General features: G+C 38.0%; 1 protein-coding gene across 9 annotated transcripts; it reads right to left on the reverse strand.

Annotated features, from left to right (window-relative positions):
- Positions 1–18,522: 18,522 nt before the first annotated feature.
- Positions 18,523–37,236, reverse strand: LOC18436985 (uncharacterized). Of its 9 annotated transcripts, XR_016046458.1 has the most exons (15): positions 36,693–37,236; positions 36,511–36,608; positions 36,303–36,389; positions 35,770–35,866; positions 35,560–35,646; positions 34,790–35,476; positions 31,558–31,700; positions 31,256–31,453; positions 31,072–31,162; positions 30,822–30,996; positions 23,469–23,579; positions 23,277–23,373; positions 19,628–19,731; positions 19,020–19,119; positions 18,523–18,917 (listed from the first exon to the last, which is right to left on the reverse strand). XR_016046458.1 is itself a non-coding variant. In XM_020668950.2 (14 exons), the coding sequence occupies exons 1-14, from the start codon at positions 36,849–36,851 to the stop codon at positions 19,088–19,090; spliced, it is 2,166 nt and encodes a 721-aa protein (XP_020524609.1). In that variant the 5' UTR covers positions 36,852–37,236; the 3' UTR covers positions 18,523–19,087. The 9 variants fall into 9 exon arrangements, 3 of the variants coding, with proteins under 3 accessions (XP_020524609.1, XP_088710612.1, XP_088710611.1); XM_020668950.2 differs by having other exon boundaries at positions 18,523–19,119; XR_016046460.1 differs by lacking the exons at positions 34,790–35,476; positions 35,560–35,646 and having other exon boundaries at positions 36,693–37,168.
- Between the last annotated feature and the right edge of the window lie 34,853 nt (positions 37,237–72,089).

A 72,089-nucleotide genomic window follows, 5' to 3' on the forward strand; every position in this document is an offset into this window, starting at 1 on the left:
TGGGATTTCTCCAAGCTCAACCCTACAGCTAGCTTCCCGTTATGTATACAAGAATTGGAATAGGAAGGGGGTTAAGCACATACCTTCGCGACACCATTTTTAATCAGAAACTTGAGGCATTGATGGAGTGTTGAGACACCATGAGGTTCTCATGTAGCCATGGTCTGCCTAGCAGCATGTTGAATGAAGGTTTTAGGTCTAAGGCATAAAACTTTATCACCTGGATAGTAGGACCGATCTTGAGTGTGAGAGGTAATATGCCTTTAGCTTGCCACTTGGTCCCATCATTTGCAGCGATAGTTAGTTGGCACAACTCGAAGTCATCCGAGCTTTTGCCTATCTGCGTCACCGTTTTCATAGGGCATATATTCAGGGATGCCCCATTATCAACCAGCACTCTCGTTATCTCATATCTTTTCATGAAAATTGTGATATGAAGAGGCTGGACGTGAAAGCGATTGACTTTAGCCGGGATGTCATCATCCGTGAATATGATTGGTGTTGGTGTCATTAGTTGGTTGATCATCCCGCACAACTCATCCGGTTGTGTGTTGCTCAGGATGTGGGTCTTAGCAAGATCATTTTCAATTTGCGCTCTATGTGCCAGCGAATTCGCAAGCAGCTCCAAGATGGAGATTGGAGCCTGGATCTTCCCGAGATGACTTGGTAGATCATAGGTGGATGCGAATCCTTGAGTTCTTTTATTAGGTTCATGATCTGCAACCCTTGCTGAGGGTGTGGTTGTTGAAGTGGCTCCCATTCTTTCATCAAGAGCGTTTGCCATCAATTGGATGGGTTTGAACACTCGACCTCTTCGGGTTAAGGAATCAACTTCACCAGCTTGAAGCTCGATAGGGTTAGCCCTAGCTAGAGTAATGGGAGACCTCGGGGTGTTGGCCCCTTATTTGGAAGATGATCCCTTTTCATCAGCTTAGACCATGTCAATCTCGAGGCATCATCTTCGTCATATTGGTCCCACTTAGGAGGATCATCAGAGTTCGGGGATGAAGAATTTCCTCTAAGAAGACTCAAAAGATCTTCTTCAACTTCTTGGAGAAGATGATCACAAGCAAATATGAATTGGCTGGGATCATCTTCTTCGTCTCCATTTTTAATCATGTGAATGATAACATCCTCCTTTGAGTTACTTGGAGCTCCTGTTTCTTCGGTCGTTGTGGCCGTGTTTTTGGGGAGAGGGTTTGTGAAGATACCCATATTTTGATTAAGTTCTTCAACAGGTTGATTTCTAGGTCTGACAGTGATGTCGCCCCTATTAATCAACCCTTGAATCACCCACTTTAAGTAGAAACAGTTTTGGGTATCATGGGCATGGTTTCTATGCCCCTTGCACTATATGTTCTTATCCTTAAGCTCAAATGGTGGTTCAGATGGTGGCAGGAGTTGAACCATAGTTTTCTTCAAGAGTAACTCTAGCACTTTTGCTAACGGGTCTTTGAGAGGAGTGAAGTTGTCCTCTCGCCTTCGATTATTATTTTTAACGTCAGCTCTAAGCTTACCCCTTCGATTTTGATTCCTATTATTGTGCTAGGTGGCTGAACCCTAAGCCAGTCCATTAACAACGATTTCGTTAACTTGACCGACTGCTTTCCCCTTGCCGTTGATTGTATTTTTATTCTGGGGAGTCGTGATGGGTATGTTATCGAGCCTAGTACTGAGGGGTGTCCCTCTCGCCCTTTAATGTCACGCCACCCGCTCGACCATGGAGTTAAAAGAGTGGGGGATAGGTCCTTGGCTAAAGAAGGTCATGTATTCAGGAGCTACATTTCTAAGGCCATGGAGATTTTTAGCTAGGTTCGTAAGTGGACATTCGATGACTCGCATCGCTGCCTCTTGGAATCGACGGATAAAATCCTCGAAGGATTCTCCTGGGCTTTGTTTGGTTGCACTGAGTTCGCCCAGGGAAAGAGATCTTGGTGTCGACCCACGGTAATGAGAGACGGACTGGTTGAACATTTGGTTTAGAGTTATGTGTGGTTGAGCAGTCATTACTCTTTGATGCTAATTTAAAGCCTCACCGGTCAAAGTTTGTGAAACCAGGGCCTTCAACTGGTTAGGCAAGTCTCGCAAGGCTCTGACGGAGAGGAGGTACGCATTGACGTGAATATCTGGGTCATTCTTCCCATTGAATTTGTTTTTAAACTCTGAGATGACAAACCTAGGGAGAAGGTCTTCCATGCCTCCAAGGGTCTCATGAACATAAGCCTTTGGGGGTAGGATTTCATGCATACCCATCCATACGAGCATATCCTGCATCGCTTTTAAAGTGCCTTCTTGTTGCGTATTTGGCATGCGCGTAGGCCCACCGGTCGGTGGGTTCCCAAACATAGACTGATGAGTCGAGACTTGGGGTAGATGTTGGCCTGCTTGGGCCTGTGATGGATGAGCTGCAGTTACCGGGGCGGTTTGACACATTTGTCCTTGACGGGCGTACTAAGCCATAGGCATTGCCACCAGATGCGGAAACCGCACGGTTGGTTGGACCGAATACATGGGAGGGACCGATTGAAGAATCGGCTGACTCGGCTGCGCTATGGGTTGACCTATACTATTAGGTTGGTTTTGGACTGACCCATGAACTGGGGCATGAACTATGTAACCTAAGTCATCTAGAATTTTGAGGGCAGCCTAGATCCCTATCTCACCTAAGGGTTGGTTTAGATTGACGTCTTGGCTCCGTACAATGTTCAAGACATCGTGGGTTGTACTACTGTGGCTCGAGGTTGGATTGGATCTCCTAGACCTAGGTGGGTCTTGGCTTTGAGACCGCTGCATCTCGGGGTTATCTTGGTTCGAATTGTGGAAATTGGCGTTAGATGCCGCATGAACTTCTTCCCTCGCACTGCTCCTACTTTGGTTGCTTAAGGTCAGACGGCTCCTACTGGGGCTACGTAAGGTTCCTTGTAGGACAATGCCTGGTCAGACCCCCTGACTGTTCAATGTTTTTTGGATGGAGCCAAATTTTCGGACCATATAGAGCTCAGGGTTAGGAGTGGATCCCTGGGACTCGGCTTCTAATTGAAGACCTGGACGATGGATAATGGATTGGCCCAAGTTTTGGCCATAATCCCAAGCGATTGCAACATACTTGTCCCTAGGTTTGGGAAGGTTCAGTTTAGAGTCAGCCGTGGAGCGGTCATCATAATCACCTTGGGTAACCGACATGATGACTTTCTTTGCCCGGGTTCTAGAGTCTAGGCTTAGTTAAGATCTAAACTCGATGGCCTAGGGCAGACTCAGCCTGACTCTAAGGGAAAACCTTGAGTGACAACTAGGCTAAAATTAGCCTGGAATCTAGACTCAACAGATTTTGGTTTAGACTCTGAACTAGGGTCAGCCTAATTCAACTCAAAAGGTAACTCTGAGCTTAGACCTAAACTAGAACCTAGACAAATATCTAGATAAGGTAAGTCTAAGTCTCGGCTCTGGCCAAGACTAGGTCTAAGTTTGTACCTAGGTGTAAACCTGGTCCAGACTTGGACTGAGCCGAGTGCAAGCCCAGGCTTGGACCTAGAGGGTTATGAAACTCAGAACGGGTGTAGACCCGAACTAGATCAAAGTTGGTTTAGACATGAGCCCTTGGCTCAAACCAAAAAGGGGCCTAAGTTCGAACATGGGTGTGAACCTAGTTTGAGTTTGGGCTAGGCTGGGTATAAGCTTGAACTTGGACCCAAAGAGTTTTAAGGATTAGACCAGGTATGGACCAGGACTAGATCAAAGAGAGCTAGGAATGAGCCTTCGGCTCGAACCAAGATGGGACCTAGGTTCAAACCTAGATGTGAACCGGGTTTGGACTTGGGCTAGGCTAGGTAAAAGCCTGAACTTGGACCCAAAGTTCAGCTTGGACAAAAGGCGGGTCCGGGCTGAGATCTAAGATTAACCGATCAGAAATAAGCAAGCAAGCACACGAAAATGTTTAACCTAGGAAAGTACTATAGGTAGGCTTGGCTTGAGAGTGGGTTCCTAACTACTGAAATGCGGCTCGGCTGATATAGGTCCCCGCATAGGTCCTGGCCTCCTGTTATTTGATTTTTCCTTGTCCTACTATACGTGGAGTTACTTTGAGGTAAAATATTATGCAGGGGCGCTCACAGTTAAAGTTACGCAAATCCCAACCACCTCGACTCTCAAAGCTGAGTTCCCCTCATGCCGTTAAGGTGGATTTTGGGGGTTTTCGAAAAAAAAATTTTCTGGTTTTTCGGGATTCCCGGCCAGTGTGTGCTAGAGTGTGTAAAGAAGCACACAAATGAAAAATAAAGTCATGCACATAATGCACGTAAAACAAGCAAGGCAATAAGTGAGCGCTTGGCACTGATCGTGCCTAGCGATGTGGCTTCGAGGCGAAACTCACTTGAAGCACGATAGATGGAGGGGTAAGCAACCCTTAAGAAGGTAAAGTCAGAAAAAATGAGACCAGCCACAGTCTGTGTTAAGTCAAGCGCAACCCGGGTCGAGAGTGACTCAAACGGGACACGGTTCAGGAGGATGCAAGCAGCCCTCGATTTATATGTATCTTCTTTTTTTAAAATATTTTTTTAACTTTGATGAGATACAATTAGACTAAGCATGGTGAAAGCAGGGAAAAATGGTTTCAGCTAAAATTAATAAACTAAAATAAAAAAAGAAAAAGTCAGGAGCAGGACAGACTTATCTAAAGCAAGATATTTTTTTTTATATTTTTAAAAATATTTATTTTAAGCCAAAAATTGGTGAACAATCAACAAAGAGACTCTAGAATAGGCCCGTGGGGTCCCAAAATTTTTCTGGGACCTTTGTCACAAGGCGGCATGGACCGTGTCGCCCAGGCGGCACGAGTCGTGTCACACTTGTAGGTTGGGCGGCATGAGTCATGTCGCTCAAAAAAAAGTTTTTTTTTTATTTTTTTTATTTTTTTTAATTTTATCTTGTTGAGCCTAATGAAATAAGGCTACAAAAACTTTAAGAAGCAGAAAAATCAGACTTTTTGATGAAATAAAATTAAAACAAAGTGAAATAGAAGAACAACAGATATAACAGACCTATAACAAGAAAAATATTTTTTTGATATTTTTAAAAATTTTATTTTGCTCCAAACATTTTTGACCAGTCACAAGAAAGTCCCAGGACCCATCCAAAAAAATTTCAAAAAATTTTGAATTGGGCAACGGGGAGAACTAGAGAGCGTGTCACCCTGGACCTGGGCGGCACCGTCCCTATCAACTGGGCGGCGACACGGCCGCCCAAGGGGCACGCCTTGTGTCGCTCAAAACATTTTTTTTTTTTTATGTTTTTTTCTTGTATATCTTGATAAAATAAACTTACTGTAGACATGGAGAAATAGCAAATAAAATTGTTTTTGATGAAAATAAATTAAAATAAAGCGATAGCAAATCTAACATAAAAATATTTTTTTTATTTTTAAATATTTTATTTTGACCTAAACTTTGGGAACAGTCACAAAATGGCACCTAAAACATGCTTGAAAACTTTCAAAATATTCTGACGAAATTTTGATGCTCGGATCACGCTCGATAGCCCGACGGTGGGCACCAAACGGTTTACAACGCAAAATCGAAGCAATCTGTGGATGCAGATCACTCAGATCTGACCCTTTCAACTGATAAAAATTAAATGAAAAAGAAATGGCAGAGAAATTGGGAATGATCGAATTCAGATCTGAGATCAATCTGTCCAGAAACGAGTAGATCTTCTCTCAGATATGTGGCGGAGCCAGCGTGATCCGAAGCATTTCAAAACACAATTTTCAATCAAAATGAATCAAAGTCAGATTAAAATAGAATAAAAGAGGAAATGAAGGAGAAGAAAATATCGAACTAGGCCGGATGGCCCGGGCTTCCCGAGTCTTCGAGAGCTCGCCCGTATCAAAACTGTTTCCTTTTGCCCTTTTGGTTCAGATGTCGATCAGCAAGTCTCTAGTAGTAATATGGTGGTTGTGACCTAGAAATGGTTTAGATCTAAGGTTGGTGTGCCCTAGGTCTAAGTTTACTCAAGCTTAAGATGAGGGTTAGGGTTTTCTTAGGGAAGGTCTCTCTACTCTCGTAGGGTTTCTCTTCCAGCCTAAAGTTTCTAAAAGTCTCGTCCCTCTCTTTCAACTATCTCGATTTTCATCCTTTTATGGTCACCCAAAGTGAGTTCATCTGAATGAGGGATTTGTTGGGGCAGAGTTATCCCGTAACCAACAAATGCCTTGGTCAAACCAATCTTTAATTTTTTTAAAATTTGGATTTGACCGATGCCGATAGCATCATGAGGCCAAAGCACCCACAAGATAACCCTAAAAACATGAAAAATGATAAAAATGTGTTTGGGGAAAAACGAGTCTGGGCGGCACAAGTCGTGTCCCCTGGGTAGCATGAGTCATGTCTCCTGGGCGGCACGCACCGAGTCTCCCAAACCAAAACTTGTCCAAATTCCAAATTTTCTTTTTAGGTATGTTCCTTAGCCTCTTATGAAGCTACCAGAAAACATTTTGGTCAAAATAGATTTTTTACTATTTTTAATGATTTGTTTTGTAAAATAGGGCATTTGCAGGATGACTTGGGCAACACGCCCCATGTCGCCCAAACCAAAAGTTTTCCAAATTAATGTTGTTCAATTTGGGTGTCTTCCTTAGCCTCTTGTGAAGCTCTTAGGAAAAATTTGGGTCAAAATGGATTCTTTTAGTATTTTTAATGCTTTTGTTTCATAAAACAGCGTGTTTACTGAATTTCGGGTCAAAACAGGCATTTGCTGGGTTCTGGGCTGGCAGAATGGTTCCGGATCATAGGGTAAGTTGTGTGAGCTATGGATTTTAGGTTTACTAGGCCAATTTGATCCTGAGGGTCTAGGAAAACCACATAACTTGCCAGATTTAAAGCAGGTGTCTACACTTCATCTCTTCCTCCTAGTGAGACAAGCAAACGGCGTTGCTCATCACCGTCCGCGGACTTATCCTCAACGTCTCAGCTAGGAACATGGGCATCGAAGCCTATTGCTGTCTGCGAGGGCTTCACCTTGACACGAGACTATTACAGACGGTGATGTCCTTCGCTATTCGCAAAGGGGTCGCGGCAATACCCGTCCCATTGCTATGCGTAGGCTCCTTCCGTACCTCTTTGTGCCCGTCACTGTGCACCTCACGGGAAGTTATCACCGTGCACCTCGTCAGGAGTCATCGCCTTCCGCAAGGGTTGTATTGCTTCCTCTCATTGCCAATGGCGATGCTCATTGTTGTTTGCGGGTATCCTCTTATATCCTATGACTGGCACCGTGTGCCTCATGGGAAGTTATCGTCGTGAGCCTCACTAGAAGCCATCACTGCCCACAAGGGATGCGACGTCTTCGTCCCTTTTTTGTCTCCCCATTCTTTTCTCTCCTTACTTGATTGAGGGTAGACTTAGCCTAACGCCACCATATCGGTCTCGGTTTAGAGTAGTATTGACAAAGTGCTGGTCTTCAGAACCATGCCCATCTTGCTACCACTCCGAGTCGGTAGCGTTTCGGCCATCATGCTAGTCTCGCCCCTTGGTCAAGTTTTCTTCTCCTTTCTCTCTTTATTGGAAGCCTTCCATTTTATCACTCCCTCATATGAGCATGCGATGCCCTAAGACAAGGGTGGGTCTCTTCGACCAACTTGTTTTGCCAAATAACCATAGAAGTATTGTGTAGAAAACAAGAGGATTGCAAGTCAAGGGAAGAGATTCCGAACCAGCTAAAGCAGTTGGAGATTTTCTACGTGATCTAAGAGGGCACCCATACGAGCTAGCTCGAGTACGTCTCGAACCCACCTTAAATTCTTCTCTCATCAGTTGGTATACCTGCCCTTGCTCTTGAGTAAGGTTCTGAGAGAGCGATCTCAAATCCTGGGTTCTCTAAAAACCCGAGATATGTGCTGCCAAATCATCTAGATCTGAAGGCGAGATCAAGGCACCTAACTAGATGGTAATGGGTTTTGTTGTCCATGACAGAAGAGAGAGAAAGAATAAAGGAGCATGGAGAGCGATGGGTTCTGTCGTCCATGACAGAAGAGGGAGAAAGGGGAAAGGAGAGAGGAAACATGGATGGTGATGGGCTCCACCATCCATGGCAGGAGAGAAGAAGAGGGAAGGGGAGAAGAAACATGGACGATGATGGGTTCCACTGTGATGACCCAAACTTTTCCCGGCCAGTTAGAATGCATGGCGGGTCAAGGAGGGAAGAAGTTGGGTGCAGTGCCTGTTGCCCAGCACCTATTGGATTGTGCAGCGCCGGCTAGAGGAAGTGAGAAGGCCAGCACCGGTTGGATTGTGCAGCGCAGGCTGGAGGAAGTGAGGAGGCCAGCGCCAGTTAGATTATGTAGCGCCGGTTGCCTAGCACTAGTTGGATTGTGTAACACCGGCTGGAGCGAAGTGAAGAGGCCAGTGCCGGCTGTGTCTCTAACATGCATGAGTTGGAAGTGACACTTGTATAATGCATGCTGATGAGAGTGCCACTTGTCCTGATTTTGAGCCTCCATGGTGACACTTGGCCAGCCACCCCAAAACCAGGAGTCTTATCCTCTTCTCTTACCCATGCCCCTCATTCTAACATCTCTCTCTCTCTCTCTCTCTCTCTCTCTCTCTCTCTCTCTCTCTCTCTCTCTCTCTCTCTCTCTCTCTAACACACAAAGTGGAAGAAGTGACTTTGTGAGCAGCTATTGTTGGGCGGGTGAGAGTTGTGAGCAAAGGTTGGAGAGGGCCCCATTGTTAATTAGGTAAGTGGATCCATTACCCTTGTATTGTAGTCAAGGGAATGCATGGAAACTTAGGCATATGAATGAGCAATAGAAGTGTATGCAATGTAGAAAAAACCTTACACCTTTTTCAAAGGAAATTTGGGGTTTTTGTTCTATGATGATGATGAGTGTAAGAATAGAGTTGTGATTCTTAGATTATGTAAGAAATGCATTCACATTGTGATAGAATGAATGTTAACGTGTTCTTCATTATAAAATGATGGTTATGGAAGGCATTCTTGACACCTGTTAAATGAAACCATGAAATTTCGTAAATATGTGTGTTCTTGAATGAGGCTTTTGAATGGCCAAATGGAGTCTGATTTACCTCAAACTACCACCGTTGGAAAGATACACGAGCCTAGTAAAAAAAAATTTTCTACGCACTGTTGGAACTATTTACAAAAATGAAGTTATGTTTCGAAATGAGAGGGTATATCACTGTGGACTGTTTTCCTAGATTTGTCATCAGTAACCATTGTGTTCATCGATTTTAACTAGCCAAATGACGTCTATTTTTTGCCAAACCATAGCCATTTGAAAGATGTTTGAATGCGTTAAAAGTTGCAAGTAGAAAATATTCAAAATTCTCTTGAGATTGAAAGTTACGCTTCGTTTTATGAAGGTATGTCGCTGTGGACAGTTTTAGCAAAAGCACAGATTTAATGCCTCAGATGTCACTAAATTTCACTGACTAAAAAGTATCTATTTTAGCCCAAACCATAGCTATTGGAACCAGTTATGAGTCATATTTAATTCACATGTTGAGCACTTTTCGAGTTTCCTTCTTGATTTTGAAACATGGGCGGAATTTCAAAGACATGTTACTGTCTTCACTACACAACAGATTTCAGATTAAGTTCTCTATTCTTGGGTTCTTTTGAGGGGCCAAATAAGGCACAATTATGCTCAAACCACTCCTAATTGAAAGATAGTTGTGTCTAACATAAAATTGATTTTGGAACTATCTTCAAATTCTAAATGAACTGAAAGCTATAGCCTTGTTTTGACTCGGATGTCACTACCTGAATTTTTAGAAAGCGTGACATCGATATTCTAATTTTGTTATAAGAACTCTGATTCTGTTATATGAACTCTGATGCTATTATATGAACTCTGATTCTGTTATAGAAACTCTAATTTTGTTATAAGAACTCTGATTTTGTTATAAGAACTCTGATTCTGTTATATAAACTTTGATTCTGATATAAGAACTCTGATTTTGTTATCTGAACTCTGATTATATTATAAGAACTCTGATCTTGTTATATGAGCTCTGATTCTATTATCTGAACTCTGATTCTGTTATATGAGCTCGGATTCTATTATATGGACTTTGTTTCTGACCGCTACACAATGGATCCTCCATTGGTAGTATGTGTGAGCATGGACTTGCCGCATATATAATATTCTGTCAAACTCTAAAAGTGTGAGCATGCACTTGCCACATGATCCTTCCCTGACTCTCGACGATAGGAAGGGAGCTAGGCTCTTATTATACTTGGGAGGGTCGCACCCCTCGAGATTTCTGGCCACTATCCATCGGGACCCCTTTAGTAGTGTAACATCCTCTAGTGGTGAGAGAGTAAGAGGGCAGTGTCTTGTAATGCCTCAGCCTATCGAAAACCCCAAAGCGTACTGGGGATGTGTACGTGAGTGAGGACATTACTAGTAGGGCCTCTACTTGTCATTGTCCTCCCTCCTGAATGAAAGTAGAAGTCCAAGCTCAAGAATGGCTTAACTTAATCACTGTAGCTTCTACTTCAGGAGTTAGCTACTATGTTCTGTTTGTCTGAATTATGTATTCTGTAAGATTACCTGACTGTAACTATGATATGCAAGTGATGCTTCGTTAACTGATTTTAATTCTTTTATGTAACCTTCACGTGCACTCTGATATGTGACCTTACTCTGTACAATATAATAAGAATTCTGATTAGCTATGACCATGTTAACATGTATATACTGATAGTCAAGAATGCAAGGGTAGTGATCTACGCACTAAGCTTTTAGCTCATTCCATCTTAATTTCATAACTGCAGAGTGAAGGGTGGTGGCAGCCGTACTTAAGGTGGGTGGCAGTTTTTAAGGGCCTCAAGCCTGAAATCAAGAAGTTTGAGAAGCCGTCTTCCGAAGACTTCCACAGTATGTTTTGGTGATTTCAGTGATATGATGAATTCCTCATTTTGTGTATCTTTTGGGCCATTAGTGCCTCAACGATCTTGTAAAGACTTTTGATTTGGCAATGAATGAATTGGCTGTACTTTTGGATTAATGATTGTTGGATTTATTTTAGTTTCTTTCATGGTTCGCTCTCGATTTCGTGTTCTCAAGCGTTGGGCTACTCCCACCTGAGTGACATTCGTGACCTCCGGTCGCGATCCTGCACTTTGTCGTCCTCCGGCAGGGGTCAGGGAGCGGGGTCATGACATCCGTCGTCCATGACAGGAGAGAGAGAGAGAGAGAGAGAGAGAGTAAGAGAAAACATGGACAGCGATGGGTTCTGTCGTCCATGACAAGGGAGAAAGAGACATGAGAGAGAAAAGAAGGGGCATGCTCGGTTATAGGCATCACTGTGCGTGTCAAAAGAGACTCAGACACGACCCGGCCTGCCACTTGGGAAAGGGCCTGGCTATGTGCCTTTGTTAAAGGATAAGAGAAGAATGTCATGCGCAGCGATGAGCATCGTCGTGCACTACATGGGGAAGGAGGAACTTAGACAGAGGCCTGGCTCACCACTCGAGTTTGGGCCCAGCTCACTGTGTTCATTCCTGGAGATCAGAAAAGAAGGAGAATGTCATGCTCGACGATGGGTATCGCCACGCATGACTGGCGAGGAGAGTGAAAAGAAAGAATAGGAGAAAGTGAATAAAAAGAAAGAAGGAAGAGAGAGGGAGAGAGTAAAGAAAGACAAGAAGAAAGAAAGAGAGGGATTAGGAAAGAAGAGAGAGATAGAAAGGAAATTAGAGAGAAAGAAAGTAGAGAGATATAGAGAAAGAAAAGATAAGGAAAGAGAGGAGAGAATGTTAAGAAAGGGAGAGAACGATACAAAAAAGAGCAGGAGAGAGAAAAGATTAGGAGAGAGAGAAAAGATTAGGAAAGAGATAAACATGCACGGCAGTGCTTACTGCCGTGTATGTTGAGAGAGAGATGAAGAGAGAGAAAGAGAGAAGAAAAGAAGAGAGAAATAGATAATAAGATAAAGAGAGAGAAACAGAGAGTAAGAATAAGAGAAATAAAGGGAGAAGAAGAAGAGAGAGATAAGAGAGAAAAAAAGAAGGTATCGGACTCTTTTTCTCTCTCCTCTCTCTCTCTCCAAGATGTGCCCACAATCTTAATGTAAAATCTAATTTTTTTCATCAAGTTGAAAGTCCTTTACAATGAGGTATAACATGATATATATAGAGGTAGGCCCAAAACATGGGTGAATGCTCAAAATTTACCCTAATTGCTAAAAAATACAATTTATTTAAATTAAAATAAAATCTAAAAATATGATTTTGTCCCTACCCAACAATACACAAAATTCCAAAATAGTCCATGTTGCAACCATGTAACGTGTTCAATTTTCCTAGGATGGTTCGAGGTTCCTCCGGCGTCCCGTATGGCCAAAAGATGATTACTTTCTCGTTGGGCTCGGCATGATAATCAATTTGATACTAACTTCGAGCCATGAATCACGTATTACAGCCATGATCATGCAACTTGAAAGTTGAAAACTTCTGATCGATAATGCCCTTGTATTTCCTTGGTTTCTTTACTAAATTACATTGAGCATGTCGTCATGATCATGTTGCAACAATGCAACTCGATTTCATGCTCGAACGAAGATTTTACAATTTTAGGTTTTTTGCAAAAATTTGGATTCCGACGGTCGGAATTTTACAACAATTTTAACATTGTTGTACACAAAATCTATCTGTTCATCACGCACGAGATCTGGACCAGTGGTAGTCTTGAACTTTACGTACGCAATGCAACTAGTTTTGCGTCGATCGGGTGTGAGAGTACCATGATATGGCCGTTCGAGTGAGATGTACGACTGCTGATTTTCTGCAACTCTTGTTCTCGAATCGTTATCTTTTCTCTAGCTTTTCTCCCTACTCGGACATCATCACGAGACGTGCCATATATCAAAGCGCTTGTCTTGACAAGACAAACATGCTCACAAAATTTGAACGCGATCCGACTTGTAACGAGGGAGATATGAGTCCCGAAAGTTGTTATTCGTCACTATGAAAACCAGTCTCCTTTAATGGAGATTGGTGCAGGGAGGGTGCACAGAAATAGCGTGCGGCCTATCCTTTTTCAGTCTTTCGCCCATAACTTTATCCTGGAACATCTATTTAAGTCGAAATTTGACCCCAAGGGGTTTTTTACCATGCCGTATCCATTGGCGATTGTTCCACAACCATTTGATGCTCCAAAATGGGGTTCCAGTTATAGCGGCCATTTCAGGGTGCTAAAGAACGATTTTTTTTAAACTGTTTCTTTGTCTGCACTGCCTTAGACATGTCAGATTGCGACAAAACTTAGCATGTGAACTTTTAAAGTCCTTAAAAAGATCCTTACTCGTTTTGGGGAAATTCTGAGTGTCAAAAATTCCAATGTAAGTCAGGGCTTTATTGACCTGCTTCTCCTTTATTCCACATCAAGGACCCAAGGTGCTGAAAATGCCTTCAAAGAGCTTGCCCCGCCAAATGTTGTGTTTCAAGAGAAGTGATAAGGAAAACATTCGAAAAATTTCCTTCGGCTTTATTAATTTTTTCTTCCTAGCCACAGGACCACGTGAACGCCGAGGAGATATCCACGCAATACTATAACTAGGATGTTGAGACGTTTGGATGCATTTGTCACAGATCCATTCGTGGAGACTCTTTGAGAGAGAAGAGACTTTTGAGGGATCCTGCCGAAGTCCTCACCCTCAAGGGACTATTTGTGATTTGGAGGGATTTGGTTTTTAAGTCCTCACCCTGTCGGACGGTGACGGCCTGTGCTAATGATTGGGCTACGTGTTCACCCAGCCTTGAAGAAGAGATGTTGACTGGGCTACGTGTTCACCCAGCACTAAAGAAGGATGTTGACTGGGCTATGTGTTCACCCAGCATCAAAGAAGGATGTCGATTGGGCTATGTTTTCACTCAGTACCGAAGAAGGGATGTCGACTGGGCTACATGTTCACCCAGCACTGAAGAAGGGATGTTGACTGGGCCCCGTGTTCACCCAGCACTGAAGAAGGGATGTTGACTGGGCTACGTGTTGACCCAGTACTGAAGAAGGGATGTCGACTAGGCTACATGTTCACCAGCACTGAAGGAAGATGTTGACTGAGCTACGTGTTCACCCAGCACTGAAGAAGGATATTGATTGGGCTACATGTTCACACAGCACTGAAGAAGGATGTTGAGTAGGCTACATGTTCACCCATCATTGAATAAGGATGTTGACTGGGCTACATGTTCACGTAGGATTGAAGAAGGATGTTGATTGGGCTACGTGTTCACCTAGTACTAAAGAAGGGAGAAAGAGACGAAGGAGTAGAAAAGAGAGAGATAGATGAAGAGATAGAAAGGAGAGAGAAAGAGAGAGAGAAAGAGAGAGAGAGAGAGAGAGAGGCATGCATGACGCTGCCACTATCATGCATGTCGAGAGAGGAGAAGAGAAGAAGAGAAACAAGGGCACGCACGGCGTTGCCACTGTCGTGCATGTCAAGAGGGAGAAGAAGAGAAGAATAGAGAAAGAGAGGCATGCACGGTGCTGCAACTGCCGTACATGTTAAGAGAGAACAAGAGAGAGAAGAAGAGGATAGAAAGAGAGGCATGCATCGCGCTGCCACTACCGTGCAAGTTAAGAGAGAAAAGAAGAGAAGAACGGAGAGAAAGAAAGAAAGAAAGAGAGGCATGCATGGCGACCGAAAAACTTGCCATTTTAAACTTGAAATTAAGTGTTAATCTTGTGCAATTTTACCTCATAATGTTCCCCTTTGTCTCACTATCGCAATGTGCCCATTTTCAAGACGATCTAATGCCGGGATCTCATGATATGGCTATTTGATCAAAATCATATCATTTTTTTCAGAATTCTGCAACACATAAATTTTTTAACTTCATTTCTCTCTAAAAATTCTCTCGTTTCGAGCAATGCCATGAACTGAGACTTATTTCGAAAAGTGCATATTGATGAGCTCTATATTGTGTCAAAAGCTGAGCTTAAACGAGGTTAAAACAAGTGAGTTATGGTCATTTTAATGGCAATCCCGAAATCAATGGTTGCAGATTCCAAAAATGCAAACTGGTGCCTCGCAGCCTCACCAGAATGGTGTAAAACACCCTATTTTTAATAAGCTGGGCCAAAATAGTTCTAGAAAAGTCCAAATAAGCCGAAAATTGATATCTTGGCGTTTTTCGAAGTTTCGGATCCAATGGAAGTGGTATGATGCTCGCTTTGATAATAGAGCTAAAGTTATGAGGTCCTTTTTAGTACGATAGGCGCTGAATAGTCCTTAGGGCATCCCAAGATACATACATATATATATATATATATATATATATATATATATATATATATATATATATATATATATATATATATATATATATATATATATATATATATATATATATATATACATACATATATATATATAGAGAGAGAGAGAGAGATAAAGAGAGCAAGAGAGAGAAATATACTACAAAACACCTATAGGTGAAAATGAACAGTGATGTCGCCTACCCTCATCACCGTCCAAAGTTCATTGTACGGTCACGGTTGTCCAGTAGTATTTCATTTTTCATTTTTTTTAAGCAAATCGGAATGATCTGAAATTTAGAGCATATGTTCATCAAAAATAGGTGAATCTACGAAAAAATATCACAAAAAATATTTCACATGAAATAAATTAACCAAAATACCCGGAAAAGTTTCAACGGCATTTTCGTCAAATGTTTTTCGTGAATTATTGTTTTTATATTTTTATTAGGTGCGCCTCACTGAGATGTACACACGCTCCAAATTTCAAATCATTCTGATTCGTAAAAAAAAATGAAAAATGAAACACTACCAGACAATCTTGACCATGTGATGAACTTTGGACAGTAATGAGAATAAACGAAATTACTGTTCAATTTTTTCTATAGGCGTTGGAAAGACTTTTCCATCTATATATATATATATATATATATATATATATATATATATATATATATATATATATATATATATATATATATATATATATATATATATATATATATAAAATATGGACATGTGATGCAAGAATAAAAAAAACCTTGTCTCTAGAGAGATTATAGAGTATTGTAATGATTAAATGTTACGGATAGTTAAACCGTTATACCCACAAGTGAATAGTTGTACCTCTGTACTCAATGCTCTCACTCCATAAATAAGGCTCGTTTTTTTTAGTTTACAAGCAACAAGTTGGTGTGGTGGTAAAAAGGAGTACAAGATATATGCAAGGTTCAAACCCTCCCATGCATTCTTTAAAATAGTTTCAAAAAAAAAATATTAACCAAATATTCATTAATATTACCTAAATACTAATTAATAACTATTTTCTCTCTATAGAAATAAATTTCCAATAGTAAGTACTTCCTTTCACTAAAACTAAAAAGCAACTCTAAGTGCATTGAAGGCTCACTAATTTAGTGCTTTAAATAGGCGAGATGCCCTCTATTTAGAAACTTGACATTTTGAAGAAGATATGTTGAAGGCTAATCAAGTATTTCCATTGTGGTAATCCTTTTTTTTTTTCTTTTTTTTTTTTTGGCAGCATGTACTATCTTAGAGCTTGTTGATAGGATTTTTATAGTTCTTTTTATTAGTTTCTTTATTGAATTTGAGTTTGTTCTTATGGTTCTTTGTTCTTTTACTATTAACAATTTTTTATCATACCATGACTAATTTTACCTATAGTTGTATATTTCTCTTGGTTTTTGTTGCGTAATGTGATTTTGTGAATGTTTTGAAACCTATAACAATCAAGTGAACATGCCTTCAAGGAAACTAATCTGACTAAATCAATCAACAAAAAAAATTGCAAAAATCATCATCATCATTAGAGTTTTTTTCCAACTATTTAGAGTTGGTTAAAAAATTAATTAAAAAAAAATTGCAAGCCAACTATACAATCGATTCCATGGAAACTAGAATGATTCTTGGTTCTGACTATGAAACAAGCCAACCACAACCATTCCCAATTTTGATCAAGGCAATTACCATCTGGATCACCGATTTTTACAACCTTGAATTGTTCTATTTAAATTTATAAGTACATGTTTTATATCAATTTCGTTCATGCTCTTATTTTGACTTTGATTGTTGATTCACAATCGTACTTTTGGATATTTCCCATTAGAGTATATGAATTAAAATCTTATGATTAACCTTCATGTACCACCTAAATTTATGTCATTTTTTGTATTTTTTTAATATGAGATGCTTAAAGCACACATACAAAGCATGTGCATTCCACTGCTTGAATTTACTCAAGCCGATCAATCTGATGTTATGCGTTGATTATATACAAGCAATCCTGGCAATGCATTTTGCAGTTTTTGTAAATGGTAATAGAATTTTTCCGAACATGAGTAAAATAGTTACTGGGCAGAAAATCAAGCCCCTCGCCCTCACTTGAAGTTATTCAAACTTGAAAAAAATGAAAAGATCACATGACAGTCCCTACAACTTCCATTCTCCCAGTGCATTGTAACAAACATTGCATCAGCTTTGCATAATACTACTTGAAAGTACCAACAATAGATGCAACGAGCTTTTAATGCATACAATGTATAGACAACTGCCCTTTTGGGTTATTAACCTTTTAAGACCATAGGCTTCTAGCAATATTTCAAAACACTGAATCGGAACCCCAATCTAGACCGATTTAAATTCCAATCTAAATTACCAAATTGATACGCAATATTGCAAAGAAAATTTAAAAAAACAATTAGCTCAAGCATTGAACATAATCACCCACCAACCGATCCCTATTCTTGACCAGGCAATTCTAGTCTAGATCAGCAATTGTAAAAGCATGGTTTCTAGTTACCACAAGGTCAAAGAGACATGCAACTTCTCTTATGATCACCCAATATGATGTTTGAGACAATAAGCTTTTCTTTTTTCTTTCGTTTTGGATAATTCAATGGGGAAGACGGGCCCTTACCCATTTTTTCAATAGATTAGGGAGTTACATTTTGTATATGTTAATTGGAGATGTCAACAATAGGAATGGATACAACGATGTGGCAACTGAGTGTGGGGATACTACCACCACTACCTCAACCCCTTTTCTACAAGAAGCTTCTCTTAGCGTGTTCATTAGGCATAAGCCAAACTGTCCAAACACTTGCTCCATGGGAACATAGAAGGGGCAGCTTCCATTTCTTTCCCACCTTTGCAACCAACTCCAAAAATGGGGAAAAAAAATAGCAGCAGCCCCTTTTGTGCCCCCTTAGATGGTCTGGCTCACAAAGCAAAATTTCCACCAAACAAACATGCCCTTACAAGAACACCCAATCTAAGACAGCCATACGAACAAAGATAAATATACCATGAGATGAGTGGTTGGAGGGGATCATGGGCCAGTCAATGGGTGGGAGACTGATGCCCTTGGATAAACAATGCTTACAATACCAATTTTCTTGGTTATGAGACATTGTTGGGACCTCAGGTTTATACAAGCAACACTGAACAAACTAGGACAAAAGAAAATCTAGCTAGATTAAAGAAAATTGGGGAAATGGCTTAAAAGGTTTGAAAAAGTCCTGAAACACATTAACAGTTCTAAAATAATTTTCTTTTCATGGCACTGTTCACTGTTTCCAAAAGGAAACACACCCAAATATTTCTGAAACATAGGGTTCATAGTCCAAAATAAGGCATAACCCCAAGAGTCATGCCAGAAGAATCCAAAGCATACATGCAACCAGCAAAGCATCATGAATTCTCCGATGCATGCTCACACACGCATGTATATGAGAGACAGAGAAGACAGCCATTGCTTGCTACACCTCTCCACTTTCATTTTCATTTGGTGCGAGAACATTATACATCCCACAGGTAGAGAGACTGCACCATTAAAGACACAGCAACCGCTACTTCCCAAACAAGAATTTACAACAAAAAATACAGGTAGGTGAATCCTTGCCTGTCACCCCCAAGGAAGATGAATTAGAAGAACAGGACAACTTATATCAACCAGAGCTCGCAAAATTTACAGAGACATGGTGGGTAGGAAAAACCCACTAACCTCCCCTCCTACTCAAAATACAGGGCACAGTCCACATGCTTGTAAGGAAATGCCCTTCCATTACCTTGTCAAACTCTGTTTAACTGGCAATGATCACCATCTGCATTGGAAGTATCAAACTATGTGCTCTGTAAATCAATCTTCAACATATGTACAGGAATACAGTAATACACACACCTACCGCAACCAGTTCCACAAATACAGCATAATCAACCAGAGCAGAAAAAAAAACAAAAAAGCATAAAAAAAATAAGATGAACTAAACCATAAATATAACATGCCTAGGAACATTCTCCAAGGGAATTCCCCTAAATCCTAAGGTGATCCACAAGTACAGGGATAATTGCCAACATTCTACCAAATGATAACTATAACCAGGTGAACATTGAAAAAGGGATAAGGAAAATACTGCAAAATTGAACCTGTGAAAGACAAGTACTCTTGTACAGGAACCTACTGAAAATTTTGATGAAACTATTTGCCAAACCATCAAAGCAAAATACTATAAATATTATATAACAGTTGCTTGGCTCTTATGTGGTGGCTCTACTTTAGAACAATCTAACAAGATTCTGACCGTGTTACCAAATGACAAGTTACACCCTTACCGTCAGCACCGCTTTTGAAGGATGATACGTCATGTTTCAAACATAATTCACTGGATTCAAGCTCTGAGGAAACATGAACTTTCTGAAATCTGGAACTCTTCATTCTGCCACCAATAGAATGTTATGTTAAAAAGAAAATGGCTACAAACCTCAAAATATGCAACCCAATGTGGTAATAATCAGAATTCAGAAAATTATACAAGATCAAAGACACATAGAGGATGTATCACTTGGAAACACATGCAGAAGAATGTATTCACATAAATAACAGGCAGCAATGTTTGTGTGCATACATTGTTATCCTTACAAAAGGTAGTTTCTTGGTCTAGTTGAACTTGATCAGGCTGAAGGATACTAAAATGGTATCAGGAGCACCATCAACATTAATTGATGAACAAAGAATAATTCTTGACACAAAGCAAATATTATCAGATTTCTCATAAAAGTGAGACGGGCACATCTCTCAGAGAAAAGAAGGTGACAATGGACAAAGTGTTAAGTTGCCTTGGATCCCATTAGTCATTGGTTAATTTTTTTGGGTTTAAGAGTATTTTCTATTATTTGGGGATTCCTATTAACCAACTTAATAGGTAGGAGTTTATGAGGTGTGTGATCCTATTTGGACAAGGATCGTCACATGAATCCAAATTGAAGGGATACACCAATAGTGCTAGGAATTCTAAAAGTTAGGAAATTAGGAGGGCCTCATGTAGGTGTTTTATATTTATTTCTTTTCTCTATGTAAGGCAGTTTCATACAAAGAGAAACATATAGACAAGATTGAGTGCCTTTAATTTATCTAACGTAAGAGCTTTCCTGTACTACTTTCTTTCCATTGATTAGTGAAAGACCTTCAATCATCTTCGCACATGGATGTAGCCACACCTATAACAAACCACATAAAATGTTGATGTTTCTTGTATTATTTATTGGGAAAATATCAATTAAGGGGATACAACTATTTACAAAATCATTAAATAGATAAATTATTCCTATTAACACTTGAGGGCTTACTTTTTCTTTTTCCTTTTCATTTCACTTAGATTCCTCTTGAAAATAAAAAAAAATTCCAAATTGCCCTTTAGTATTTAGAATTAGGAACAATCAGGGCGTTTTAATAATTTAAACACCCAAACGGCCTCAAATGAATTTGCATGTTATACTGACTTGAGGATGATGTGGATGAAGATGCTCCAACCTTGCATTAAGGTATGTTCTCGGTGCCACTCTAATTTTCCTTCATGATGTTTTTGTATTTAATAAATTAACAAATTAAAAGAAACACGCACAGAAATTTCATACCTTAATAAAGAGTCCAAGCTGATCACAATATGTTTGACTTTATATCATTTGCTCGTATGTAATGATCATGAGAATATTGTCAGTGATGGATGCTCACACTACTCTTAATAGGTGCAAACAGAAAAGAAACATCCAAAGGAGTTATGAGAGCAAATGAGAGAACCCTAAAGAAATTAACAATGTTTAAAAGATTAATGACCCAATCCAAAATCGAGCAATCCAAATTGGGAATCTGCCAGACCGTCCTGTACCTAGCCATAAAACAGGATTCAAAGTTTTTACTATACATGATCAGAGTGCTGACATCACGACTTGGCGCCTCTGCACAACAAAGCGCAATTATGACGCAATGACTCCAACACATTACGGCTTCCATGTGAAAATCAAATGCCGTCGCTGTTTAAATGGGATTTATATATATTCTTTAGGAGATTGAATAACTTTTATATGGCTTTGCTCTCCCACGATTTTTCAATGTGGGACAATGTTTGGGCACCATACATTAGACCAAGCATTTATTTGGCTTTGCATTGTTGAGGGCACCGCATCAAGAGCGTGATGTATTTATATGACCATGCATTTAACGACGCATTAATTAAAAGTTTTTACTTAAAACCTTCCTTATATGACCATGCATTTATATGCCCGTTTCCAACTATAAGGAAGGTTTTAGAATACTATTTAAGGCACCATGCATTTATACGATGCATTTTTATAACATTATTTTTGGTGCATATTCAATGGTATTTTAAGACCTTTATATACATTCACTAGTATTCTAACAAATTTTAAATCATGCTTATTATAGTATTATAAGTTTATAACTAATAATTATACATTGATAACTAAATCTTGTATTTTATTTGTTAACTTATTTGTATTACAATTACAAATTATGCAATGTATTATCTTTTCTTATAGTTGTAAATAAGATTTTTTCAACTAGATGATATTATAATACATTTTTGATCTGTTCTTATTTGTGTATTAAATAATTATAAAATATAAAACAACAATTACAATTTCATATCTGATATTATAATTAGTTAGGTTGCAATAATTTTGAATGAATAAAGCGAATAAATAAATGTTTGATACTTTGATTTGATACTAATTTTTGATTTTATATTATAACTAATAATTATATAGACATCCAGACAAGAAAACAATGTTTCAGTATTCACCTATTTTTACAAAATAATAAAAGAACATAATGCACAACTCCTAATTTCTTTTAAAAACAAACAGAACACTATTCTTAGAGATTTATATTGATTTTTTTGAAAAACTTTTGGGACAAAAATTGCCGATTCGGCCAATTCTCCGATCCTATCCACCGATTCCCCAATCCGACAAAGGTATGGGTGTGACCGGTTCATGTCACCGATCTTTTTTCAAACATTGGAAATTACCAACTCCAAGTTTTATACCAAGTTACTGTTCATGCTTTTAACTACTAGAAAACTAATTTCTCATTATTATCAATAAGAGGGAGAAAAATCAATAAATTAAAGTTAAAACTACTCAACATCAAATTCCATAGATATAATAACCTAAAAGTCTTGTTGCTAATAGTAACTCACATTTTGCATAAAAAAGAGAGAAGAAACCATCTAGGCCTATAACATAATTAAAGAAGGGCAAATTATAAATGTATCAAAGGCAATCCTTGAAAGAAACTGGGAAAAGTAATCCAAAGGAAACAGGTGAAGAAGGACAAAAGAATCCTTACAACTAATGCTCTACTTGAAATCTATTTAACTTGTATCAAATCAACCTTACATAACTCTAGAGGTTAGTTAAAGCGTATTGATTGGCAACTGATAAAGAAAAATCTATCTCAACTAACTAAGCCATCAGTGAGAATGTTTTATTTGGCCATGATGTAGATCAATTCAACCAGGTTTTGTTCTTGCATTATGACAAGTAAGGCTAGGTCTAATAAAACAGGTCAAAATTAAGGGTTTAACGTGAAGGCTTGAATACATAGCCACAATCATCATAAGAAATTGTTCAACAAATAGGAATATATCATAAGTTCATAACTAAACATGATAACAACTTGCTATGAACTTTCGAAGGAATGCAATTGCAACATTTTTCAACTCCCATAAGCAACAAAATTCCTTAAAAGAATAGGATAAGAAGAAAAAGCAATGCAAAATGAGAAAATTTGTCAAATGTACAATTAAAATTGAAAGAGGTGTACCACATAAAAGGCCATGGATGATGGGAAACATAAGCCAGAAAGTTGGTTCACGAAGAACTTGAAACAAGTATCATGGTATTGGGATACAACATAACATTTTCAACAAAAAATTTAGAAAACGGAAACCACAACACACACCTTAAAGATGCAACATATTTCACAAGTTCTTTTTCTTGATCATCGTCATAGATAAACCATTTCTCTTGGTAAAAACCCAAATCCCAACTGCCAAAATCTGTCAAAATCAGAAATAAAATATTATAGGAAAGATTATTGTGTTTTTCTTTGTCTCGTATAAGTTTATATGTTCCATATACTTTAAATACAAACCTTGAATCATAACATGAGCTTTATCAGAGTCGCCTTTCAATCTCCAATATACCCTACCAGTCTTATCCAAAAGGATGTTCTCTGTTCGAACAGCATCGGACCTCTGGTTCCCTATAATAATCCTTGTCATGTAAAATCTCTGTTTGCAATTCCATATACTTAAAACACTAATGGGCTCATCAATATGCATGCCCGTGTGCGACAAACAAATATTCATACAAAGTTTAATACAAGAATCCAAAAATCTTAATCCAGTCAAACACAGAAACAAACAAACAAAAAAAATACTATTTTCACCTAACGTATGAACAAAGCATGACTCTCTTTGATATGCAAGAGAGCTAAAAATTAGTTAAGTTTCAGGTGAATCAATATTTAAAAACCCAGCTCGGGGACCTGAACCGGGTGCATGCTAGGTCCGAATCGAACAAGCCGACCCAACAAGTTAGCCTGGGGGACTTGGTCAATATTAAAGAAAACAAGAAAACACATGAAAAAAATATAAAAAATGGCCAAAAAGAGAGAAAATACATTAAATCAAGCACTCAAAATCAAAATATTGATCTCATACTATAGGAACCATAAATCAAAATCAAATAATACAAATAAAAAAACCATTTAGGAAAAAAAAAAGCAGAAAAAAAAGGCCAAAAATAATCAGAACCAAAATTCAAGATTTTTGGTTTTGATTCAAACAAAGAACAAAGTCAAGGCTATTGCAGATCAATATGATAGGGAACATTTTGGGATAGATTAGAATGAATTTGCTGAGAAAATGAAAGAGTAATCAAAGATTTCTTATTTCTATTTCAAGAAACCCCTAAAACTGAAAATTTTGATTTTGCTTAATTTAATATAGGGATAGGGGTTTAATGGAGGGTTTAGATACAAATAATTTGAAATGAATTTCAAGTTCTTTTTGGTAAGAATCAAGTCAAAGATTGGAAGAACAATGGATTGGATGTGATGGGATCCTTCGTTTATACTCAAATATAGCCCAAGAGAAACCCTTACCTGGGAAGACATCTCCAATCCTAGTGTCTCTATCCAATCACTCATGAGCATTCTTCATATCCTTAGATGTGCTGGGATCCTTCTCTTATGTTCTTTTGGCTTACTACATATTCAAGACTCTTCACCATCTCAGGAACTTTTTACATGGCACAACATCCTACCTAATACACTAAGATGATCTTTTAACCTATTTATCCCAACATTTGAAAAATGACCTTAAAAATTGCACATTATTTTATTTTTATCATTTTTATCCGCATTTATACAGTGCTTCCATCCCGGATCCCCATTCCTAGTAGACCCCAAAAGAGACATTTCGCATCTCATAAAGAAATCTCAATTACAAATATTGTCTACTAACCTTTTTGCTCAATCTCTAAACTTTGTTCTTTTGGATGTATATCAAGCTCAAGAACACAATTAATAACCTCAAATGCAATCCAATAATGATTTAAATAAGAAATGGCAAAGTTTCAAATAATTCTTCGAACTTCTTAAAATTTTCTCAATTAAAAAGAAATGCAAAAACAATGAATTTAGGTGTTTTTAAGGCATAGGAAAAACTTTTTCATAAGTAAAGATGAGTCAAAAATGCCTCTACCAAAAATCAATTTTTTAGTCAAAATGTCCCCAAAATTATCCAATGACAAGAGCTGCTTGCCCCAAAACTAGGCGCCAAGCACCCCTCAGCCCACTTGGGGGGGGACACCTAGGAACCTACAGCTAAAAAGACCACTAAGTCCTAGCAACAGGGTCCAAGGCCCCTTGGATACCTAGGGGTTGGTTTGGGTAGTTTCTTGGATATTGTTATTAATTAGTAAGACTGGGCGGATATGCCACGATATAATAAACCCTCCTAATGAATAACAATAGATTTATCATCCAAAAGAACCTATTTAAAAAAAAAATTAACTCCACAAAGCTATTTTTGCATACGACATTCAAAACTTGATCCTATATAGGGATATGCTGCCATATACCTATTTTGTTCTAACGTTGGACTAATCTTTGATTCTATGATTTTTCATTTGTATTCCATATGTAAACAAAAATTTTTGACATGCATGGATTATCATAATTATGCTTAAAACCACATTCTAATTTCAACATGTTCGTGTCTTCTTGTTCTCTAGGTTTTTATTTTTTAGGCCTTTTATATCTTTAATTATTTTGAATAAAGAAACATGATGTCATCAAGGCACCAACTTCTCCAGCCAAACCAAGGCAAGCTTAGAAATCAATATGTAATGAACCATGTTCAAAAATTTGATTGCCCAACAGCCTAGGCGAAAAATTTAAAAAACGCCTAAGCACAATATGGGCGGGTACATTATGTGTTTTGCATCCAGACACCCCCCTAGGTGATCTGGGTACTACAGAGGCACTATTGTCTGGGCGCCACCCCGTGACAACTTGCAGACAGCGGAAAAAAACCCTCGGGTGAAGGTATTCTAAACCCTCATCCTATGTAATTTTTTACCCCTAAAAAGGGGAGAAAAGGGTTTTAAGGGTATTCTAAACCCCCAATAGAAAATCCTTGGCCTTTAGGGTGAGAAAAACCCTCAAAAACCACTATTTTGTGATTTATCAAAAGATAGATAAATTTTTTATTTTTTCGATTTCTTCCCAAAACGAAGGCAATAGTTCGTGGGTAGATTTTGAGCTTCTAATAGTTGATTTTGAGAACTTTTAACGACCCAATAAATGAGATTTGCACCGACATCGATTTGATTTTGATATTTTTAAAGTATTGTCATAATTGAAAGAGGGTTTTGATTTATTTTGCTACAACATATTATGTTATGAATCATGTGTTTTTTCTTTTTCTTTTTTTTCTTTTACGATATATTTACATATTCGCAGTTAAAATATTGATTTTTTTTTGGTGATTTATTGATATTTTTCTCACTTGGACAATAAAATTGAGCATATATCGTATTCTTTTATGAGTAATTGATTCCTTTTTTGTACAATGTGTCTTATTTTGATATTCTATTTTTTTGTTTTAGTTTATTTGATAAATAATTGATTATGTAATATCTTAATGTAAATCTTATGTGAAAGTGAAATTAAAGTCTTAATATGTCCTATATATTCAGTTATTCATTTAAGTCTTATTGTAAATTAATACTTAGCGACTTAATTCTTTAATCTTATGTATTTTACAGGTTTGTTGATTGGGTGATTGATTCTAAATCACATTACTCAATCAAATATTATTCATTGAGGATAATGGCTTCTAATGCATCAAGTAGGCCAACTAATCCAGACTGGAATTATAGAACTTGTCGAAATCCTCTTGACAAGAATAGAATCAAGTGCAAGCCTTGCAAAAATTGTTATAATGTCGGCATTAACAAATTGAAGAAGCATTTATCCGGCATTAAAGGGGATGTGGCATCGTGCACTCTAGTTCTTGCTGATGTCAAGAGAGAGAATCTAGAAAACTTGGAGGGGGTGAGAGCCAAAAAACATGAGGTGAGATTAACACGAGATCAACTTTGTAGGGGCTGTAAATATAAGTGGATATCAAAGAGAAGAAAAAGACATCTACATTGAGGTTGGTTCTTTTAGTAGGCCAAGAACAAGAGGGCCTATGGATGCTTTCTTACCTCATCCTGATCCTGAGGAACTACCACGAGAAAGGGGTCAGACAAGCTTAGAGACCCATATGAAGAAGGATCAGAGAGAAAGGGTTATCCAATATCTGGGGAGGTGGATGTTCCAAGCAAGCATTTCTTTTAATGCCACTAATTGAGTAGATTCCAGGCTTGTTGAAAGCAGTGGGCCAGGTTGAGGGCTCCAACTGCTTATGAGCTTATAGGGCCAATACTTAGGAAAGAAGTGGAGCTAACGAACAACTACTTGAAGACCCACACTGATGCGTGGGGTGAATATGGTTGTACAGTAATGATCGATGGCTCGAGTGATAAGAGGCGCAAAGCATCATGAATTTGATGGTGAATTGTCCATTAAGGACAATGTTCAAGAGATCTATTGATGCTTCAAACAAGTCCCATGATGTACAGTTCATTTTTAATTTGGTGGACCAATGTATAGAGGAGATAGGGGAGGATAAAGTCATCCAAGTTGTGACCAATATGTAATCTACTAATATTACAACCACCAGATTTTTGATGGACAAGAGGCCACATATTTTCTGGTCTCCTTGTGCAACACATTGCATAGACCTCATGCTTAAGGTCATTAGTAAGAGGAAGATGCTTAGGACAACCATCGAAAAGGCACAAAAACTCACAATTTATTTGTACAGTCACACTCAGGCATACATTTTAGTATTATACTAGTTTCTTTGGTTATTAGTTACTTATTTTGAGTATTTTTAATGCATTGATTTATTGAGGGTAATTTACTTAACTTACGGAATTCTATGTTGGTCAAGTCTTAGCCATGATGAGAAAGTTTACTGAGGACTTGGTGAGGCCTGGGGTGACTAGATTTACCACCTCGTACATGTCCTTGCAATCTTTATATGAGCAGAAGGGCAAATTGAGGCCTATGTTTGTGTCTGAGGATTGGACCAAGTCCAAGCGGTGCAAGAAAGCTGATGGAAGAGTTGTTATGGAAATTACCATGGACTCAAGATTTTGGAACCATGTCCATTATGCCTTGTTAGTCTTTCACCCTTTGATAAAGGTTCTCAAGTTGGTTGATGCTGAGAAGAAACCTGCTATGGGGCACATCTATAAAGCCATGCCGGATGTGAAGGAAGAAATGGGATGAAATGAGGTATGGCAGAAAGCGGATAAGAATGGGTTCCTCCTAACAATTAGGAAGAGAAACGGGTTACTTGAGACTGAGAGGGAGGGAGATTTACATGAGAAGGAGAGAGTGTGCTAAGGAGAGAAACATGTGGGGGAGAGAGTTCTTGTGGTTTTTTTTAATTTCTAACAATTAGGAAAAGAAGGGGGTTACTTAAGACTGAGAGGGAGGGAGACTTACATGAGAAGGAGAGAGGGCTAGGGGGAGAAACATGTGGGGGAGAGAGTTTTTGGGTTTTTTTTTTTAATTTTATTTATTTTTATTTCCTTTAGTTGTATTTGAAAGGGAAGAACACCCCTTTTTTAAACTTGATTATTTCTAAAGAGTAAAGAAATTCTTTTGATCTTGTGAAGAGATCATTAGGTGGAGTCCCTTGTAGACCCTGAGAGTGGGTATATTCTTATCTCTTTATTTATTATTTTTATTTTAATTATTTCTTTTCCAACTTCCCTCCATTTTCTATACATCAATTGGTATCAAAGCCAGTCGATTGAACCTTGAGATCCATAAAATATGATGCTTTCACAAACATTTACGGATTTAGTTATGAAATATTTGAGTTATTGGATCAAAAATTTGAGAGTCAAACAAGACCTGATAGAAGTATTATAAGATCTCTTCAGTAAATTGATTCATGAGGAATAAGAATATAAAGATCTAGAAATCTAGAAGATAAAAAATCAACCATCAATCCAAACATTAATCACACACCACAACTCCCTTCGGAAGTTGAACTGATTATTAGGCATGAAATACAAATGGTTAAGCTGATTGTAAGGCATGAAGTACAAGTGGTGGAAGGTGCAAGAGATTTCAACTTACAATTGATTTTCCAAGCATGTTGCAACTCTATTGGATTAGGCCCAACAATCAAACGTTCAATATGAGAAAGGTGAAAAGTTCCAGTTGGAACAAAGCAGAGAAGATATTGAAGAAAAATTTTGAAATCCATAAGTTCGAGGTCAAGCTTCTCCCAACCTAAGAGAATGATGTAATGAATTTTTTTATTTTTTATTTATTTTACTATTTTTTATATTTTAGATTAGATTTATTTGGGTCATTAATTTTCTTTAGGGTTATTTTTATCTTTTTTATGTGTAGAGATTTGACAGTTAAAATTAGAATTTTATATTTTTTAAAGATAGGATAAGCTACAAAGAATATGGGGGAAAATAGATAAAGATAGGGACTTCCTAACAATTTGGAAGAAAAGGGGGTTACATGAGACTGAGAGGGAGGGAGATATACATGAGATGGAGAGAGGGTTATGGAGAGAAAAACATGAGAAAGATAGAGTTTTGTGGGTTTTGGGGTTTTTTATTTTATTTTTTTATTTCATTTAGTTATATTTAAAGGGAAAGATGTCCCTGTTTTAAATTTAGGGTTATTTTTATTTCTCATATATAGAGATTTGAGGGGTAGAATTAGAAGTTTACTTTTTTAAAAGACAGAATATGCTAAAGAGAATATAGGGGAAAATAGATAAGGATGGGGACTTCCTAATAATTTGGAAGAGAAGGGGTTACATGATACAAAGAGGGAGGGATATATACATGAGATGGAGAGAGGGTTATGGAGAGAAAAACATGAGAAAGCGAGAGTTTTTGTTGGTTTTTTTTTATTTCCTTTAGTTGTATTTAAAGGGGAAGGATGTCCCTGTTTTGAACATGGTTATTTTTTAAGAGTAAAGAAATTGTTTTAATCTTGTAAAGAGATATTTGATATGGACTCCCTTGCAAACTTTGAGAGAGGGTATATACTTTTAGCCCTTTATTATTATTTTAATTTCATTTATTTCTTTTCCTTCTTCTCTACATCACTTATGAACCCCACAAATGCAACTTTTTGGCTTGGCAAGAAAGTTTTTTCAAACTTGGGAAAAGTGAGCATTAAATGAGGAAAAAGTTGAGCATTCTGGAAGAGTCCCACTAAGCAACATCTATTGGATGGTCCTCTTGTAAAGAAGTAGCAAACCAATAACATGTACAGAGAATAACATTGATGATATAAGTTTATGACACATGTATCTTGACTTTTTTCCTTTACATATTTTTCCCTCAAAATCTTACCAGTACTTTAGGTTGAAAATATATGCAGCATTATCACAGTTTTGTTGATATCATATTTAGGCAATCATCCTATAGATTGAATATTAAAATGCTCTAGCAAGTGAACATATTAATTAATTTGTGAAACAGTTTTCTTTTGGAACTTACCAAGAACCGTGAACTTCTGCCTAGTTAAACCATGCATAACTGATTCCATTACTATTACTAGTTCGAGTAATGCGCATGCCAAATCCCAAGCAGTAATCACAAAGCATGAACTTAAGAAAACAAAAGAAGTCATTCCATAGACTTACAAATATATAACATAATTTACTCCAATGACTTATGCCACCCATTTATAAAAGGAATGAATTGTAGCAAAGCACATTTACACAAGGTAAATTATTATGAAAGTCATCATGCAAGTAAAAAGTTTTCATATTATGCAAAACAAACTGTGGTTAGTAAAAAATGTTAGATAATCCTGTTAGGTAGAAGTAAAGCATACTTAATTTAGATGCCGCTTCCAATGCTTCTGATATCTGTGCATAAGCCTTCTCAGACTCTCTTTTTATCTTAGAAACAAGATTTTCATGTTCATGAACTGAAGCTGGAGTTCCATTTCTTGAAGCTAGAAGAATTTGAGGTAACTCATCTCTCATTTTTTGCTTCACAATCTTTGCCTGCACCAAAACAACTCTGATATAAGTAAAAGTAAGTGATTTGATCATTATGAGCTACAAGACAAAAACAGAGACCCTTTCTTTTGCAGCCAAGACTTTTTCTTTCCCCTCCTTAACTCTTTTAATAAACTTTTCATTTTCTTCATCAATCCAACTTCTGAAGCACCTGAAGAATATGTCAAAACATATATCAATATAAGAAATTATCCTTCTATGCCATATGCCATCAGGAAGCCATTACAAATAGAGAATTACATACTCTGTACCAAGAGCTTCATCACAAAGAAAGTTCATTATTTTCAATTTTTTTGAGGGCTCAAGCTTATCGTATCCATCAGATCCGTTATTGAGAAAACAGAATGGAATTTCCTTCAAAGAAGATTGTGATTTGGAGACATATTTTTTGAGAGCTTCCACCCATGAATCCGAATTGCTCATTGAATATGGGATGGGCGAACTGGTCAAATGCAGAGAAAGTATCATAAATTACTCTATTTAAACATAAAGGAGAACATGACATTCAGCTTGTTAGTGTCACAAAGCTTTGGCCAAAGAGTTTACTCTTCTTCCAAGTCCTTGAGCATCAAGGACAATAGTTTCATATGAAATTGAAGACTTGAAGAATATATTCCTCGACGTCCAATGCGTCCACGTGTTATTTCTCGTAGGACTGATTCTGATTGGCCTTTCTTTAAATCTAGAAACTGGAAATGACACTACCCTTGTCAGTGAAAATCAGGGTAAAAATACAGGATAACAATTCAATGTCGAGCATCAATTATCAAGGGCACTCCAATTTTGTTTTCAAATGATTCAAACAAAAGAGACTGAATGTGAAACCAAGATAATTATGAATCAGAACATTGTGTCTGGATGCCAAGAATCAGCAAACCACAACAGTAAACCACGCCCAAAATATGACAGAATAATATGGAAAAGGGCAATACCATTCATGGCTCAAGCACACCTACCAATGATGGCTCAAACAATAAATAATCATTACAATCTTCATTTATGAACATGATAGCATATGATGACAGATCAAATATAGGCTAGTATGTTCCTTGACTTTCAAAATCAAACATTGAAGCATGACATGAAAGAATAACCCATATGAGCTTGTTTTGAAACATTACTTGTGCAAACTGTTGAAAGAATCAAAAAGATTCAGAAGACAACTAGCCCAATCAGGTAAAAGAACAAAGATCAGCATTTGGCACATCTCTTTAGCTATATCAGCTATAAATTCTTCAAAGCAGTGTATCAAAAAGCGCTAGGCAGGTCCTAGGCGGCCTGAGGGGTCCAAGCCGCCCAGCACCTAGGCGGGTGCCCAAAACCTAGGCAGCTGCCAATTGAAATTTGAAAAAAAGTAAAAACCATACCAAATTATTACCAATATAATATCATATTTCAAGTTGGAAAAAAAAAAAAGATAGACGTTGAGAAGAGAATTTTGATAATCCATATTGTTAAAACAGTAAACTGTAAAACCATATAAGTGTAGGTAGGATATAAAAGTCAACACTTAATACAACAGAAATTTAGAAAATATACAGTATAATAAAAGTCAACACTCATGACTCAACACAACAGTCAACAGACTCAACACTCAACACCAAGAGGCAAGAGTCTTCAATCGTCATTGTCATCATCATCATTATCAGAAAGAATATCAATAGGGCAAGCCTCATCATATGCATCTGAGTCGAGACCATCATCATCAAACTCATCTCCCTCTTCAATATAACGCTCGTCCTCCTCTGTTTCTTTTGAATCTGCCTCTTCCTCTTCCTCTTCTTCTACCTTCCTCTTATTAGTCTGCGGAAATGAGGTCCTAGTAGTCTTGGCTGCTCTACCCTTTTTTTTGTACTTCTTTGAACTCAAATATTGTATAATTTCCTCCTTGATAGCCTCAGGAACATTTTTACAAGTGGCAACATCCCCCTTAATACCAGCAAGATATTTTTTAAATCAGTAAATGCCTCCATTAGTATCATTTCCATAATAGTTACATTTAATACAATTTTTATCACTTGGATTCGGGTTATAACCATACTTCCAACCCGGATCACCACTTTGTCTAGAACCTGAACAAGATACTTTCACAGAACAAGGCTTATTTTCAACATTTTTTTGTTCTTCAAAATTCAGAAGATATCTAATCTCATCCCGAACTGCTTCAGGAACCTTTGTACAAGAAGCAACATTACCTCTAACACCAGCAAGGCGTTTTTTGAATCGGCTAATACCCCCATTAATATCTTTTTCACAAAAATTACACATTATACAATTTTTATCATTGGTTTTGGGTTGGACCCATACTTCCAACCCGGATCACTTTTTCTAGGAATAGCAAAAATAGATCTATGACAAAGATTTTGTTCTTGTTTTTGTTTTACATATAACTTATAAATTGCTTAATCTCCTCTCTGATAGCTTCAAAAATATTTTTACAAGGGGCAACATCCCCCTTAATACCGGCAAGATGTTTCTTAAACCGGTCTATTCCTCCGTTTGTATCTTTTTCACAAAAATTGCATCTAACGTAATTTTTGTCATTTGGATTCGGGTTGTATCCATATTTCCAACTTTAATCTCCACTCCGACTAGCTCTTGAAGAAGATATCTCAAAATAAAATAAGCAATCTAAAGTTACACTTACTTTGGTTGTTCGAACTCCAAACTTTAAGAAACACTTCGATGATTTAATCCAATGGAATGTAATTTTTTGAGGTTTTTTTCTCTCCAAAAGGGTTTCTTGGGGGATTTAGGTTTCAAATAAACCTAAAACCTATCTTTCTAAACTTTTATATCTTGGAAAAAACAAAAACAAAACAAAAAAAAGTTATATTTTTCCACCTCTGGGCGAGGTGCAGGCCCTTGGCGGCCGCCCAGGGCTGGGCACTGGGCAACCACCTAAGAGGGTTCCGTACTGCCTAGGCGGCCGCCTAGGGACCACCGCCCAATTTGGCGGCCTAGTAGGCAATGCACCCAGGCCTTCTAGACTGCCTAGGTGGCCGCCTAGGCCCTGAGCGATCTGCTTTTTTGAACAATGCTTCAAAGAAGACCTAGAATGAAAAAGAATGAACCTCAAAGCAAGACAAAGCCTCAAAGATGTAGACAGAATATGGTCTTGGAATATGTGTAGAAGATGTAGACAAAGATGTAGACAGAATATCTGTTACCACACTCTTTAGACAGACATCAGACAACTGTTTAGCTACTCATGTTATAATTAAGATGGTTAGGATACAATTCATGAAGGGTGCATTATTTCTTATGCATATAGCACCTGCTTATGCACAACAGTTCCAAATTATAAGGAAACATTCATGAAATGAACTCAAAATTCTGTGTAGTTATTTGGAAAAATCCCTCCTAAGGTTGTGTTTACTTGTGCAATTTTTCTTGGAAAGGGTCAAAAAACTTTGTGATCAAATAATAGGCTCCTTTAAACATCAATTCATAGAAAAAAGTTGAAGCTGCAATTACACCAATCTCAAATGCTACTTTGCTATTGCGCTAATCCCAAAAACATAGTGGCAATTACATTTACACCAATAAAAAAACTTTAAACTGAACAGGAGTCAGAAGTCATAAAAGTGAAACAGGATATAAGTAGATGAGCTTCATAATATCAAGATCGTAAGTTGTTAAAAAATGTGAATTTAAATTTTTATCTCGAGGCACAGAAGCCACAAAGCACAATTCATCCATGATTGCAAGATTAATCAAATCAATTAAAAGTGCGATCTACATTCTCCTGTGCATAAATCGAACAATGGAATCTTACGTTCCCAAATGCAGCACAAAACTCCAAAAATTGCAAAGCTGGCCCAACATCATCATCAGGTAGATCAACACCTGCAAGCTCTTTCAAAGCATTGCCTTGAGGCAAATCAACATTTGCATCCAGGTCTAGAGCTGCTTGTTTTTTTTTTTTCCTGAGATTGATTGGTTTTCCCAACTCAAAAATAACTGTGCAACACTGTTTCTGACCATTGATTTCCACATCCTCATCAACAGATTCCTTCTTCTGATTTTCTCTGACAGCCTCATCCTTCCCCTCGTGTAACACTTTCCTTTTCTTAGATTGCTTCTCCAATGTCAAATGTGAGACTTTCTTCTCTTGGGGTGATTTAGGAGATTGATTGCCTTCTGAAACCTCAAGAGAATCACGACATCCATTAGGATTAGTAACACCCCTCTTTTCTGTTTTCTTAAAAACAACATTTTGGCCCTTGTCTCCAGAAACTCTCAAATTACCATTAATACCAACATCTCCCTTGCATGAGTCACCCCTGCTAGCTTCTTTAATAGGTGCATCACCTATGACCCTCCGGGAATCTAAATTTTCTTTTTCCTTGGATGCCAGTCTAGGCTTTTTGGACGTCTCTGAATTAGCCAAGCCATCATTTGCACATGCATCGTTTCCATTTTTCTTCCTCGTTCTGCACTTCTTTTTAGAAGACACAAGTTGCTGAAAGATCAACCACCAATTGTTACCGCTTTATATCTTTTGAGAAACAAACCCAAGAAATCAAATGCAGAAAACCCACCAACCTTATCAGCAACAACATAATCATGAGGATCATTCAGAACCTCTTTAGGACCCAATGTTTCAGAACAGGGAGGCTGTGTACATTGTTTCTGTTAATATTCCAAGTGAAGTTTTTTATTAAAAACAATAAAGCATGTGCCTATATATCGCTGGTAAACTTTGTGACATTTATAAAAACCACACATCAAATGTAAAACAAGCTGATTGCTTACTGAAGGAAGGGTATTGAGCATTTCAGAAACTGAAGAAAACCCTGTAGCCTTTGCTGTATGTGCAAGAATTCCTGTTGGCTCTTGGCCTCTCTTTTTCCTACAAAAAGAATATATTGATAGCATTGTGTTTCTATCGAAATAAACACATGATCCATTTAGCCCCCACCCTTCCAACCCCCTATCTCACAAAAAAAATAACAATAATGAATATCTGCAGTATCATTTTACCCAAAAAACAAAAGAAATGTATTCAATTTTCCCCAAAAATAAGAAATGCATGATCAACTATGAAATGGGGCAACATTATTTATTTTCTTCCATTGAAAAGGAATAATCATGAGCAATTTACTCCAAAAGAAAATAAGAAATGAATAACATACTATCCAACCATGAACATTACTTTTATCAAATTCAAACAACCATGGGTTGTTAACTGCCCACCCCATAAACCCAAACCAAAATAGGAAAACCACCCTACCCAAAAAATAAAAAATAATAAGTAAATATTTATTCAGGAGAAGTTATAGACTTGCATGCAAAAACTGCAGTTGCATATTCCTCTGCATTTGGGGCAATTCCATCCATCCACACCGGCCATCTCCTCAGCATTCTCTCCATACCTAATAAAGAAAAGCATAAATGAACCCAAATCTAATCTAATCTAATCTCAAAAATCTGTCGAGAAAAACATAACACTGCTCATTTCTCTGAAGAAAAAGTGGTTGATTTTTTCTAAGCTACCTGTTCAAGAGGCATTTGTGACAGAAGTTGATGGTGCACGGCTTTCCCTGCCGCATGTTCCTGCAAGACGCCATGAAATCCATGGTCTTCTGCCGACACTGCACCCAAAAAACAGGAATGAAATACCCAACAAAGATAATAACAACAGTATGAAGTGAAAGGGAAGAATTGAATCTGGTTACCTGATGACAAGTTTTGCCATTCTCAGAATCATAGATCCTTCCACTGATCACACGAACTCCAGGAGATTTGATACGTGTCTTGCGAGGAGACGAAGGATTGGCCGAGAGTTTTGGCTTAACAGGAGAAGCCTTTACAGAGCTCTTGTTTGATACAGCCATGCTTGCTCTAGTGGAGGTACTGTGTGTATATATGCTACCATAGAAACAGAGAGGTACTGTGTATATATGCTACCTCTCCAAGTTTGCAGCTAGTGGTGGCTAGTGGGTCGCGGGCGAAACCTTGGCGGGACAACCCCACCTTTCAATTAATTTGAATCTCACAATTTCGGATCTTTAATCCTCTTTGCCGCCGAAAATTTATTAACAGAGGCAAGGGGCATTGCTTGGTTATATTGGAATTTGAGAGAGGCAAAGAGAGGGAGGAGACACCCGTTGCTTGGGTTGGTGAGTAGTGTTGAGTGTCGTTCATTAGTGACACATTCAAGTGGAGCCATCTTCTAGGTTTAATTTGAAGAAGTAAGGGAAATTGTTCCATGAGTGAGTCAGGGCAAGAGCCAGCTGATTCTTCAACGTCCATCTTTAAGATGGACTTGTGTAAAATGCAAGGGTCAAATCAAGTATGAAAGGTGCCAAAAATATCAAAAAAAAAAACAAAACACATTTTAAAGTTCAAAACAAAAAAATTTCATATTTATGATCAGCTTGGCTTAGATGATGAATCTCTAAAATTTTGAATCAAAAATCTATCTTTAAGATAAAGTTTAGAGGGGCCTCATGTGTACATATGAGTCATCCGACTCATAGATACCCCGTCAGGAAAGTAATGTCATGATTCATTGAGAGGGAGTCGTATTCCCAAAACATCAACTCAAGAGAAAAGTATGGCTTTTTGAAATCTGATAAGCACGTTTGGAAAGGGAAAGAGTTGCATGAGGGGAGGGATTAGAGTGTCACGGAAGAGCAAGGAACAAACCATGTCATGAGGATGTGGAAATAAAAGGGTAGAAAAAGCACTCTACATTACAGTCCGTTTGGGTACCTGGAAATATATTTGCTAAATAAATTCATTACATGATAAATACATTTCGTGCTAGGCAAGTAAGAGAAGCATCTGGATGCAACCCAGAAGATAAATATCCATTATTCAAGTCACTTGGGAAGATACATTTGTCATAATCTCATTATATTCAAGTATTGTAGTTTTAGTAACATTTCTTCTTGATCATTTTAAGTTAGATTTACCCTAATATTTAATTGAATCATTGTAATATGATTTTTTCCTTTTTTTGTTAACATATACTTAGATATACTTAATATATTTATTCTATACTATATTATTAAGCCAGAGTTAAAGGGTGGATATGTATCGCAAAAATAAAAAGTGCCCAATTTAATAGAGATTGTATGACACTTCCATCTTTAAGCTAAGAGAGAGAAAAAGAGCGTACACACTTTCACATCTTAATTAGAGATAGAAAGAGCACTTCCAACCCAATCACATAATCTTAGGGATAAACTGATTTCTTTCTGAAATTTAGATGGTGTCATATCTTAATGAGAGAGTGCACTTCCAACCCAATCACATAATCTTAGGGATAGAGTAATTTCTTCCTAAAATTTAGATAATGTCATATTCTAATGAGAGAGAACACTTCCATACCCAATTAATTTTCTTTCTAAAATTTAGATGATGAATATAAGGTTAGAAAGTAGTTAATGATATGAGACAGATGGAGATAGATTTAAGGAGAGGATCTGAATGGGAAATATGTACATATTTTTTTAAAGAATATCTTTTGAAGCCCAAATTTTTTGTCCAAGTAAAAAATCCACGAGATATTTAATACCCACTAAATATATGAACTCTAAATACAAATGAAGGGCGAGAAAGTGGTAAGTTTTTTTTTTTTAATAATAAATATATGATATAAAAATTTAAATAGAAATACAAATATTGGAGGGAAAGCATCTCCCATCACACAACCACGTTTATTTTGTTGACAAATGTCATTTTTTAAATTTTATTATCTATTTTTTATTATTTATTAGATATGCATGCAAACTCCTCTTTATGTCCTCTCTATATATTTAAAACCATATTAAATATGCATGCAAATTTGTATGGCTTCTCTCTATATATATTTAGAACCCTATTTTGATAGGCATGCAAAATTTTTGGGGATGATATCTCATTAAATATGCATGTAAGCTCCTCTTTTTATGGCCTCTCTCTCTCTCTTCACATTTAAAATGTAGTCTCTCTCTTTTTTTGTAACCTAGCATATTTCTCTCTCTCTCAACGTGGCCTTTTTCATTCTGTCTTTTAATTTGGCCTCTCTCTCCACATTTAAAATCTTATTAGATCATCATCATCATAACTTTTTCTCAATTAATTAGGGTCTTATTAGATGTGCATGCAATTTTATTTTAAAATGATCTTTCATTAGAAAACCGTATTAAATATACATGCAATTTTTTTGAAAATGATCATTCATTAGATATAACTGCAAGCTCTTCTTTATATGAAACATCTCTCTCTCTTCATATTTAAACTATAATATTTCCTCTCTCTCTCTCTCAATGTGGTACCCCTATCCTCTCAACTTGGCCCTCTCTATCTTTCTACGTTTGCTAAGCTCATCAATGTACAAGGGAATGCTAATACTCATATTTATATTCAATGAAATACATTTTTGTTGCACTCTTTTTTTTTTTTATTCATTTTTTCTTCTCATAATTCTATGTTAGATATTATCAAAACCTCAAAGAGTTTTCAAGGCTAATCGTTAAGAGTTTTTTTCTTTTAAATATGTGTAAAATTTATGGAGTGAAAAAAATAGTGATTTTCTATGTTGGTGGCATATATGATTTGAGCACTCTTTTTTTTCTTTTGGGGAGAAAAAAGTAACACATTTTTTTACAACCTATAATAGGATAATTGTGCCTAATCATGTAGTAAAAGAATGGAAAGAAAGTATGGCGGACGACTGCATCAAATCGTGGCATCTGAATAAACCATGCTCTCTTAGCGAGAGCATCAGTTACCGTATTTGCCTCACGAGCAATATACCACTTATGAGGTGAGAGCACGACAATTATTAGCTATTGTTTGTAATATCCAAGGAGCACGACACGATACTGAATAACATCTACTAAAAGAGATGAGTCACTTTCTATCTGTATTGGGAAGCAACCCGACTAAATAGCCAAGAGTATACCTTCTTCTAAAGCCTTGAATTCTGTATAATTATTGGACACGCTCTCGAAATCTCTAGCAAACGCTGCCACAAAGCCATTGTTAATTTTTATGACCCCACCACCTCGTGTTGATTTGAGCACTCTTATTGCATTAGTGATACACAGCATAACACTTTTAAATGCTTATTTTATATATTCATAAAATGCAATCATGTTATCTAGCAAAATAAAATTATCCTCTATATTATAAAAGAGATTTGTTTTATGTATCTTCATATCTCATTCTTGCGTGCAACACATGTAATCCATAATTTTGTTTGGGAGTTTTGACGCATCTTAAAAGTACTTATTAAAATTTTAATTTTTAAATTAACGAATTTTAATTTAAAAATATTTTAACTTTATTTAAAATTTGTATATTGTCATTTCAAAATTTTAAATATAATTTAGTGAATTATCATGCATCCATAATTATTCATAACCAAAATTTTCCTATTATATAAATTTTAAAATGTTAGAAATAATATTTTGTCTTTACGACAAAGTATAAATTGAACTTTGTATCTTTTAAGATTTTTTAATAAATCTATATTTTATAGTGTAGTGTATTAAATTTATCTAGATTCATGATTAATGTTTAGAGAAATGATCTAATGCGATGGTTGTATCATAGTATAATACAACTACACTTCTAAAAACCCATATTTATGGTATTTGTATGACCCAAAATTTTGCACACATACTCTCTTTATCTCAATAATCAATCTAAAAATAATAATAATGATAATTTGCATCTTATATATGATCAAAACAAGTCCCCTCAAGTAATGAATCTAGACCGTCCATTTGACTAATTTCAAGATCTCGGCCATTATGAATTCAAATCATTTTTTTTTATTTTTTAATATTGTTAATCTAATGAGGGTCTAAGACCGGAGCTTAGATACTATGGAGGATTTTTAAGGTCGCTATATTAGGGGACATACTCAAAGCAAAATGCGCCTAAGAACAACCCTTCTTAACGGTAGTAGTTTGAGTGGGTGAAATGGAGTGAGAGATAGAAAGAAGGGTAAATAAGGAGAAGAGAGGGTAAGAGAAGAAGAGAGGGTGAGAGGGTAAGAGAGAGAGTAAGAAAGAGAAAGGGAGAGAGTGAGTGGACGAGAGGGAGAGAGCGAGAAAGAGAGAGGTGAGCTGGCGAATGAGCTACCAGTTTGGGAGGAGAGTGGGAGAGGGAGGAGAGAGAGAGAGAGGGACATGGGATGGGTTGGCGGCTTAGCTGCTGGCTCGGAGAGAAAGAGAGGGGAAGAGAGGGAGAAAGAAAGAGGGAGGTAGGCTTGGAGAGAGAGAGAAAGAGAGAGCTGGAGAGAGAGAGGAAGAGAGAAGAAGAAGAAGAGAGAGAAAATGATTGGGTACCTAGTGGTGAGTCGGTGGCTTGAGCCCAGGTGCTAGGTTCGGTCGCGATGGCCTTTGAGTACTCCTTGAGTGTGAAGCTAAGAGTTTGAGGAAGGGAAGATTGGGGTCTATAGATTATGGAGTATATGGATCTTTGGTGATCTATGGGTTTTGGTATAGGGAGTATAGTGGGGTTAAGTGGTGATTAGAGTTTGGGGTAGGGATTAGTGTCCAAGGGTATGAGCTCGAGGTGAAAAGTATTCTCTCTCCTCTCTTGAAAAAGAAGGCAAAAACACAAGCTCAAAGAAGTAAAAACTTGATTTTAATCTTGAATTAGCCAACCTTTTACAATCTCTCGATACTCTAGGTTACAAATAAGTAAAAGTGCTTATATAGACTCATCAAAAAATATGGGTGGATGTGCTTGGTGTATTGTTAGTCACATGCAGAACTAGGTACATTCTAACGAACGTTTGATGCGAGAATAAGATGATTGACTAAAATGATATGCCTCTGGTTAAGTATATCTTTAAATGATTATGAGTAATGGCTTTAACGCACTCTTAATAAGGATATGCAAACTCGATGAGTAAATCCCTTGAATATATGATTTGAAATGGTGGATATGCCTCTTAATCACACATTAGACTAAGTGTGTGAACACTTGATAGATTGAAGAAATTGACATTCAATAAAGCTAATAACACACGCTGGATAGCTATCTTAACACATGGTCGATGAGATACGAGTAATGTTCTTGATAATACCTACTCAGATATGTCCCATATGATATGAAATACATGATATGACCAGGATTCACCATATGAAGGTCTTGATATGCCTAAGGAGTCTTGATTCATCAATGAGTCTCTAAATATTCTAACTTATGACCGATAAAGATATGCTATTGATAGTTTGTCAGCTAAGCATATTCAAGGTTGGTGTAAGAATTGAAGCCATCTCGTTTTGAGACAAGCTCTAGGATACATACATTCCTAAAACCTGATATGCATGTCCATATAATATATGGAGGAACTAAATACATTGTATTTTCTCAGTATTTATGGTCAGTTATGCATAAATGTGATAACTTACGAGTGATGATAAGAGATCATAGGCATATTTCTATTTGAGATTAGAACTCTGAAATGCATATATTCCAGGCATATGGATGCATCTCCACTAGATATTGTAGGAGTTGTGGGTGAAATGTGATATGACTCTTTTAACCTGTCAGTTAAAAATGTGAAGTTTTAAGCGACGGAGCATAATGGAAATTTCGTCATATGTTGATATATTGAGGTAAATCCCTGAAAATAAACATGGCAATGCCTTATATGCCTTGAAGTCCAGGAATGCTATAACTTGGGCAATATTTGGATTTGACTTAGCTCATGTCCATATCCACCGTCAGTTAAGATATTCATTGCCTGACACCCAAGAACTTTATGTTTTGGAATTAAGTCGAAATTCTTAATGACCTATATGAGAGGCATTATAACCCCTCACCCTAAAGCTTCACATCAACCGGAAGTGGCTTAACCCATCATTCGCATCACCTGAAGGTTAAAGCCTTAAAAGATTTATACCTCGTGCGTTACAGTTAGGATGATACCTGGTTACCAAAATTTAGATTTCTCCCTCGTATGAGGATTTTTCTCATGGGACTGAGACCATTAGATTCTTGATTCGATGCTCTATCACCCTTAAAAGGTGTGGAATTATTTGATATATGAAGAGGGAGAGGTTGCATCCGTAATTCCCTAATGGTACTGACGCATTTTTTAACAAAAATACATTGATTTTGAAGGGGTATATCTCCTTCATCGGAAGTCCATTTTCAATGAGAACTGAACCATTGAGTTCATCTATGAGCTCTCTTTAATCTCACCAAATTTAGTGATTAAATGGTGTGCATGGAGAAAACGATTGACGATTTACGGAGATGTGTCCAGCTGAGTAGTAGAACTTGACGAACGAGCAATGAGAAGCAACAACGTCCTGGTTTTCCTCAATGGATTTGATATCTGCAAATTCGAAATTCAAAATTAAATATGAGTATTGACTAGTTGCAAGGCTATCCTAAAATATACACTAGGTACAAACAGATTAATTTGCACTTAGCAAAAGATCATATGATCATAAAACAATGTGAAGAGATAAGCATGTATTCAAGAACGAGATTTGCATATAACTAAGTTGAATTCAATTTCATGAGGAACAACTCACAAATTCAATTTATGGAGGATGAAGATAAGCATCAGACCAATTCGCAGGTTCAAATTCGCATGAGACCAGTTAGGAGATTCAAATTCACGAGGAATAACTCGTAAATTCAAATTCACGTGTAAAGCCTAGTTCATGGATTAAAATACAAATCCGAAAGTGGAATCAACGTAGAAGTCAAAGAAGGGATAGACATTGCTAGGAGATCAACGATGCAAATTGAAATATCATATCCTTATGGTTATCAGTTGAAGATTAAAGCTTAACGCTTCATGAAGATTATATAAACCCTGTTGATAATCAAGAGAGGGGTTCACATTCGTTTTTGGGACATATATCTTATTAGCACACTTTGAGTGTTTTAGCATTTATTAGTGTGAGTGAGATAGAGAGAGAACAAATATTATAATACGCAGAAGAAAGAGAAAGAGAGATTTGTTCCATGATCTAAGTACCCACTTGAAGTCTGTTCTCAAAGAAGGAAGCAGACACAGGAGTAACAACCCTGCCTTAGATCAGGTATACGTGCTGATGTCCCTTTGATGTTATTTCTCTATAAATGAATGTATAAGTATCATGGCTAGAATCAAGGGTCGTTGGTATTATTTTCTTTTATTTGGCCAATGTACATTGTAACAGAGGATTAAACCCATAGAACTATTCTGTTATATTAACATATGTAAAAAAATATCATGTATTTCTGTTATATGAAAATGCGTGGGGAATTTGGCTCTGAATGTGATGTTTTTTTGTAAAATTAATTGGAGTCTATATTTATTTTAAATAACTTAAAATACCTTTTTAAGCATTACACTTTTCAGAACGTCCAAGATACTCAAAAGTAAACCTAATTGATTAAAACTATAATTAAAATAATTTAAAAGTGAATTTCGTTTTTATGTAAAAATGACTATTTTACCCCTCCATAGAATTATGCAAATGATAAAACTATCCCTTCAAAGGTGCCTCTTGCCTTTGCCATGGTTAGGGCCTATTTTCGATGCCTTCCAATGACATTCCGAGCGAACTAACACCATAAAATTCTAGGTCTTTATAAGTTGATCATTTTGATATAAGATTTGAGCCTTGAATTGAACTTTTGACCTTGGTTTCAAAATCTGACCAAAACTCATAAACGTGAGATTTTCAATCTTCAATCTTGCATACTTCATTGCGTTCTTGGTCATCTTCTTATCACAAATCAAAGGGGAACTCGTTTATCCATTTTTGAAGGTCGCAGATAATGGGATTCCAACGACCGAAAAACTGTTCCTACTTACAAGCTTGAATCTGGTGCCTTCTCAACCTCGATCTTGAGTAAACTTTATCTCAAATCGAAGCCTTTCGAGTCATAGTTGCAACAGACCCGCCCTCGAGGTTATCCGACATCGGGGTTCGAGAAACAATCATGGAAGTAAAAGGATGTTATGCTTTAAAAATTCTGCATTTCATGCTTTTTGATCATACTTTCTTTATGATTTCTTCCGTACTGGGCATCACCTTGGACCATGCCATATGTCAAAAAGTGTGTCTCGATGAGATGAACAATATACTAAAATTTGAGGTCGATTGGCATTAGGATAGAAATGATACAACTCTTGCAAAACATCATGTTTTTTAGAAACATAGTTTCCATAAATGGAAACTAGTTCATTGAGGCTCATCATGAATAGTATAAGGCCTACCTATTTTAGGAAAGTCAGGTCAAGAGGGGTCTGAATGAGTCAAAACTTGGTATTTAGGGATTTTTGGCCCTTTTGAATTTATTTGTGGTGCTCTAGTGCTCATCAGAGACCATAACAATATATCTCTAGTTATGAGGTATTTTGTGTATGTCAGAGAACAGCACTACAAGTGAAATTTCGTTATATTTTGCCAAATCTTTTATCTGATCGAAACAAAACTTGAGGGGTATGTTTGGGACATCAAATTCTACCCTCTTTTGCTTTTTGAGTTCACGATAACACATTTTCAAATTCTTCCAAAATTTAGGTTTATTTGGTCACGAGCTCTTGTAGTCTATAGGCATTTTTGGTACCTGCGGGTCTATGTTCCAACGTCTCATCTTTTATTTGTACCGAATATTCAAGTGCATAAAAAATACTCTACAATACTCCCATTTTAGTCTTAATCTTTTGGCCAAAAGTAATGGCCTTGAACCAGCTGCTGACACTACTAAAATTAAGTCATCACAATCTGCCTTTGATGATTATATCTACATTCTATATTCCACACTATATTATAATCTTCACCCTCCAAACCTCTTGTATATTAGTATTATGTGCCACCACTTTATAATACAATTTCAGAAATACAAATTTCAGATGATGATCACCAAGCCACTTTTGATGCCAAAACAATCCTCAACTCCCATCCCCAACCATCACCTCTGCATTCCTTGTAGAAGTTTCCTCTGCATTCCTTGTAAAAGTTTCCCCTGCTGCTACTATCCCATTCCAAATTACTGATAGCTCTTTTTATTAGTTCCCTTTGCAATCAAAGCAAGTTCATTACCCCACCCATACTTCTCATCAAGTAACTTCATCCACATGTGACCATCTTTTTAGAGCACGTCCAGCATCATTTAGCCATTAAAGTAGTATTCATGAGGCAAACTTTCTTAATCCTCACCCCTTCCATTTTTTTAAGTGTACAAACTCTATTCCAAACTATAAAGCTGAATTTTCTTTGATTATAAGAATTTCCCAATAAGAACCTTCCCACAAAGCCTTTCAATTTGCTTTGCTATATCACTTTGAATCGTATACATTGACATGTGGTATATAGGAAGGTTAGAAAGAGATGATTTATCAAAGTTGGTGTTCCTCCTTATGATAAAAACTTCGAGTTCCATAAGTCTAATTTGTATTGCATTCTTTGAACAATTTGATCCTACATAGACCTAAATGCTTTAGCATCCATCAAAGGCATTCCAAATACTTAACAGGAAATTCAGCCACACCACATTCTAATATGGATGCTAACTCCTTCACACTAGACTCTTTACAAGCCACCCCTATAACAAGTGTTTTCTTCATATTCACTTTTGAGTCCGGTTATCTTTCCAAAACAACTTAAGAATCCTTTTAGGACCTCCATATCAATTATGTTTGCATCACAAAAAACTAAGGTAGCATCTACATATTGCAGATGTGAATACCTTCTTCCTCTTTCAGAGACCTGAAAACCATGGATTAGGCTTACTTCATCAACATTCCTGAGCATCACACTAAAAAATTCAGCCATTATGGTAAACAAGTAGGGAAATAATAGATCACCTTGTCGAACCACTCTAGAGGCATTAAAAAACTTTTTGTTTTGCTATTTATTACAATAGATTTCCATCCATATACTCCATCATAGATTTCCATCCATATACTCCATCAAGTAGCAAAACCCATTGCTGCCATTGTTCTCAACAACACTCCCCAATTCATTATGTCATATGCTTTTTTCAAATCCAATTAATGTTATACTGTTTGTTCTTAATGTTATTCCGATTCCGCAATTAAGATAATAATTGTTCTATGATTAAAGCGCTATCCAACAGTTAAAAGATAATCATCAAACTAGGCTTTTGTCAAGAAAATTGAAAGTGAAGATTGATTTTGGCCCTCTTGTCAACTAAAGCAAAGAATTTCCATGCCAATAGCGAAATGAAGTTCGGTTGGATAGATTCGAGAGCCATAGTATTTGCACGGATAATCCTCCTTTTTCTAGTGGCTTAAAATAAATTAACGAATGATGTCAAAGGGATATAAAAAAACATTAAATAAGCTCCAAAGAAATTTGCTTTTTACCGATTTGAGTGTGCGGCTTTGCTTTTCATTCCCTTACTTCTTACGCGACCACCAGTTTCCTCATGGCATTATATTAGAAGCCTCCTGGTAGACTACATGGGAGAATCAGCAGAGAGAGAGATGTGCCGCACAGGTTTATGCTCATGCTTTTCTTCCACAGAGAAAGAGAAAGAAGAAGTGCAACCCCAATGGAAGGATGAAGAAAGTGAAGTGAAGGAGGAGTCACCCCCATCAATGAAAAGAGTCAGTGAGGAGGGGAAGCACCTGCCCAAGAAACTGACGAGTCTCAGTGAAAAAGCAAACAAATATATTGCCCGTATCAAGGGCATGCCCAAGACCAAGTCTGAGCTCTCTGATGCTGCATCACTACCACCTCCACCACTCCACCCCAGTAAAGAAACCTAGCCGCCATCTCTCGCTCTATTGTATTAATGTCTGTTTCAACTTTCAAGGCTTTCCATCTTTGCTCCTTCTTAATACCTTGATATCTACTAGTTTCCAAATAGTTTCAGGCTTGACTATGGTAGCATCCAGTGTCACAGAGTCTTGAGAAAATTATAAGAGGGTGTCTAATGTCTGACAAGCATTTTGTATGGAGCAAATTTTAATCTGCTTTGTTTTGATTTCTGCCTCCCATCTTGAAAAAAAAAACTTATGTGATCTTTTTCCAGGGAATACAATTTTTTTTTTTTTAATAATGATAATAATCATCCCTTTTTTATTTTGGTAAAAAGATCACTTACAGATGGTCTTGATGCCATTTTTATAACTTAATACTATGCTTGAAAACATAAAATAAAAGAGCAAAGTAAGTAAAACAGAAGATGCCAGAGATTACCTCAACCGGGCTTATTATACCCCATACCGAATAACTACATCCAATGATACGAGATCAGCGGTCTAGCTTCAATCTTGAACCGAGAAAGCTAATTTCGACTAAAGTAAGTTACCATCCTTAAATTTCTACAAAGGCTCAAACCCTAATTTTTCCACCCTTAAATTAAGTCATGAGAGAGAGGGAGAGTCTCTAAGGTTGGGGCGTGCCCCCTAGAGTTTCTAGGAGAGAGAGTTAGTGAGAGAAAATCAAAGAGGAGAGAGAGGGGCATGGCCCCTAGAGATGAGAGAGAGAGTTTATGGGGGAGAGAGAGAGATAGGGGTGTGTCTAGATACGGGGAGAGCTTCCCTATTTATAATGAAATTTAGGTCTAGGGTTTTTTTTGAGTTTCTCATAGTTTACCTCTTTCTTGATATTGAACATGGACCGTTGATCAAGGTGACTTGTGGGGTGAGAGATCTAAGCCATCCATTCCATAGATGGGTCATCAATGTTATGGAAGGTGCATGAACCATTATCCCCCTTTCCTTAAACCATTTTTCCCATCAATATATTTAAATAATTTAAATCTATTAAAATATCATGCATTTCATAAAATTGCATAATCCATCTCATATATTCCATAAGAATATATCAAATAATATCAAGTTTATATATACCTTCAATAATCAAGATAAAATATGGTCAATATTTCCTAATCAATATTTGACCATATGCTACAAGATATAGTTATCATATTTAATAAACTTGAACACAAAGCAACAAGAGAAGGTATCTAAGGGTGGGGCGTGCCACCCATGTATGGTATGTGGGGCCCCACCTAATACCCACATGGTGGGCCCATGTGCACTATGAGCCCCCATGTATTTTTTAATAAATATTTTAAAATTAAACAAAATGAATTTTAAAACATTATAACTTTGTAAATTAATAACTTTGTTTTTACAAGTCAAAAAATAATAAATAAAATATCAAATGACTTATAAAAATTCAAATAATAAATTTAAAATAGTTTAATAATAAAATGAACACAATTAAATTAATATGATGGAAAGTGGATTCACATGGTTCAAGAATTCTATCAACGATCACGAGGTACTCCACCTTCAATTGTGGATTATAGACCTTGCTTTATCTAATCGATCCAATGTTTCTCATGACCCACAGTCCAAGATCACCATGACCTGATGCACCCGCAGCTCTATGGTGTATAGGGGTATCTCTCTCGCACATACATATGCTTCACTTAAAGGTGAATAACCGGCTTTCTCGAACGATATATCGATATGCATGCCATGTGATGGAACATGGATGAGGATTTGGCCCACGTCTCTGTGTGACACACAAAGGTCACACAGTCCCTCGGCTCACTCATCTAGGCATAAGCTCCGAACTTATCAAGGGTTAACCCAAAACCCTTATAGATTTATTCTTTATGCCCAGGTACCTTGAGTTTTTCAACCGACTGACCTAGATCGTCAAGCACAGTCTGATATCAGCAAACATTAGTATGATCCATGAGGGACCATATTCCCATTGAGTTTATGTTCCACTATAATAAATTTTTTTTATTACATACTCATAAGGCCTTTAAAGGCCACATAAACCCAACATCTCCTACTTGACCTTTAAAGGCCTTACACTCTCTCTTCCTCACTTTCTCTCATCCCCATCGCTCTCACATGTCTTATAAAAATATTATGGACAACTCCCTTAGTCCCTTAGTCAGATGCAATCATCAAATTTATAGATATGTAGCTGATCTTGATCTCTTTCAATCTCACCTCATTTCTCAGGTGATAGAACTATGACTTGATATGCTTAAAATTCTTATGAAATCGAAGCTCTTTAGAGACACAAATAGCCTCGTGTTGTCGTAGGAAATTCGCATTGCCTCACAACGTATAGGATGAAAATTAAGTTGATTAAGAAGCTTTTTAATCCACACGGCATCCTTGCCTGCTAGACAACATGCTACATACTCGGATTCCATGGTGGACAATGCCACTATATCTTGTTTCTTTGACTTTCAAGAACCCGCACCTCCTCCAAGCATAAACACATACCCAGATGTAGACTTCGCATCATCTGGATCCTCGAGATAACTTGCATCTGAATATCCCTCTATTTCAGTTCTCCCTTTATATGTGAGCGCATAGTTCATGGTCCCTTTCAAATATCTAAGAATTTTTTTAACTGCTTTCCAATGCTCATCTCTTGGATTGCTATGGAAATGGCTCACCAGACTCATGACGAAGGACAAGTCAGGCCTTGTTCACGTTATGGCGTACATAAGGGACCTAACTATGCTCCTGTACGACACTCTCTCCATGGCTCTTATATCTATGTCTTCGGTAGGATATATTTTATTACTAAGTTTCGTCTTTTTGTCAATTGGGGTAGACATGGGCTTACACATACTCATATCAAACTTTTCCAATATCCTCTTAGAGTAGGTTGCCTGGGAAAGTTGGATAGTCTTCTCTCTCCTGTTTCTTATTATCTTGATGCTCAACACATATGAAGCTTCTCTAAGATCCTTCATATCGAAGTATTGTGCAAGGAAATTTTTCATCTCTACTACTAGGGCAATTGAGCTACTAACAGTTAACATATCATCCACATATAATGATATAAAGACTACATCACTCCTACTGACCTTTTGATATATGCAATAATCTTTATTATTTGTAGAGAACTTTGCAAGAGCAAGGGTCTTTTGGAATTTTATGTACCACTATCACGATGCTTGTTTCAGGCCATAAAGGGATTTATTAAGTTTGCATACTAAGTTCTCTTTCCCTTTCTCCTCAAATCCCTCAGGTTGGGTCATGTGAAATTTTTTTTTTAAATCCCCATTTAGAAAGATTGTTTTGACATCCATTTGATGAACCTCAAAGTCAAAATGGGCTGCGATAGCTATAATGATTCGGATGGATGGAAATTTGACAACAGGGGAAAATGTTTCCTCATAATATATCCCTTCTTTTTGGGTGAAACCCTTTGCAACTAACCTAGCTTTGTATTTTTCTATTTTCCCTTCAGAGTTTAACTTTTTCTTGAAAATCCACTTACAACCAATGGGCTTACACTTTTGAGGTAGGGAAACTAATTCCCATACACGGTTTTGGTTAATGGAAGCATACCCATCTTTCATGGCTTTTACCCAGTATTCCCTTTCAAGATAGGTCAAGGCTTCACGGTAAGTTTTATGTTCTGAATCCGAATCTTCCCCAACTCTATCAAAATGTTCTCCAAGGTAGGCAAATTGTTATAGGTATAGAGGTGGTCTATTGACTCGGTTACTTCGTCTTGGTTTTGGTAAATATTCACTTTCTTTAAGGAGTTTAGGTTCAAGTTGGGTGGGTTTATAAATTTGAGGTTCAGGATTACGAATTACATCCTTGTTTTTTGTCTCCTCATAAAAGTCGACTTGTTTTCTACTCACCCTTGCTTCAAGGAACTATTCCTCGAAGAAGTGAGCATCACGACTTTCATTAACCGTTGTTGTTTCCCAATGAAAATGGTTTTGACAGTTTTGGGTTACAATTTGGTTCTATTTTGATGTGGGATAAGGCCATGGGCTGAGCTGCCCCAAACTCTAAGGTGTTCAAGGGAGGGAGTACGACCTGTGAAAATTTCGTGAGGAGTAAGTAGGGCAGCTTTTGTAGGAGTCCGATTAAGGATGTAGCATGCCGTCAATACGGTTTCTCCCCAAAAGTCTAAGGATAAAATTGCATGCCCTATCATACTCCTTACCATTTCAACTAAAGTCTTATTCCGTCTCTTAGTTACACCTTATTCCGTCTCTTAGTTACACCATTTCGTTCGGGAGTACAAGGCATGGTGTATTGATGGATAATTCCATTTTCAATGCAGAGTTCTTTGAAAAGGTTAGATGAATATTCCCCCTCTCTATTGGTTCTAAAAACTTTGATTTTCAGATTGATTTGATTATCTACCTTGGCCTTATATTCTTTGAATTTTTCTAAGGCTTCTAATTTTATTTGAATAAGGTACACATGGCCAAATTGCGAGTGGTCATCTATAAAAGAGATCAAATATCTTTTTTCACTTTTGGTGGTCACATTCATATTATCACATATGTCACTATGAATGATTTCTAATACGCTAGTAGCTCTTTTAGCCCTGGTGGTATTGTTCCTTATTAGTTTTCCTTGCACACAAGACTCATACACTTTCGATAAATCTCCCTTATAATTTTGAAGAATCCCATTATTTTTCAATCTTTCCATTCGTTTGATATTAATGTGTCCTAACCTCATATGCCATAGGGTAGCATGTAATTCATTAGGAGACGAAACATAAGCAACATTATCATTTATATCAATAGTAAATAGCCCATCTACAAGTCATCCAGTCATGATCACATCTTTCCCTTTCTTGACCGCCACTTTCTCCCCAATGAAAGTGGTAATGAATCCAACTATAGACATCTTAAGAACCGTAACCAATCACTTCCTCATATCAGGGGTATAAAGTGCTTGATTTTGGATCAAGGTGCTCCACTCTTCAGTTTCAGTTCGAAATCTCAAACTCCAAGTACATCAGTCTTCTGATTTCCGTCCATGTAAATATGCTGTTGTCCTGACTCCATGTGAGTGAAAGAATGGAAACCATCATTGGTGTTTATGACATGGGCCATAGCCCCCGAGTCAAGATACCAAAAAGCTCCCTTGTGGTTAACCATCATAGACTCAAAAACCACACACGCCAATTCCTTGTTGGTCCATCCAGATTTGTTGAACCGACAACTATAGGCTATGTGGCTCACCTTTTTGCAAATAAAGCAAGTTCGAGTCTCTCCTTGCTCCCTTATTTTTAAAATGTCTCATTTTGAAATCTCTTTTTTTTCTAAAATTATTTCTTCTCTTTCTTTTCTTAAATTTAAAAGAAGGTGGAGATTTTACCATATGCACTACTTCCCTTGGAGTTGTTGTTAGTAGTTGCCTTGAATTTTTCCTTTTCTCTTCTGTTTTGATTGTAGTGATGAGCTCCTCTAGTTTTGATGCTTTCTTTCTGGCTGAGATGGAAGATATAAAGGTCTCCCATAAATTAGGAAGTGAATTCATAAGACGAATCACTTGCATAGATTCATTGGGTTTCATGCTTGTGTCTTTTAGCTCTCTAACTAGAGAGCGAAAGACGTATCTATGATCTGCAAACTTGGTACCTTATGTTATCTTTAACTCATTATACCTCCTCATAGCCATGATTTGCTTCATAAGAGAGGGTTCAACATACTCTCTCTCTCTCTCTCAAGTTTATCATAAATCTCACTTGCAGTATAGATTGACTCATACTCAGAAGCATATAAGTCAGTCATGACAAATAAAAAAATGTGTTTGCATATCAGATTCCTCCTCTTCCAATTGGCATATTCATCTTTGATTTCTTGAAATGAGTCGTTAGTTGGATGACGAGGTTGGTCCTCAAAGAGTATTTCATGCAAGTTTTCCTTATAGAGCACAAATTTGATTTTTCTTTTCCATGAAACAAAGTTGGTCCCATCAAAACTTTTCGGCTTTCAGAATCTCTGAGAAAGTACGAGTAGCCATACCTTTCTAATCTCAAGCAAAAAAAAAAAAGAAAAGACTCTTAATGACAATCAAGTAAAACCAGCTCTGATACCAATGAAAGAAAGACCTATGTGATCTTTTCAAGGGGAATACAATTTTTTTTTTTAATGATAATAATCACCATTTTTTTATTTTGGCAAAAAGATCACTTATAGATGATCTTTTTACAATAAATAAATATTTTAAAATAAAACAGGACAACAATAAAAATAAAACTCAACCACTTGATGCCATTTTTATAACTTAATACTTTGCTTGAAAATATAAAATAAAAGAGCAAAGTAAGTAAAAAAGAAGATGCCGGAGATTACTTCAATCGGGCTTATTACACCCCACACCGAGTCACCACATCCAATGGCGCGGGATCAACGGTTTAGCTTTAATCTCAAATCGAGAAAGCTAATTTCGGCCAAACTAGGTAACCACCCTTAAATCTCTACAAAACCCCAACTCCAAAATAATTAGGCTCAAATCTTAACCCAACCCTTAAATTAGGTCATGAGAGAGAGGGATAGTCTCTAGGGTTGGGGTGTGCCCTCTAGGGTTTTTAAGAGAGAGAGTTAGATAGAGAAAATTAGAGAGGAGAGAGAGGGGCATAGCTCGTAGGGAGGAGAGAGAGGGGCATAGCTCGTAGGGAGGAGAGAGAGAGTTTATGGGGGAGAGAAAGAGAGAGAGAGTTTGTGGGAGAGAGAGAGAGAGGTGTGTCTAGATGTGGGGAGAGCTCCCCTATTTATAGTGAAATTTAGGTCTAGGGTTTCTTGAGGGTTTCCTATAGTTTGCCTCTTTCTTAAGATTGAATATGGATCATTGATCAATGTGACTTGTGGGGTGAGAGATCTGAGCCATCCATAGATGGACCATCAATATTATAGAAGGTGCATAAACCATTATCCCCATTTCCTTAAACCATTTTTCCCATCAATATATTTAAATAAGTTAAATCTATTAAAATATAATGCATTCCATAAAATTGCATAATCCCTCTCATATATTTCATAAGAATATATCAAATAATATCAAGTTTATATATACATTCAATAATCAAGATAAGATATGGTCAATATTTCCTAATCAATATTTGACCATATGCTACAAGATATAGTTACTATATTTAATAAACTTGAACACAAAGCAATAAGAGAAGGTATCTAAGGGTGAGGCGTGCCACCCATGTATGGTATGTGGGGCCCCACCTAATACCCACATGGTGGGCTCATGTGCACTATGGGCCCTCGTATATTTTTTAATAAATATTTTAAAATTAAACAAAATGAATTTTAAAACATTATAACTTTGTAAATTAATAACTTTGTTTTTATAAGTCCAAAAATAATAAATAAAATATCAAATGACTTATAAAAATTCAAATAATAAATCTAAAATAATTTAATAATAAAATGAACACAATTAAATTAATATGATGGAAAGTGGATTCATATGGTTCAAGAATTCTATCAACGATCACGGGGTACTCCACCTTCAACTATGGACTACAGACCACACTTGCTTTATCAAACCGACCCAGTATTTCTTATGACCCACATTCCAAGCAGGAGCTCATTAGCGGGTCACCAAAGTCTGACTTATAAGCCAAAGGGTCGCAATCCTAGTTTGTGGATTACAGGTCCTCTTCTAGAGACGAGTCAAGGTCACCACAACCTGATGCGCCTACAGCTCTATGGTGCATAAGGATATCTCTCTCACACATGCATACGCTTTACCCAAAGGTGGATAACTGGCTTTCTCGAACGATCTATCGATATGCATGCCGTGTGATGGAACATGGATGAGGATTTGGTCCCCGTCTCTATAAGATTACGATCACACACAAGGGTTACACAGTCCTTCGGCTCACTCATCCATGCATAAGCTCCGACCTCATCAAGGGCTAATCCAAAACCCTTCTCAGTTTATTCTTTATGCCCAGGTTCTTTGGGTTTATCAACCGACTGACCTAGATCGTCGAGCATAGTCCGGTATCAGCAAACTTCATTTGCTTAGTATGATCTTCGAGGGACCACACTTCCACTAAGTTTATATTCCACTATTATAAATATTTTACATTACACATTCATGAGGTCTTTAAAGGCCACATAAACCCAACACATCTATCTTTTAACTTATCCAAAAATGTAAGGGGCAGGAGCCAATGCAACAAGCACTTAAAACATTTGGATCAATTGAATTGTTGTTCTATTGAATCGGAACACTATCATATAAGAAAAGGAAGGACCACTCCCAAATGCATCAACCCAAAAGTGTTTTTGACAAGCGTACTCAAATTTTATTGCCAACTCAAAGAAAAAGTACATCGGAAACTTGAAGAAGCGCAACACCTATCATAGCAAATGAATCAGCTATTTCGCCTCCCTATAGACATGTCTATAGGACACAAATGATTTCCAAGTTCCATTGTTATGGTTAAAAATAATTTGTTTCTCTTCCTATAACTCCTCACCACCACTCCACAGAATTCCATCACCGCCTCTCTCTCTACGTAAATTATTCTTCTATAATAAAACAAAGGTTGAAGATAAGTCAAACGGTGGCAAGAGCCGCTGTGGAAAGTTAAAGTAAGGAGCTAGATCCATTAACCGAAAAAAAAAACGGTGCATCTGGTAGACCAAGTCAATGACGGTGGTAGAGCATCAAGATAATTCCAACGGTTGTAGTTTGGTGGTAACAAAAAGACTATAAAAGGAGGTGTGTGTAACCGAAAATGAAGACAACCAAAGAGTGCGAGAGAAGAAAAAGAGATTGTCTATACCTGAGAAAAGAAAGTGTAGTTTTCAAGACCTCACTATATCATTATAGGGGAAGTTTTCTATATTCCCCTACAACATAGAAGTTCTATGTTTCCCTTATCCAACCGTCCATTTCTTAATGGAGGGCTACGATTGCTCCAATCACAATGTCACGTCTTTACACTGTTTTATTTTTAATTTTTTTCTATAAATTATTTTGACACAAAATTTTGGATGTCCATTCCTATATTAAACTTGCACTACCGAAAAATATTTTCAATAAAATAAAATGACCGAAATACCCCTAAAAATTTCAAGGGTATTTTGGTCATTATTTTTTATCAAAAAGTTATCAAAAAGTCATTTTTAATATTTTTTTTATAAGTGCGCCCCAAAGATAAAATAGCACATACCAAATTGCATATTTTCAAAAATTGTATTAAAAAAACTAAAAATAAAATACTTTGAGACGTCAGATCTAAGGTCAAACGGTGAGTGGCTCTCTTGATACAAAATGGACGGCTGGATGGTAGCGGGAACATAGAACTTCTATATTGTAGGGGGAACATAGAAAGCTTTCCTATCATTATAACCCTTGTTATACTTTGTATTTCAAATGCAATAAAGAAATAATTTTGAATTGATACTACTTCCTCTTCACCCCTATTATCATTCTTTGCTATTTTTCTATCAAAATTATTATATCAATGCTTCCGTAAATTTCCAACATTTGGTATCAGAGCCTGATTCGTGCATCCTAAAAGACCCTTTTACCTATGGTAGCAACCTCAGATATGAGTTACACCCAAAATCTAATAGCCATCTTAGATAGAGAAGATTACGACTCATGGAGTCTCCAAATGAAGACTCTCTTTATCTTACATGATCTATGGGATAATGTTGAAGAAGGTTATGTAGTACCAGAAGATGCAACAACACTTGATTCGTGGTCGTAGGCAAAGCGGAATGAATTTAAAGAAAATAAGAAAAGGGATGCAAAAGCTATTCTCTTCATCCAGCAAGCTGTAAGTAAATCTATATTCCCTAGAATAAAAATTGTTTCAAAATCAAAAGAAGCTTGGGGTATTTTGAAAAATGAATTTTAGGGATCCGAAGTGATTTCTATCAAACTCCAAAATTTATGAAGAGAATTTGATAATTTGATGATGAAGATAATGAAGTTGTTTAGAACTTTTTTTACTCTAATTGTTGGAATAATAAATGAGAATTAGATTTTATGGAGATGATATTCCTGATAAAAAATTGTTTAGAAAATTTTGAGAAGCTTGCATGTAAAGTTTGATCATGTTGTAGCTGCTATAGAAGAGTCAAAATATTTATCTAAACTTTCATTACAAGAATTAAGTGGGTCTCTTGAAGCACATGAGCAAAGAACGAGTAGCAAATCAGAATATAGAACAAGCTTTTCAGTAAAAAATGATAGTTTAAAAAAGGAACAATATTGAAGAAAATAAATAAATGGGGGTATTCCAAAATTATCAAAGAGATCGTGGAAGACAAATTTTTTCTAGAGGCCAAGGAAGAGGAAGAAATAATTTCAACAGCCACCGAAATCCAGATAGAAAAGGTAATTATGAATCCTACTCATTTGCCAAAAATCAGGGCATGAATCTAGGGATTGCCAATATAAATGTAAAAACTGTAGAAACCCTAATCATTCTCAAAGAGATTATTGACTTAAATAGGAAAATGAAATATAGAAAAATGAAGCACATTTTTATGAGAAAAATAATAATACAGGCCATATGTTTCATTCATATATGAATGTTCAACAAAATTCACATGTTATTTGGTATCTGGATAGTGGTTGTAGCAATCAGATGACAGGAAATCGAAGCAGTTTTGTTGAGATAGATGAAAAAGTCACTTCTTAAGTCACGCTCGGTAATGGCAAGCTCCAAAATGTTGAAGGAAAAGGCGTTATTGCAGTAAAACCAAAAGGAGATAACCCTAAATTCAGTGATGATGTTCTTTATGTCCCTTGCTTGACTCAAAGTGCTGGTCAATTGATGAAAAAAAAGATATTCGGTCAATTTCAATAGAGATGAATATGTGATTTCTGATAGAAATAGCCAATGTGAAAATGACTGAAAATAAAGTTTTTCCTATGGTGATGACGTCATGTGAAAATTATGCATAGAGTTCTAAAAATATTGATAAATCTTATTTGTGGCATTTAAGATTTGGGCATTTAAATTTTCAAAATTTGAAATTGATGAATCAGAAAGGTATGGTAATTGGACTATCATCAATAAATGAAGAACGAAAAATATGTGAAGGGTGTATCTAAAGAAAATTACATAGATTGACATTTTTAAAGATCTTGGAGAGCAAAAGCTCCATAGGAATTAGGACATGCAGACATATGTGGACCGAATCAAACACAAACTTTTAATGAGAGAATATATTTTATTTTAATTGTTGATGATTATAGCAGAATGATGTGGGTTCTTGGCTAAAAAATTAGAAGCATTTTTAGTTTTAATAAGTTTAAAGCTGATGTAGAAAAGCAAAGTAGTTTTCCATTAAAAACCTTGAGGAGAGACCAAGGAAGAGAAGTCACATCAAACGATTTTTGAATTTTTTGAAAAAATAATGGAATCAGAAGAGAGTTGACAATAATATATACTCTACAACAAATGGAGTAGCAGATAGAAGAAACAGAACAATAGTCGAAATGGCTCGAAGTATGTTGAAAGGTAAGAACCATCCTAATAAATTTTGGGCTGAAGCCGTTTATACTGTTGTCTATATTCGGAACAGGTTTCCTACAAAATCCCTCCAAAATAAAACACCTGTTGAGGCATGGCATAAGAGAAAACTAAAAACAAATTATTCCAAAGTCTTTGGATGTATTGCTTATGGAGAAAGTACCTATCAAGACAGAGAAAAATTTGATGAAAAAGGTGATAAATATATCCTTGTTGGATATAATGAAGTTTCAAAAGCATATTGTCTTTTCAATAAATAAATTAAAAAAGGTAATTTTTAGAGATATTATCGTTGATGAAAAAAGTGAATGGAACTGGAATGAAAATTCTGACCAATAAACAAAATTTTTAGAGAATGGTGATTCAAATAAAAGTTCAGATCTGAGCCCTTCAAGTCTAAGACAAGAAAGTCCAAGTTCAAGTTCTTCAGATTTAGAGACATCTCCCAGAAAAGCAAGGTCTCTTTCAGATATTTATGAATCATGTGATGTTGCTTTCTTTTCTAGTGAACCACAAAATTTTGAAGAAGTTGCTAAAGAGAAAACTTGGGTAAATGCCATGTATGAAGAAATTTATGTTATAAAGAAAAATAATATATGGGAATTAGTAGATCACCCAAAAGGAAAAGAAATAAAATGGACTTACAAAACAAAATATAATGAAGATGGGTCTATTAAAAAACACAAAGCTCTATTGGTGGTGAAAGATTATTCACAATCACATCAACCTGTAATAGATTTCAATGAAACTTTTGCCCCTGTTGCCAGAATGGAAACCATTTGAACTGTTTTGGCCATAGCTGCCCAATTAAAAATTCATGTTTTTTTAGTTGGATGTAAAATTTGCTTTTTTGAATAGAGCACTTGAAGAAGAAGTTTATCTTGAACAACCATTGGGTTTTGTTGAAAAAGGAAATAAATAAAAAATTTATAAACTGAAAAAAACTTTATATGGGTTAAAACAAGCTTCAAGAGCTTGGAATAACAAAATTGATAAATATTTTTTAAAAAATGGATTTGAAAGGAGCCCAAGTGAATGTTCACTTTATGTGAAAAAGGGAAATAAAAATTCCTTCATAATTATATGCCTTTATGTGGACGATTTGATTTATATTGGTACCGACAAAAAAATATTAAGAAAGCCATGATGAAGAATATTAAATGACTGATTTGGAAACTATGAAATATTTTCTTGGAATCCAAGTAAAACAGTTAGATAGTTTTATCTCTTAAGAAAAATATGTTGAAGAAGAAATTTAGAATGTCAAATTGCAAACCAGCGAGTACTCTAATGACCGTGAATGGAAAATTGTCAAAATATGATGGTGCAGAAAAAGTTGATGCATCAATTTATCGAAGATTGGTTGCATCCTTAATTATCTAAACACAAGGCCATATATTGTGCATGCAGTCAGTATATGTTCCAGGTTCATGAGTGATCTAAGTAAACTGCATTTTGTAATAGAAAAAATGACTTTAAAATATATCCAAAGAACAAAGAAACACGGTATCAAATATATTTTTGAAAATAATACTAATCTTGTTGGATTTTCTGATAGTGATTGGGCAAGTTCTATTGATGATCGAAAAAACACTTCTGGCTATATATTCTGCCTTGAAACAAAAATGATATCGTGATCATTAAGAAAGCAAAATATTGTGGCTCTATCGTTAGCAGAAGCTGAATATATCTCAGCAACAAGCACAACATGTGAAGCTCTTTGACTAAGAAGAATTTTTTCTGACTTGCAGCAAAAGAAAAATTCCTCAACAACAATTTTCTGTGATAATATGTTGGCCATTACAATGACAAAAAATCCAGTATTTCAAAGCCGATCAAAGCATATCGAAATATGACATCATTTTATTAAGGAGCTGACATAAAAAAGAGAAATAGAGCCAAAATTCATCAGTACAAATGATCCGCTTGTAGACATCTTCATGAAGACAATTTCAGCTGACAAATTTGTTAAGTTTAGAGATATGATGAATGTGACAAATTAAGAAGGGATGTTAAAAAATATTTTCTCTCTCTCTCTCTCTCTCTATAACTCCTCATGGCCACTCAACACAATTCCATCACCTCCTCTCTCTCTATGTAAATTATTATCTTCTAATAAAGCGAAGGTTGAAGACAAGTCAAATGCAGGTAAGAACCACCATGAAAAGTTCAAGTAAGGCGGTAGATCCATTCAGTGGTTTAAAAAACAGATCACTACCCTGGAACGGGCACCCAAAAACCCATTTCGATCAGTGAATCGGGGGCTCAGGGGGTGTCGCCCAAGTCATCTTGCAATTGCGTTGTTTTACCAAAAAATTCATTAAAAATAGTAAAAAACTCCGTTTTGACCCAAATTTTCTCTGAGAGCTTCACAAGAGGCCGGTGAACACAACAGAAGTGAAAATTCTTAATTTATATCAAAATTGGTATGTGCGACAAGAGGCGTGCCGCCCAGGCGATACAGGGCATGCCCATCAGGCGACATGACCCATGCTGCCCAAATCCACCTCTCCAAAATTTGCATCTTTGACCGAGGGATTTGTTTGTTATACGTGCTTATCCTTCCCAACAAGCTTTGACCCCTATAAGGCCTATTTTCATGGTCATTTGGTGAGGGACAGAGAAAATGATTAGAGATAGAGAGAGAAAAAGCTAGAGAGGTAGAGATTGAGACCCTAGAGCTTCATAGAGATTAGAAGAGCTAGCCTCCTGAAACTTCAATCCTTAAGCTTGAGAGAGCCTAAAACTATCTATTGGATACAACCACCCTATACTGAAAGGACTTGCTGGCTAATATCCGGATCAGACAGACAAAAGAGGACCGGTTCTGATACAGGCGAGCCCCAAAGGATTCAGGCATCCCGGGCCATTTGGCCAGATTCTGTATCATTTTCCTCTTTTTTTTTTATTCTTATTTCATTACTTTAATTTTATTTTGCTTTGTTTTAGTTAATTTGTTTAAAAATCATATTTTGGATATATATTTTGGATCATGTTGGCCCTGCCACAGATCTGAGAGCAGATCTGCTCGCTTCCGGGCAGATCTGACCTCAGATTTGAATTCGACTTGTCCCACTTTCTTTACCTCTACATTTCCTTCATTTTTCATCAGTTTTAAGGTGTCAAATACGGGATATCTTTATTTCTAGATCGGTCAGATTTTTCATCGTAAACAGTTTGGTGCCCACCGTGGGGAATTTCGAGCTTGATCTAAGCGCCAAATTATGATTTTTGTTCACTATTTTTCACTGTTTTCAGTCCAAAAAGGGTCCAAAACCTAACTGTGACAAGGACCTAGGGTTTTGGTGCTCTGAAACCCTATTTTCCTTGTGCGAATGAGGCGTGCCGCCCGGGTGACACGAGGCGTGCCGCCTCGGTGACACAGGGGGTGCAGCCCAAGTCCAGGGCGACACACCCTCTAGTGCCCCACATCGCCTAGGTCAATTTTTTTTGAAAATTTGCAGGCTGGGTCCTGGGACTCTCTTGTGACTGCTCAATAAATTTCAAAGCAAAATAATTTTTTAAAAATACCAAAAAAATATTTTAGTTGTTACAAATCTTTTATATCTACTTTTTCTTGTTTACTTTGTTTTAATTTATTTCATCATAAATATATTTTTTTCCTGCTTCTTCCAAGTTTAAAGTAGTATTATTTCATCACGATTAACAGGAAAATAATAAAAAATAATATTTTTTTTTTGCGACACTAACAGTGTCGCCCACCTTGCAAGGGCGACACCAGTAGTGCCACCCGGGCAACACCACTTGTGTCGCCCAATTGCAAGTGTCCCAAAAAAGTTCTGGGACCCCACTTGCCTATTCCAGGGACTTTGGCTCCCTGTTGACCAGGTTTTGACTTAAAATTATTTTTTTAAAAATAAAAAAAATTATATTGCGTCAGATAGGTATGTGTTGTTTTTGACTTTTGTATTTTATTTTTATTTTGTTAATTTTGACTGAAATCACGTTTTCTCTGCTTTCACCATGCTTAGTTTAACTGTGTTTCATCAAAGTTAAAAAAGATAAAATATATATAAAAAAAATATCGAGGGCTGCTTGTAGCCTCCCTGAACCATGTCCTGTTCAAGTCACCCTCGACTCGGGCTGCGCTCGACTTAGCACGAACTGTGCCTGGTCTCATTATTCTGACTTTACCTTCTTAGGGGTTGCTTACCCCTCCATCTATAGTGTGCTTCGAGTGAGTTTTGCCTCGAAGAGCGCCTCGCTAGGCACGATTAGTGCTGAGCGCTCACTTATTTCCTTTCTTGTTTTGTGTGCATTGTGTGCTTGACTTTATTTTAATTGTGTGCTTCTTTACACACTCTAGCACACACCGGACCAGGAGTGCCCAAGAAACCTAGCTTTGAGAGTTGAGGCGGATGGGATTCACGTAACTTTAGTGAGTACCCCTCTGTAATCCTTTGCCTCAAAGCAACTCCGTGTATAGTAGGACCTGGTGAACATCCTATAACAAGAGGCCAGGACCTATGTGGGGACCTATATCAGCCTAGCAGCATTTCAATAGTTAAGAACCCACTCTCAAGCCAAGATTACCTATAATACTAGGTCAAAATTTTTTGTGTGCTTGCTTGCTTATTTATGGCTGATTAATCTTAGATCTCAGTTCGGACTCGCTTTTGGTCCAAGCTGAACCGTCTGGGTCCAAGTCCAGGCTTGTACCTAGCTTAGCCCAGGTTCAAACTAGATTTCTCCTTGGTCTGAACTTAGGTCCCCTCTTGGTTCGAGTCGAAGGCTTGTTCCTAATTCATCCTTGATCTAGTCAGGGGCCATATCGGGGCTGATCATCAAAACTCTCTGGGTCCAAGTCCAAGCTTGTACTCAGCTTAGCCCATGTCCGAACTAGGTTCACACCTTGGGTCGAACCTAGGGCCCCCCTTGGTCCATGCTTAGGGCTTGTGCCTAAATCAACTTTGATCCAGTCCAGGTCCATACCTGGTCTGAGTTTCATAACCCTCTAAGTCCAAGTCTAGGCTTGCATCTGGCTCAGTCCAGGTCTGAAACCAGGTTCACACTTGGTCTGAACCAAGTTCACATTTGGTCTGAACCCAGACCCACTCTTTGTCCGAGCCGAGACTCGTACCCATTTAGTCTAGATCTAAGTCTAGGTTCTAGCATAGGTCTAAGCATAGAGTTGTCTTTAGAGCTAGACTAGACTTACCCTAGTTCAGGGTCTAAACTAAGACCCATTAAGTTTAGCAAGTTTCTTCCAGTCTAGTCATAGCCTAGGTCTCAGTTAATGTTTTGCCCCTAGAGTCAGACTGGGTCCACCTTTAGACGTCAAGTTTAGATCTCTCCAAGTCTATGAATCATGACCCAAGATCATAGCAGAGCAAGGTCCAACCCTATGGCCCCAGCTCAGTCTAGATCCAGAGAACCTAGTCAGTGCTAGAGGCACCGTCACAATGCTCCCTCACAAATCATCCATAGCACTCGTGTCAGTGAGCTGACTCTCGAACCGCATGGAACCAAACCTAGCCGTCCAAGTCGCCTTCAAGTCTAATCTTTAAAAGTCACGAGCGAACATGTTAATAAGGTTTGTCATACCCTGAATAGTCAAGGGGTCAAGCCAGGGACAATCCTCCAAGACATAGGGTTAACCTCAAATCCAGTCGGCACGACAAGAATAAGGCCCCACCTAAATCTCTGAGTCAACCGATCTCAGTCGTATGAAACCCGATGGTCATATAGCAACCCAACATTTCAGTCTTGGTAATCAACCAGTTAGTGGGCGAGTAGGTTCACACACAACTAAGGAAAGCCTACCCGAGCAACCCATTACAAGTAAAGATCAGGGTTTTGACCTAACTCGTTATAAAGAAAATCTTAAAGTGCATGCTTACTCTCAAGACTCCACAGGTGAGCCACTGTCCCTCATCACCAGTAGGAGTCACATCCGTATTGCAACCCACTACCCTAAGGAGTTAAAGTCATTCTTACCTTTTCAATCCCCATGGGGTTGCATCTGTGCTCCAATCTGTCATTCTCAGCAGAGTTATAGGCATACCATTGCTCATTATCCCCATAGAGTCGTGCTTACCCATTTAATCTCCTGTGATTCAGTCGTGCACCAAGCTATCCTATCCCCAAGAGTCGGGTTACTTTCCATGAGTCATGGAGTTCCATCTTTCACCTTAGGGAGTCATACTTGTCCCCTAATCCCTAGTGAAGTCTGCCTCTTTATCTAAACCTCTTGCTAGTTTTATCCATTTTTATCCCCAAGGGACTCAGATTGTTATCCACAGACCTATTCCCCATGGAGTATCACCTACATGGCGACCCACCTAAAAGGTCTAGGTGCACGACCCTAGACTGCATGGTCCAAACTATATGACTTTAAATTATAGTAGAGGTCTAGTTGCACGACCTTAAACTGCATGGTCCTAGTTGCATGACCTTAAACTGCATAACCAAGGTCCAAGCTACATGACCTTAAACCAAAGTGCACGTCTTGGCCGCATGACATTAAACTGCTTTGCACAGGGCAAGGGGGCATGACCTTAAAGATGCCCCCACACATGTGCACACACCCTTTATGTGCATCTTCGCGCACGCCTTCCCTAACCGACCTGTTTGTGTGCGCACCACCTCCCCAGTGAATTCATTCACTTCATTATTACCATCCATCATTTCCCAGTGCGTTTCACCTATGCTCACAAAAAGGTGAACCATTCCATCATCCATACTTGCTGTCAGCTAATGGGTCACCACTTTTCACCCATCATTCATACGTCATCCATTTTTCATAGGTATCCTTGTGCCATCCCCTCAAAAAGTGAGTCGAAACCACCACCATACTCACTCGATGGCCTCCACAGACTGCCATCCATCTCCACCATGGTCCAGCTATATGACCCTAAACTGTAGTGCACATCCTGGCCGCATGACGCTAAAAGGCTTCGCATAGGTCCCGAAGGCATGACCCTAAACATGCTTTCACAAAAAAAAGATAAACGGGCATGTGTATACCTGAACAAGGGAACACCATGAGTAAAAATGACCGACAACATGTTCACGAAACCATGAGTAAAAGAGTTTCGTGAAAACCCGAAAAGGGCGCCATGAGCTAAAACGGATGAAAAGGGTGGACATGGCCATAAGGTCATATGTAAAAGAGCCCCAAAATAAAAGAGGTTGGTAAAAACTGACTTTATGACACCACTTCTCCGGTCCAGGTGAAAACCCGAAAAGGGCGCTTGGACTAACAAAAAGTAGGTTAACGCAACATCACAGTCTCAGCCAGCACCCAATTGCCAAACATGCGTAATTCTGGCTAATAAGGTCTACGCAAAATCCTCAGCTGTCAGGATCCAATCTCAAAACACAAGATGGCTCACCCGGGAGTAAGAGCCTCACAAGATCTCCCAAACACCAAAAACAAAAAGAGTCCTTGAGGGTGCGGGTGATGAATAATAAGTCCCTCCAAAATAAAAAAGATTCCTTGAGGGTGAGGACGATGACCGAAAGATCTAGGGCCCAACCTGCTAGAGACTCAGGATGATACCTCGTCATGAGGTCACGTCACCAAAAACCTTCTTTAGCCGACTACCCATATCTTCAGGACAGGCCAATAAAAAGGCCCCTCACTGGACCCGACATGATGGGGCCCACGAGGCCGCGTCGCCAAAATCCCTCCCTAGTCGCCAAGCTCAGACTTTCGGGACATGCCAACAAAAAGCCCCCTATTAGACCTTGCATGATGGGACCCACAAAGGTACCCTGATTGTTAAAAGAAAACCTAGTGTAGTAGCAAACAATGTCGACCAAAGGCTCATAGCAATTGTCCTCCCGATAAGCTTGATTCTAACCAACAAGGTCCGCATAAAATCCTCAGCTGCCAGAATTGCAAATAGTCCCTTGAGGGTGAGGAATTTGAAAAGATCCCTCAAAAGTCTCTTCTCTCCCTAAAGTCTCCACAGATGGACCTAATCATTACATCCAAACGTCTAAGCATCCTAGTTACAACGTTGTGTGGATCTCCTTGGTGTTCATGTGGTCCTGTGACTAGGAAGAAAAAAGAAATAAAGCCAGAAGAAATTTTTTGAATGTTGTCCTTCTCGCTTCTCTCAAAGCACAACATTCGGTGGGGCATGCTGTTTGAAGATATTTTTCCAGTACCATGAGTCCCTGATCCGGAATAAAAGAGAAAAGTCGATCAATAAAGCTCGACAAATAGTGGAAATTTCAATAGTCTTAGAATGGCCCCAGAACAGGTCAAGATCTTCATAAAGACTCCTAAAAGTCTCCTGCCAAGTTTTGTCGCATTCCAACATGTTTAAGGCAGTGCAGACTGAGAAGCATTTTTGATAGAATTAGCCTCTGCACCATGAAATGGACCCCGTAACTAGAACTATATTGTTGGTGTGTCAAACTGTTGTGGGACCACCTCCATTGGATTCGACAAGGTCGAAAACCCCTATGGATTTCAGCTTAATAGGGCACTTTACGACAAAGTTATGGGTACAAGACTAAAAAGGGGTAGGCCACACACTATTCCCGTGCGGCCTCACTGCACCAAGTCACCATTAATGGAGACTGTTTTCACAATTTCGGGTAGTTATTTTGGAGACCCATATCTCACTTGTTCCAAGTCGGATCATGCTCAAATTTTGTGAGGATGTTCATATCGTCGAGATGAGCGTTTCGATATATGGCACGCCCTGCCACGATGCTCGAGCACGAAGAAAAGCTAGAGAGAAGTTGCTAATCCGTTAAAAACATTGCAGGAAACTTAACAGCGATACACCTCGCTTGAGCGGCCAAATCACGATCTTTACACACCCGATTGATATGAGACCAATTCCACCGCGCGCGTCAGGTCTATGGCTCTCGCTGGTCTTAACTTCACACATGATGAACGATCAGATTTCACACAGAAAGCCAATAAACTGACTGCAAATTATAATGCCAAAATTCCAAATTCCAGCAAAACTCAAAAGTTACGAAATCTTCATCCGAGCACGACATCTGTGTTTGTTGCCACGCGAACGTGACGGCATGCTCAGTGTGATCCAGTGAAGAAATTACAGAAAAAACATCAAGAAACGAGCACACTATCAGTCCGAAATTTCCAAGATTCATCCAAATTTCAAGTCGTATGATAGTGGCCTAAAAACACGATCCTTGACTCGAAGTTGGTATCAAATCGATCGCCATGCCGCACCCTACGAGAAAACAATTATCTTTCGAAAAAACAGGCACCAGAGGAACCCTAGATCATCCATGAAAGATCACGCACGTTCTAGGGCAGTAACAAAGACTGTTTTGGAATTTTTTCAATTGTTAGGTAGGGACAAAACAATAATTTTGCACCCATTTTTATAATTTCTTTAATTCAATTAAATTATAATTTTCAGCAATTAGGTTTAATTTTGATCAATTCACCCTTGTTTGGGTAAAACTCTATATGTATACTACCATTGTATGAGGACGGAACTTTGCTTAATAACATCTTCATCTTTTCTCATTGTTGAGTTACATCTTGAGAGAAAGAGGAAGGAGAGAGAAGCTTTTGGGTACCCCTAGAATTAAGGTAAATCTCTGTCTTTCTCTTCTCCTTTCCTCTCTTCTTCTCTCTTCTCCTTCTTCTTCATCTGAACTTTTCTTAGAGGCTATGCACGATAGTGGCAGTGCGATGCATGCCTCTTTCTTTATTTTCTCCTCATGTGGTTTCACAGGTCGTGCATGGTGATTGCAGCGCCATGTGCGAGCTTCTTTCTCCCTCTCTTCATTCGTCTATATCTCTTAGCAAGGCTCGCAGACGGCACTGCTCATCACCGTCCACAGGTATGACTTCGACGTCCCTCGTAAGCGTAGACGACGATGCCTATCGATAACCACAAGTGCACACCTATCATAGACGACGATGCCTATCGTCGCCCACGAAGGGTCGTGGTAATGCTTATCACTTTCCATGAGCTTCTCCCTTGCACCTTTTGCCTATCGTCGCCCACGAAGGGTCGCGGCAATACCTATCGCCATCCGCAAGATTATTTCGTGTGCTCAGTGCCCATCGCCGTCTGCAAGTTTCTTTCATGCACTCGGTGCCTATCGCAGTCTGCAAGTCTCTCTTACGTCCCACGCCTATAGCCACGTGCCTCAAAAGGAACTATCGTCGCGCGTTTCACAAGTGGCTATTGCCGCACGCTTCACAAGAAGCTATCACCACCCACGAAGGGGTGTGCTGCCTTCTTGTGTTGCCAACAACGATGCCTAGCACCATCTGTAGTTCACTACTCACCCTCTAGACCTGAGCACCAGTGTCCAGCGCCGCCCAAGGGCCGTGACACTATTACTCCACGACTGTGGGTGGCGATACTTATTGCCGTCGGGACCTTTCTTTCTTCGTTGTCTCGTGGATTCTTTTTTGCTCTCTTTTCTTTTCTCTTCCTCTCTTCTCACTTGACTAAAGGTAGACTTAGTCTGGCAACACCTTAGCGGTTTGCCTGTCGAGCAGTATTGCCGTCGTGCTGGTCTTGACTACCACACCAGATTTGGACAATCATATCGACCTTGGTTTCGAGTAGTATTGCTGTCGCACAAGTATGAGTTACCTTGCCCGTCTTACTACCACTCCGAGTCAGTCACTGCACTGGTCCAGCTATCATGCTAGCCTCGTCCCCTTGTCAAGCTCTCTTCTCTTTTCTTTCTTTATTCGAACCATCTTCTTTATCACCTTAATTTCTCTTCTTCTCTGCCATATGAATGTGCATTGCCCTAAGACAAGGGTGGGTCCTTCGACCCACTTGTCTTGCAAATTAACCATGATAGTGTTGTGCAGAAAGCAAGGAGATTGCAGGTCAAGTGAGGCGATTCCGAACCAGCTGAAGCAGCTGGGGTTTTCCATCGTGATTTAAGGGGGCGCCCGTGCGAGTCAGCTTGAGTAAGTCATGGACCAAGGTGAGGTTGGTCCCCACCTCACATCGAAAATTCATCTCTCACTAGTTGGACACCTGCCCTTATTCTGTGAACAAGGTTATCGAGAGAGCGATCTCAGGTCCCTGGACTTTCGAACCTAAGACACATGTCACCTGTTCACTTAGATCTGGGGAGGCGAGATCGAGGCATCTAAGCAGGCTTGACCACTGCAATAATGAATCGGGGCAGGTGGCAGCCTACCCCGGTCTCGCAAATTGCTTCTGGTCGCCCTCGACCTGGGTGCAATGTTGGTGGCTCTGAAGCCACACGCATCATGCATGTCAACTCTACGGCTCAGGGCAGCTTAAGGGCCAACCCCCGACCGACATGCGATTTCTGAGACAATTGGAAGTCCCCTGAGCAAACGCACGTGCATCCGGGAGACTTGGCCTCACCAACTAAACAAGCGATTTTCACATGCACGCGGCCCCTCACCATACAAGGGACTGGTCTTGTGGCCACCCCAGACACCCCTATGGATCATGCACACACATGCAGGTTCGAGGAAACTCCCAGCCGCGGAGAGAGACAAGCATTCATTACTCTGTCCATCACTCCTGTACCACTCACTACGTGGTACTCGAAGAAGTTCCCTCTGAGCACCATCCTCTCTGCTTCCTGCTCTGTGTGAGCACATGCTGACTCTTGATGCGAGGACCGAGGAAAGAGGGCATAGCTTCTGGAACTCCCCCTTCCTGAGTACCTCACCTTGTCAGATTTGATCAGCTCCGTCCACATATCAACTGAGCGGGCTAGTCGGGAAGGAGATAATAGCCGCTTTTCGTTTTGAAATAAAGTTCATCATGACCTATGAAACCAATAGGGGTCTTGCTTTCACAGCGGATGATGGGGGCTACCGCCTCGAAGTGTAGTAGATCCAAACCGTCGGACGATGCAAAGAAGAACGAGGCCCACAACACCGCCCACTGCCGCACAACCAAAGCACAAGGCGCGACACCTCGCACGACTGACCTACGGCCCCAAGGCAGTCTAGAGCCCTACCGGCTCAGGGCACACCCCCAACACCCCCAAGTATCGAGGCCGACGTCGCAAGGATTCAAACAGGCAGAGGAGAAACCGGCGGGTACAATATGGCTTAAGCTTAAGATCGGAGATCTGAAAGCCACCACCCTTTTTCACGTTATCCACGCGTATGCCTCATACAACATCTTGTTAGGCCGCCCTTGGCTCCATGAGCATGGCGTGGTCCCATCCATGCTTCACCAGTGTGTCTAATACAGTTGGGATGGGAGCCAACACGTGGTCTACGTTGACAAGAGGCCATTCCCGATTGTCGAAACACACTATGCAGATACAAAGTATTATTTTGAGGACTCGTTGCAATCCCAGGGGTTCGAACTGTCGGCAAAATCCCGGATTGATCCCATGCTAATGGAGACCGCTTCGACTTCTCACAAAGATGTCGAAGACATGACAAAGTCTTTGCATCATCTCTTTCAGGAAGAAAAGAGATGGGGGAAACTTGTCCCTCTGACCTTGATTGACGAAAACCTACCCATGTCATCGGAAGAACAACCAGATTTAGGGAATGAGCACGAAGCACTCTTTCACTACCATCCTACACAAGAAGTTCTCCCAATAGAAGCTCTAAATGAGCTCGACAGTAGCGCAATTGCGGAATCAAGCTTGTCAGCATCCATGTCCACTCACAACGCAGAAGGGATGAAGATTCTGCGCATCCCCTCCTCCCTTTCGCCTATGCCAATGCACAACACTGTGGGAACAAAGATCTTGCTCATCCCCACCTCCTTACCTCAAGCAGGGACGGTGTCGACAGACATAAAGGAACTGAACACTGACCTAAAGGTGTTACAAATCCTGACTTCACTAAGAAAACAGGATGACCCCCTAACCCTTCGGGTCAGCAGTCCTCCAAATCACCTCAAGGTACCTCAGATACCTAAGGTGCTACAT

Source organism: Amborella trichopoda, chromosome 12 (assembly GCF_054954075.1).
Source record: "Amborella trichopoda isolate Santa Cruz 75 chromosome 12, AtrichopodaSantaCruz75HAP2 v2.0, whole genome shotgun sequence".
NCBI classification, from domain to species: domain Eukaryota; kingdom Viridiplantae; phylum Streptophyta; class Magnoliopsida; order Amborellales; family Amborellaceae; genus Amborella; species Amborella trichopoda.

Bases quoted from the DNA above. Each gene is read 5' to 3' on its own strand.
- LOC18436985 (XM_020668950.2), bottom strand. From the start codon at position 36,851: ATGGCTGTATCAAACAAGAGCTCTGTAAAGGCTTCTCCTGTTAAGCCA. The intron at 36,390-36,510 runs GTAGCTTAGAAA...TTTCTTTATTAG, and splicing joins CACAAATGCCTCTTGAACAG to GTATGGAGAGAATGCTGAGG. The intron at 23,374-23,468 runs GTTTGTATTTAA...TGATTTTGACAG, and splicing joins AGCTCATGTTATGATTCAAG to ATTTTGGCAGTTGGGATTTG.